Raw genomic sequence first — 72,089 nt, 5'->3', positions numbered from 1 at the left:
GTGTATTTCTATTTAACTTTTCTGTGCCTCAGTTTACCTATCTATTTAATGAGTACAATAATATATGCCTTCCATACCTCTCCAAAACGTGTTGTGAAGCTCAGTTAATAGATGTTTATAAAACACTTTTAGATCCTTGCATGGAAATTACTATATAAATGGAAATCATTATCACAGAGAGCAAAGGAGATCCCTTTATTTGTCCTTTAACCTTTCACATCAAAACTAGTTCTTAATTTGAAAAGTCTGACCTATGTTTTTTTAAAAGGCCTGTTTATTTTAACACAGCTAATCCATGATCTGTATATAAACAATTGTTCAGTTCAAGCAACATGATAAAACCATCGTTAATATTATGAATAAGTGATTAACAAACTTAAGAACAAAATAAAAATTTGAGCAGTGACAAGTCTTTCAAATCTATAATAAAATAAACAGAATGCTGATGATCATTTTGAGAAATGCTACAAACTAAATCATAATCTTGCCTTTATAATGTTATATGCAGAGGAAAACTTGTTATACTTTTTGAAATTCATAATAGAGAAATTTTAAGATATATTTGAAGATATTCAGGGCTAAATACCACCTACAGATCTCTCTACAACCCCACTGAAGTCAGGGGGCTGCAAGGATATAATTTAAGACAGAACTTGGTGCTCAAAGTATATATGATAACACACACACTGACTTCTTATATCTGGGGACATGAAGATTTATTATTGATCTTGGCTTCACTTGAGTCATGTTTACCTTTCAGGTCAATAAAACTTGATATTCCCCATATCAGATCTGGTTTTTTTCTATTTGTCTCTACCCCTCCTGTTTTTTATTTGTTTGTTTTTCTTCCTATGTCTTAACTCACTTGAGCTTTGAACTCTTCTCAGTAGAGGCATGTTTGAGGAGATGAGTCCACATACATAGCAGGCAAACTCCCACGCCTACATACCCATATGCTAGGTCTGCAATCCGACTTTAATTTGTGAATGGAAACATATTTCTAATACCTATGTACTGAGAGGCCGCATGGAAAATATTCTTCATGTGGTGCTTCTGTGCCCATAGACATCTTAAAATGTGCTTCAATACAGCAAAGTTATTGTTTGCACCACAAACAGCTTTAGACAGCACACAGTAAAATCTGCTCTTTCTGTTATTCACTGCATGCTCCCTTCTGAACAAACAGTTCATCTGCCAGTCTGTCTAGAAAATTAATTCACCATCATTGTGTCTATTATTGTTTCTACCTCTATCTACATTTCTTTGTCTTCCAGCACAAATGTCCTTACCATTTCCAAGCACTGTACATCTATTAACTCAATTTTTAACCTTCTACTGTATCAATCTTTATTCTCCCCGTTTGTATCATTGGCTAAATATTGTTCAGATCTCCTTGCTTAGATTTCATTGTCATCAGAATCTGGTCCCGGGAGGGACACTCCAGATAAAGACTTTTGGCTCCAATCCTGAGATGCCTTACAGCCCATGCATCCTGCACTGCTGAGGATCTAGCCTTCAGTTTCCAACTTTCTTATGTTCTATTCTCCTCATTAACAGGTGTTGCTTGTGGAATCCAGGGAACTGCCACATACAGAGCAGCTTCAGAAATCGGCCCTTGATAGATCTTCTCTATTTCTAAGTTTTAGTGATGACCTAAACAGTGGTGCAGGTTGATAAGTGAATGTTATTTTCACACTTAAGGAGGTAGAAAGAGGATGTAGCAGGAAAAACAACTAGCAATATAAGAAGGTATTATATAAAGTAAGCCCATCCTACTTTATCTTATACACCTTCGGTATAGTTGCTTTCCCTTTTATTATCCCCAGCACTGTCCTTGGCATGTAAATTACTCCAATTTACATGCAATGTGAAACTTCAGTAATACCAGAGTAAAAAATATATATAGGGTTACCAGATAGCAACTGTGAAAAAACGAGACAGGGGTTGGGCGGTAATAGGTGCCTATATAAGAAAAAGTCCCAAAAAACTGGACTGTCCCTTTAAAAATGGGACATCTGGTCACCCTAAATATATAGGAATGATGGAGTAGGTCATGCTGGTGGGGGAGTGGCACTATATGTGAAAAAAAGCGTAGAGTCAAATATAGTAAAAATCTTAAATGAATCAAACTGTACCATAGAATCACTATGGATAGAAATTCCATGCAGAAATAATAAGCATATAGCAGTAGGAATATACTACTGACCACCTGTCTAGGATGATGATGGTGACTGTGAAATGCTCGGGGAGATTAGAGAAGCTACCAAAACAGAAAACCCAATAATAATGGGGGATTTCAACTATCCCGATATTGACTGGGTACATGTCCCTCAGGATGGGATGCAAAGATAAAATTTCTAGACACCATTAATGATGGCTTCTTGGAGCACCTCGTCCTGGAACCCACAAGAGGAGAGACACTAAGCGGAGCACAGGATCGGGTCCAAGAAGTGAATGTAGCTGAACTACTCAGTAATAGCAACCATAAGGTAATTAAATTTAACATCCTGGTAGAGGGGAATACCAAAGAAACCCACCACAGTATCATTTAACTTCAAAAGGGGAACTACACAAAAATGCGGAAGCTAGCCAACAGAAATCAAAAGGAACAGTCACAAAAGTGAAAGCTAGCAAACTGAATAGAAACAATTTTAAAACACCATAATAGAGGCTCAAATTAAATGTATATCCCAAACAAAAAAAGCATTAAGAAGACCCCAAATTATCACCATTGCTAAACAGCAGAGTAAAGAGGCAGTTAGAGGCAAAAAGGCATTCTTTAAAAATTGGAAGTCAACTCCTGCTGAAGAAAATAGAAAGGAGCATAAATTCTGACAAGTCAAATGTAAAAATATAATTAGGCAGGCCAAAAAAGAATTTGAAGACCAACTAGCAAAAGACACAAAAACATACAGCAATTTTTTAAAGTACATCTGAAGGAGGAAGCCTGCCAAACAATCAGTGAGCCACTAGACGATCAAGGTGCTAAAGGAGCACTCAAGGAAGACAAGGCCGTTGCAGAGAAGCTAAATGAATTCTTTGAATCGATCTTCACTGCAGAGGATGTGAGGGAGATTCCTACACCTGAGCCATTCTTTTTCAGTGACAAATTTGAAGAAATGTCCCAGATTGAGGTGTCAATAGAGGAGGTTTTGGAACAAATTGATAAACACAAATAAATTACAAAGGAACTCAAATATGAAATTGCACAACCACTAACTGTGGTATGTAACCTAGCGCTTAAATCAGCTTCTGTACCAGATGACTGGAGGATAGATAATTCAACATCCTATTCAGATGGCATCCATCTCATGAGAACAGTCCTCTGTCCATGAATGTCTCCCAGAGGTCAAATATCCCAAAGCCCTCCTAATAGCACCACAGCCTGAGCCATCTGTTGGTCATCATAACCTTGTCTCACTTTCATTCTCCCCCTCTAGGGACAGGTAGAATCTCACTGAAGATCACCTGAGCCTCCATTTCCTTAAGCGGCTTCCCCAGCCTGGCATCGTCTACCTTGATGCGTTCCAGTGAGAATCTAGCTGTGTCATTTGTTCCCACATGAAGGACAATCAGTGGATTCTTTCCTGCTTCCATTAGGATCCTCTTCAGCCCAGGTCAACATCCCATATCTTAGCTCCCGGCCAACAGCACACCCTTCTGTTCTCTGGATCAGCTCTGGTGACAGGCCTGTCTGTTCTTCTTAGTAGAGAGTTACCAATCACATAGACCTGCCTTTTCCTGGTGATGGTGTGATTCTCTGGTCTTCCTCCTGTTCTTTCTGGCTGCAAGTCCTCTTGTCTTTTATTCTCCCTTGCAATCTTCTACAAGTCATCCTGTATTCTCCTGGGGCTTTGAGCTATGGGTATTGCCATTGACTATTCTCTTCTTCTTACAGGACTAGCTGCTCTTCTCTTCTTCCTTGCCCTCCCTCCTTCAGTTACAGCCTGCTCTGCCCCTTCTTCATTTTCCAACTCCACAAACCTGTTCATGGGGTCTCTTTCTTCCTCACTATCTGGTCTTTTCCTCTGCCTGGTTCTCATAGTCATGTTTCCAATTGTTACTTTCTTCACCCAGCAGTCTCCCTTCACAGTTCTTCAGGCCAGCTTGCATCTGCAAATCTTGACTTTTCCCTTCAGCCTCCTCTTGCCTTCCCTCCATCATTTGCTTGAATCCCCTTCAAAACTCAACTATAGTTTTCTCCTGTATCTCCAAACCTCGGATTGTCTCTTCCATCGGTTCTATCAAGCAGCACTTCATACAAACTAAGCCCTTTTCAGGTACCCGCTCCAAGATCACATACATCCCACAGCTTCCACATATGGTCATCTTCATTGTCTCTTCTATTGCTTGGTTCACTACCATTGCTGCCTCAGTGACTGTCATAGCCTCCCCAGCTCAAGTCTTCTCAAGGAAAAAGAAAAAACAAAACAAAAAACAAACAAAACCAAAAACCCAAACAAACATCAAAATAAAACCAGAACATTCCCTCCCCCGCAAACTCCCCTTATAAACTCCCACTCATACACCTCTGTTTACAGCTCTGTTTGCTGGCTCCTGTGCCGCTGTAATTTTTCTGTTCTGTTCATTCCCTCTGAAGCACCAGGCATTGGCCTCTGTCAGAAGACAGGATCCTGGGCTAGATGGACCATTGGTCTGACCCAGTATGGCCATTCTTGTGTTCTTATATATATAATTTACACCACTATTTACATTTGAATTTGTTCCAGAGACTTCCATGGGATTACACCTGCTTACACCAGGTCTAAATTTGGCCAGTCAATCTTGGATCCCACAGGTGCGTTGATATGAAGTCTTTTTTGGTGGAGGGATGACACATTTTTTAAGAAAGTTGGACTGAAATAGATGGTGTTGAAAAAAACTGTCCTTGGTTCAAGGATTTTTTTGCACTTCTGTTCAGATTCTGCTCCAGTTTACAGTGGTGTTAATCCCCAGTAGCTTCACTGAAATAACAGAATAACTGAGCCGAAAATCTGGCCCCTTTTCTTCTCATTAGATTTCCTGCATATATTGGCGTAAAGAAAGGCTGTTTCAAAACTGCAGAAATGCATTCAGATATGACTGCATGCCCCACCTGAGGGATTCCCTTACCTTCAGTGGGATTTTTCGTGAGACTATTAACTAACTCACCAAGTTTTCTCAAACAGCAGATAACATAACAGATTTATAGCGAGTTTATCTCTTGGGCAAGCTGAAGTGGTGGAAATTGCCTGGAGAAAATTGAAACCCTAATAACTGATTCTTCTTGCTGTTAAGCTTTTGAAAGTCCTGAGTCTTTCCAAGATCAAATCAAAACTGCTCAGCAGCAAGCCATGGGGAATTCCTCCAGATTCCTAGAGCAGCTTTCTTGCTTAAATCCAGAAATGATACTGTTACAGAGGTAGATTTAGAATGAAATTATTTGCCTAAAATAGATAACTCTGTTACCTCTAGGGATTTTCAGTATCTGCTAATTTGGCTGTGTTATTAACTTTGTCATTGATATCCAGAGTCTATGAATTGTAGAGGAAAGCTGCAAAAGCTTAGTTATATAAGAAACCCTCGAGGCCATGAAATGTTATTAAGAGGCAAATCATAAACTCACAGCTCTTCTGAGATTGATTTGGAGCCAGAAAATCAGAGGGAAATGAATACTGTATGGGACACCTGGTTTATGTATGTAAATAAATATATGTGCATATGCAAATATGATTTTTTCCCCTTCTCCATTTTGATGTGGGAGCTGCTGGTGATAGCAGAACTTCTTCCCATTGCCAGCAAGGTCACCATTCAAAAACATCTGATTGATCCAAATGTTTACCACATTCCTGCAGGGGTAAATGAAATCTGAAAGAAGACAATTCATGACTCACAGTAGGGGTTTGAAGGACCATGGGCACTGGAACAATTTGTATAGTGGGGGTGCTGAGAGCCATGGAACCAAATTGTAAACCCTGTAGATAATGGAAACCACTTCAAGCCAGGCGGTGCAGCAGCACCCTCAGCACCCCTAGTTCCAGCACTTATGTGTAGCACCCTATGGCAACAAAACTGTAGCTGTATAAGGCAGAGAAATACTGCCAGACTAAGCACAAGCCTCTGCATTGTTTGCATCAAAATGTGTCCCCACATATCCTGAGAGTTTTATGGAAACAATTGTTATACAGTGTTCATTCCACGTGATACTTCTCTTATGTGTTTTGTAAAATGCATTGCACATATGTTTAAATATGATGGGCCAAATTTATCCCTGGAGTAGAATTACACCAGGAATGAATTCTGCCCATTTGTGTGTAAACCCCACACTGGGACAGAAGGGATTAAGGAGCCATTCTGGGCCCAGGTGACTCCATCCCGCTAGACCTGTTGTAGCGGGGGGAGCAGCTTAAGAGGGAGATAGCTCAGAAGGGGACAGTGGAGGGGAGGGAGGGAGCAAGGTAGAGAAGAGACGAGAGGAGAGGAGACCTATCTTGGGAGCTCCTGAATAAGGGTACAGCAGGAGTCCTTTCTGAAAGGGTGGGCCTGCAACTGGCAGCTGCTCGAGGCCTTAGAAAGGGTCTATGGAAGAGATCCAGCTGTGAGCTTTCCCTCTTGGGCAGAGGGCTAAGAGAATCCTGGGAGGCTGAGCCCTGAGCTGGGAGCCTGGCTGGAAACAGGCCTGATCAGGGACTGCAGCCTGCCTGAAACCATGGGTTGAGGGAGAGCATGGCAGCCTCAAGCAGTGGGAATAAAACCCAGGAACTTGCCCCAGCTTGAAGCGGGGTCCAGCCTGCAAGGAAAAAGGCTACCAGCTGCGCTGAAGATTCAGTTGTATTTGCTCTCTTCTGTTGGACTTGAAGTGAAGGATTTTGATGCCTAGTGGGGAAGCAAGTAGTAGGAATTCCCCAAGGGAGGCAGCCCTGAAGCATTCTGGGGTGTTTGATATCACTGCCTCTCATAGGGTCAGATCATGGTGGAGAGCAAGGGCCTGGGCTCCCCTAGCAACCACCCTTTTTGTGGAAGGGGTATAAACCCCTCCCCCAAGGAGAGGACAGAGACATTGTAAGCACTGAGTCAAGGGCGTGTCACCCACAGGGGCTCGGAGGAGGGCTGAAACTTTTTTCTTTTGCGGGGACTTTGGGCTGTATATATTTTGTTGGATTCTGTTACCCCAGAAGGGAAAAAGCTCAACTGGTGACCTGACTGGGGGTGAGATGGCAAGAAACCAAGGCAGGTTTCTGATAGAATGTTATCAAAATCTACATAGTCTTGCAGAACGTGTTGAGTTTGACAAATTGACAAATTCTGACAAAAACATGTTGTGCCAAATTTTTTCCAATGGCTCTACTAATTCTTGCTCAGGATTTCATGGCACTCACTACCCCACCAGTGTGCACTCCCAGAGGGCTAGGAACAATCTGACCCAAAATGTCTGCCGTTGCCAGTTTTTAAGAAATTTGAATCAGTAGCAGCATATGAATCGGTAATGCTGGTAAATTCTGTCTGGGCTTTCTCTGTGTTGATGCTGGGCCTTCAGGAACCCTACTTTTGAGTGTCCTACTTCATCCCTCCCTGCTTACAGAGGCATTGTCAAGTTACCAATGTTAAAAAAGGATTTCCCTTAAGGACTGATTTTTCTTGTAAGCCATAATGTCTGGATTCCCCCTGGATAATATGTGAAACCATATTTCCCATGTTGAGAAATAAAAGCAAGCAACAAAACTCCATGAAAAGCAAGCAACAAAACTCCATGAAAAGTGTGCATATGTGGACTCTTTCCCCTAACTCAGCCACTGTCCCTGCTGCTGTGTCAGGATCTTTAGTTCCCACTAAAGTCAGGTTGAGATCCTGGCAACATGTTAAGCATCTTCTGGTCCAGCCTCAACTCTCACTGGTCACCCAGTTCACTGACCTGCAATTTTCCGCTTCCTCTCTGTCCCTCACAAGTAAGCTTAAAGTATCCTTTGGGCTCTTTAATAAGATTGAGCTGGGTTGTCTTGAGGATTTGGTCCAGTGCATTGTAAAATGGGTCCCTCAGCCCTAGGGACATGTAGAGCTTGCTGATTATAGAAGCTTCTATTCAGCGGCGGCTCCGGGCACCAGCGCTCCAAGCATGTGCCTGGGGCGGCAAGCCGCGGGGGGCGGCCTGCTGGTCCCTGTGAGGACAGCAGTCAGGCTGCCTTCGGTGGCATGCCTGCAGAAGGTCCGCCAATCCTGTGGATTCGGTGGCAATTCGGCAGTGGGTACGCCGAAGCCGCGGGACCGGGGACCTCCCACAGGCATGCCGCCGAAGGCAGCCTGCCTGCCGTTCTTGGGGCGGCAAAAAAGCTAGAGCCGCCCCTGCTTCTATTATATTTTGAAACTTAAGATTGTAACTCATTTGTGTATGTATGTTTTCCTGCTTTAACCTTGCAAATAACTATGTGGTTCCCTTTTCCTATTTAATAAGTCTTTATATAGTTAATTATAGGATTGGATACAAGCATTATCTTTAGTGTGAGATCTAAGGTGCAATTGACCTGCGGTAAGTGTCTGGTCCTGTGGGGCTGGGAGTAACCTGAATATTGTGATTTTTGGAGTAAGGGACCATCTATCACTAAGGTGCACTCACCTGGGTGGCAAGGTAGATCAGAGTACTCCAGGGGACCGTCTGTGACTCCATATTGAGGCTGTTATAATGCCTAAACAGTTTACATTTGATAATTCTTGGGGATATCTAAGTATAGAAGTCATAACACTCTGGGGTTTGTGCCCTGGTTCTTAATCTGCCCTGAGGTTGGTACTCATGCTCTTGAGTCACTGCAGACAAGATTACAGGGCCTCTGTCTGTCATTATCTTTCTTCTCGCGGTAGGATGTCAGAAAGGGGAGCAGCAGAAATGTCTGTTGGGCAGTCAACTTGCAAGGGGCCTCTCTGCTCTGCTATTAGAGTCAGTCCCCTGGGATGCTTGCACTCAAACTCTGGAGTGTTTCTCTCTTGATGTGTCATCCAGTCCTTCCCCCTCCCTTGGTCTCTCAGTGCTCCCCCCCCTCCCTCGCTCTCTTTCTCTTGGTAGCTAGAATACCGGGTTAGAGTCCTGTTGCTGTCCTGTCCTTGCCTGCACCCTCCTCCTGCTTTTTACTCCACTCAACTCTTCTTCTCTTTCTGGTAAGTCTGACAAACAATTTCTCTGCTGACACTATTTTGTGGCACCGGTCACTGCCTTTCATCAAAACACCTCACTTCAGTACTGTCAGTGCAAGTTTTCAAGATAAGTTTATTTTGGGGGCATTACTTTGAAAGCATAGGTGCTGTGTGTGTGAGACACAAAGCCGATATAACAATAACAGCCCTGTGGGGGCTGCCACTGAAAGCAAGACATGCATTTCTCCAAAGAAAGATTAAAAAAAAACATAATTAGATGAAGATGGATCTTATATGAGATCAAGGAAAATGGCAGTTTTACTGCAAAAATAATCAGGACTCGGGTGTGGGTGAGACATAAGGCAGGTGATCTAGTAAAGTTTCTGGGTCTGGTTTCTTACTGTTCTTCTGCGGGTGTGTGTCCTGCAGCATCGAGTTACTTTGCTGATCTTTGTACTAGAAGTTGTCGATAAATGCCGACTACTTTATGCCTGTTATGTAATTAGTCGTGTCAGGTTTATTATTGTTTTTGAAGGAATATGAAGGGTTTAGGATAACACAAGGCACATCCATTTGTCTGTGGGATAATCAGAACTAATCTGACATGGGACATGCCGGAGTTTGACATTTACTGCTTTAAGTTTTGCTGTAGTTTAAGTCTGAGTTCATTTCAAGGTAAAACTTTAGTTTTGATCAACACATGCTGTTTGGTTTAATCATGTTGAAGACTCTGCTTTACAGATGATTTTTAATGAATTTCAAGAATAAAGTGCTAAATACCATTACCCATTTTAGAAGTGCTTAAAATAGCTTCTGGCAGCAGAGCAGATGCCATGTGTCTTTCTGCTGGCTACAAGAGAAGGCAAGAACTAAATATAGACAAGTGTTTGCAAACCTTCTTGAAGTGCAAACTGAAAGAGGGGAAGGATAAAGAAATACTTGTGGCAGAGAAGATGACACTTTTCATAATCCCCATCCCCACTTTAAAGGACTTACGTTGTTTACGGGGGGAAAAAACATTTATTTTTGTGGCTGTTCATAATTGGTCAGTATTTCCTAAGTGCAGAGTGTAGCATGGTGGCAGAGCGTCTGTACTGCATGGGTGACTATTTTTTCCAGCAGTAGAAGAATACTATTATCACAATACTGCTAAGTCAGGGCACTGCCCTTTTCTATTTTGGGACTAATTGGCCTTTAAAGTAACCGTATAGACCTGAAAGTGAGATTTAAGGGTCACTGTCAGAAAACATTTAAAAGGGTGCTGTATTTTAGATCCAAACAAACTCAACATATGACAATACTGACCATTTTGGGATTATCAAATGGGGACCCACAATTTCTCTCTCCCTTCGGGCTAAGCAGATTGGGTGTTCGAATTCCCCCAACAGTGCATGGGCTGACTGCAGTAGTAGAAGCTGGACTGGCTGTTAAAGTGGGGTGCTATCTCCAGTGGAAGTTAAAGTCTCGTTACATTTGTTTTAAAAAGGAATATTAGAGGATAACGCCGATATCCTAACCAACGTTCCCACCAACAAAACTTTTCCCACCTGAAGACACAAAGGATAGCTTTACACAGCAAAGAAAAACCCACAGCTGGCCCATGCAAGCCTACTTGGGCTTGCAGGGCTCGGGCTGCGGGGCTGTTTCATTGCTGTGTAGACTTCTGGGCACGGGCTGGAGCCTGAGCTCTGGGACCGTCCCCACCCTGCAGCGTCCTAGAGCCCGGGCTCCAACCCAAGCCTGGAAGTCTACACAACAATGAAACAGCCCCACAGCCCGAGCCCTGTGAGCTCAAGTTGGCTGGCATGGACCAGCCGTGGGTTTTTCTTTGCTGTGTACACATGCCCAAATGGCTCTGGTCCGAGGGACACAGTGCCGTTCCATGATTCCTAAGCTCCAGCATGCAACTGAGTTGGGGAACAAGGCAGGGCCAATAGATTCATGATTGGACAGATTCATTGCCCATTCCTCCTCCCGCTCGCCACAGAATAGGATGCAGCCCACATGGGAACTACCACAGCCATGAGGCAGTTGTAGTATTCACAGAGAATGGAATCCACTTAGGTGCCTAAAGCCAGATTTAGGCCACCAAGCCCCATTTTTAGGCACTTAAGTCCCCCATTGTGATCCATAAAACTCCTACCCTCCTAAACTCATTGGGTGCCGAAATTTTTCAAAGTAAAAATTCCTTCAGCACCTACATTTCTGCCTCTGTGCATGCACACTGCTACCTGGCTGCAAGCATCCGGCCACCTATCTCCCACCTCAGCCCCAGAGCGATTCACAAACCTGGAGAAGACAGACGTTCAGCTGCCTAACTCACCCAATGGGCCTGATCCAGTGGGCAGACTGAGAGGGCACCTACCAGATCAGGCCCCATTCAAAATCCCGGAGGTAATTGTGCCATTTTATAACTTTTATCCCAGTTGTTAGACCACTCATCTGGGATGGGAGAGACCCAGGTTTTGTTCCCTCACCCCTGGCAGGGAGAGAAGGATTGGAACAGGGGCCCTCCCATCTCTCGGGGGAGGGGGGATGCGCTAACTACTGAGCTGTGGGACATTCTGATCTGAGGCTCTCTCAGGCTCTCCTGTTGAAATTGTTCCATTCTGGCTAAATAATGGAAGAGTGACTGAAGCAAGGGGATTTGACCTAGAGTCTCCTGCCCCGTAGGTTGGTGCCCTCACCAGTGGACTACAGAGTCATTCCCATTCTCTTTCTCTGGCCCAATCATTCTGTCATTATTTAATCCAGAGTACAAGAGCTTCAACAGAAGAGAGCCTGACATTAGAATATCCTGTAGCTCAGTGCTTAGTGCATTCTCTTGGGAGGTGGGAGACTCCAGTTTCAATCCTTTGTCCCCCTCTGCCTGGCAGGGGCAGGATTTGAACCTGGGACTCTCACATCCCAGGTGAGTTCACTAACCACTGAGCTAAAAGTTATAAGGTGGGCACTACCACCTCTGGCCATTTTGTGTGGTGTGAGACAGGCACCTAACTCATTCCCACAGGAAACTACACAGGCACCTAATCCAGAAGAGGGATTCCCATTCGTGGCTCACTCACAGAACTAGGCACCTCCCAGCACCTATCTCTGAGAAAGAGGGTGGGCTCAGTACATCAGTATCTGCCATCCGCAAGCTTAGGCAGCTCCCCCTTAGCATGCTGGCTTTTGTGGATCCCATTCTTAGGCACCTATCTCTCCCCATTCATTGTATAGGAGCCAAGCCTAGACACCTAACTTGGCTTTGTGGGTCGCATGTTGTTCATGTGATTTTCTAAATGCTGTGACACTCAGCATTGCAATGCCTAAATCCTGTTGTGGATTCCACCCAGAGTGATTCTATAACTGCTTTATGGCCTGATGAGGAAGGATTCCTGATGCATAGCCAGGTTACGCTGCAGGGAGTGACAAGGTGGCTGAGGTAATATCTTTTATTGGACCAAATTGTGTGGGTGAGAGAGACAAGCTTTCGAACTTACACAGAGCTCTTCTTCAGGCCTGGGAAAGATACTCAGAGTATCACAGCTTAATACAAGGGGGAAAAGATATTTCAAGGGGTAATATTAACATATCCATGTGTCTGTTATAACCAGATATGACCTAATGTTTTGGTACCCTTGAGCAACTGTAGCACATTTAAGGTTATATTTTATAGAGTGTTAGTTATAAATTTCACACTGGGTTTGCCTAGATTAGAGTTTGTGGTCCTGTTTTAACTCTATTTAATTTATTGCCAATTAATTCAAATTAATGACCACAATTGTAAATGCTAGTCTAAACACTTCACAAATGTTTGTGTTCTGGAACAAACATTTGTAGACATCCAGACTAGCATTTATAATCATGGCAGTTAATTTGAATAATTGGCAATCAATGAACTCAAGTTAAAATAGGACCACAAACTCTAGGCTAGACAAACATATTAATGCAAACAGGAATTGTTTGGATAAATCACTTATGCTGGGCCTAATTTTCCTCAGTAAATTAGGCACAAAATGCTATCAAATCAGAATGTTAACTTTTTAAACCCATTTCACACAGGGGTACTGACTACAGTAGAGGCAAAGCAGCAGAGAATCAGGCCCATTGATATGATAGTATTGTCCATAGGGCCAGGCACTGCAGTCTTTACACAGGCAAAACCCCCACTAAAGCCAATAAGAGTTTTGTCTATGCAAGGACTGTAGGAACAAGTCTGTAGGCCAGCATTTTAAATGGTGTTCCCCCAAAGATTCCCAATTTTATGCCCACAATTAATTGCTGGAGAACATGGTAGGCTATAGAAGATTGACTTTCTTATCTGCAAGTAGCTAGACTTCTGAATGTTAACATTTAATACCCAAGATCAATTTGACGGGTAGGAGTTTGATATGCAGAGTCATGTATTACAAATACATTGCACATCTCTCATCATACACTGCCTTTTAAAACAGCAGCAACTTGGACACTGTAGAGAGTACACACCAATTGAGCAAAACTAAATTTCTTCTTTAAACCATTTCTCAGTTTTATCATATTGCTTTATTGCTAGGGCCCTACCAATTTCAAACCCATGAAAAACATGTCACAGACTACGAAATAAGCTCTTTCCCATGAAATCTGATCTCTCCTAAATCAGCCGGGCTGGGGAGGGACAGGACTTGTCCTTCCCTGCACGGCTGTTATTGGAGGGAGATCAGACCCACCTCCACAGGCAGCACATAGAAGTGAGGGCTCTTGTCGTGGCTCATGGCGCCCAGGCTGGGGGTGGCTGCCGCCACCCACAGCTCCTGCCACCCGCACTTCCTGCCGCAGCTTGGGGCTGCTGTCCCTCCCCCCCCATGGCTCCTGCCCAGGGTCGGGGCACCCAGGCTGGGGCCTGCTGCCACCACCCATAGCTCCAGCCAGGGCTCAGGGCTGCCACCCCCCCTGGCTCCTGCCCAGGGTTGGGGCACCCAGGTTGGGGGTTGCTGCCGCTGCCCGCAACTCCTGCCGCCGGCTTGGGGCTGCTGTTCCCCCTCCCCCGCCCATGGCTCCTGCCTGGGCTCGGGGCTGCTGCCCCACCCCCCTCGGCTCCTGCCTGGGCTCAGGGACCTGGCCTGGGGGCTGCCACCCCCAACGGCTCCAGCCGGGACTTGGGGCTTTCGCCCCCCACAGCTCCTGCCTGAGCTCCAGGGTTCTGCCTCCCCATGGTTTTTGCCCGGGCTTGGGGCTGCTTCCCTCCCCCTCACCCCATGGCTCCAACCAGGGCTTGGGCTGCCCAGGCTCAGGGCCTCTGGCCCCCGCTCCAGGCTCCTGCTTGGGCTTGAGGCTTCAGGCCCCGCGGCTCCTGCTGGGGCTCAGGGCGCCCGAGCTCAGGGCTTCAGCCTCTGCAGTGCGTGCTGGGGCTTGGGGCTTCCATCCTGTGGCTCCTGCCAGGGCTGGGGCACCCATTTTTCAAATTGTCTGGGGCCCCTGGGTACAGGTCCCATGGGCCCATGCGTTAATCCACCACTGGCCCTGACTAGCAGCTAGGAGCCCCCGGTTGGGGCACTCCCTGCAGCACTGGGGAGATCAGACCTACCTCCACCACTGGGAGCCTCCGCAAGCTGCAGGAAACTCCACAGCTGCAGCACAGAAGTGAATATGGCAATCCAGCAACCCCCCTACCACAGCTTTTGAATTAGGACCCCCATGGTTACAACACCCTGAAATTGATCAATTTTAAGACCTGTGGCCATGAAATTGACCACAATGAATGTGAATTTGGTAGGGCCCTATTTATTGTGAAAGCAAGCTCATCTTTCCAGGATAAGACAGCTTTGATCTTACATATTGGATTAAAAACAGACAAAGCATTCTTATTTATTACACTCTCTGGGGCTTTATGTCTTACCAGATGTGTGACCTGTGCTATCACTAAAGGGGACAACAACAAAAAAGACAAATGACAAAGCTGAAAGAGAGAAATTCAAGGGCAGCATGAACTAGTTTTAGTAACAGGAACCAATCCTGGAGTCTAATCCTTCTGGTTTGCACCACTCCAGCAGTGCAAAGTAGCAGTAAAGTCAACGAAGCCTACTCCCTGAGGAATTCCCCTGTTTAAACTGTACCTCTGAATGGCACAGACCCAAAGTATTAGCTCTTATACCACGCCCCCTCCAGGACTCCAGCCTTCAGGGTGTGGCCATAGTAGGAGTGGCCAAGACATCTTTATGTCCCAGTGATCCCTGTTGCTAGAATGATCCCTGGCTGCTGTGTAAGTTAGAGCAGCCTTCACACAGAGTCCAGACCTCAGGGTTTGGGGAATATAAAGGAGGATTAATGCACAGCATAATTTAACTAGTGACTGTGGATGAGAAATGTTATGGGTTTTATTTGTATAGTTTTACAGGGAGGAGGGAAACACATAGTATACCAGATTAATCTCTTGTGTAACCAGTGAAGCAAGTGATGTTGCACCTAAGCATCATGAAATAATGTTATGATGCTGGGATTCTGTCTTTTTATATGTTTTGTACAGTGCCAAGCACACAGTTAGTGGTACTAATTAAATATGAGAATAGTGTTTTGCAGTTTATTTTATTATTAATTATTTGTTTTTATTGTGGTAGTGCCAGTGGGCCCCACTGTACTAGATGGTATACAGTTACATAACAGTTTTAGAACCATTTTTAGATTTAAATATTTCTCTTCAGTGTTGCTAAATGAAGGTACGACACATTGTGCCACAATGAGTCTGAACTAGAAAGTGAAACTGATTAAAGTCTAAAGCAATGGTCCCCAAACTTTTCAGGATCACGGGCCCCCTTAATCCTGTGTGTGTCCCTCCCCCCCTCCCTCCCCCCCCCCCCCGAGCCAGGAACAGAGCCATGGCCAGGGGCCAAGGCTTGGGGTGGGGCAGGGCCGGGAACAGAGCTGGGTGCGGAGCCACAGCTGGGCCGTGGTCGGGGGCCAAGGCCAGGGGCGGGGCCGGGCATGGGGCACGGCTGGGGGCGGGGCCAGAGCAGAGCTGGGAGTGGAGCATGGCTGGGTGGGGCTTCCTCCTTGCCCCCTTTGTGGGATGGCGTGGGCCCTGCTGCACCATCCCAAATGTTCCTCCGCACCCCCCCAGAGGGGCACCCCACAGTTTGGGAACCTCTGGTGTAAAGTGAAGCTGCCCCAGTCAGCTGGGGGAAAAAACGCAAGAAGTAAAACAAGTGGCATACAGTATACTCAGAAAGCACAGTAAATTAGATCATATCTGGTTTAATCGCCTGTGGTATCACTGGCAACGGGAATAAGGATTTTTTTTAAATGTTAGTTTTATGTGGGCATGTTCCATTTTTAATGTATAAAATTTGCTTTTTTCACTGGGGATAAATTGCCTCAGATGCTAAAGTTTTTTACATGACATATTTCTCAAGTAACAGAAAAGCACATTCCCCTGTAATCTAGACAAAACCACTAGTGTGTTGTATGATATTTGTGTACTATTAGATGACTACATTAATTTGTTAATGTTAAACTTTCATTTGTGTGCTACTAGGTACTATACCAAGTATGGAGAATAACCAGCCCACTGATCTCAAACCTGAACCAAACCAAGCACTCCCGCCTGCAAATAGCACTTCAACATCACCTAATCAGAATGGCCTTGAAAAACAAAACAGTGAGAAATCCTCTCCCAAGCCCCAGCCCCCAGAGAATGAAACAAGTGCTCAGCCTGAAACAACAGTTTGTGACATATCTGAAGAGCTGAGCCGACAGCTGGAGGACATTATTAAAACCTATGGGTCTGCTGCTAGTCTAGTGGAGAAAGAGAGAGCTGCTAAAGGAACTGACAAGCCTGAGAAGGGAGAATCGTTCAATAACGAGGACGGAGACTATGACGATGCAAATGACGAGAGTGAGAAAGAGCAGATAGCTACTGGGGATGCCTCAGGAGCAAAGGAATCCAGCATCAATAAGGAGCAAAAACTGGAAAAGAAAATCCTGAAAGGGCTAGGCAAGTATTTATGTAACTGAAATGCTGCCCTTCTATGAGTCATTGCTTAAAACAGAAAACACTCTGATCTATGTTGATTCCCACATTAAATCTCTATTGGTCATTGATAGTAAGAATTTTCTGGTTACGTGTGGAGAAGTGTGACTGTTGTTGCAAACTTTGTCTAGTTACATATGTTTTACATAATTATCCAAGAAATAGGTTTAGGCTGCATCAGATGTTGATCCTTTTAATAACATGGACACCCAGGAGAATATTATACAATATTGTGCCGCCCAACTAGCACTTTTTTCTCCTAGTCAACGCAGTTTGGAAGTTGTGGGTTGGAGAATATGCTGGAGAGAGATGTATTACCCAGGGGCCAAAAGAGTGGACTTTTCCTACAGGGAGTACACCTGGAGTAAAAAAGGTCCCCAGCTGGTGTAGAGCTGGCAAAGTAGCTCCCCTCGCAGCCTCTGGAATAGGAAGAGTACTGTGGGAACAGAAGAGGCCATGGCCACAGCATACTATGCTCCAACTATGTTCAACTGCACACAACCCCTAAGGGACCTTTTGCAGGCTGGATGTAAGTTAGAGCAGCACTAAGGCTGCTCTAATTTACACCAATGGTCAAAATCGTCCCCAAACAGTACCAGAATATTGGCGTTACAAAGGTGGGTATAAAGTATTTAGTTGTCTACCTCAAAGGTGGGTGTGTGTTTTAGTCTGGCAATGTATGTACAGTGCATTAAAGATATAGGGCCAGATTCTCTCTTGCATCCAAGATTCCACATGGGGTCAGGGAGCCAGATGTGGCTACCTGATTGCATGGGCAAGTCTGCACTGGTCCTCAATAGAGTAGCCTAAGGGTCTGCTTCAATTTACACTAATGGCATGTGGTCACTGAGGATCAGCATAGTGGCGTACAATCCTACCCTGTCCCTCCCTCACTTCAGCAGGCCCCCAGCATGAGCTTTCCCAACACCAGCATGCCCCGTATACTGGGGAAAGAGGATGGCACAGCACCAGCTAAGAGTATCCACCTGCTGAGGGAATTCTTACTTGTTACAGCCAGAATCCAGCCCTATTGCACCATACAAAGACTCTGGCCCAGAAATCTCTAGGTTAGTACTGTGCATATAACCCAATCACTTTACTAAAAAGTATTGAATAAAAATAGTTCATGAGCAGGGATCCTAGAAATCCATTTGCCATGGAAAAATGCAGAATTTGGGTTTTTACAGAGAATCTTTAGGTTTTACATTTTGTGAAAAAATAACAAATATATTAACTATTAACTAAATTTTTTTTGAAAATACCAATGTCACTTAATCAATGCATGCAACCTCCCCACCTTGTGGTTGATTTTTGAATGCGCTTTAAATTTACACAGCTAAACATACTCCAATACACTGCTTCCGCGAATAGAGGTTACTCAATTGCGTATAGGGGTTCATGTTTTAATGCATCTCAAATTTCACTTCAGCTTCCAGAAGTGAGTAAGAAAGGATGCTGAAAACATTAAAAATCACTCTAAAGATCATGTCACTGAGTTTGGCAAAGACAAATTTCCTGTGTATGGTAATGTGCTGTTCTGTATTGTACGCAGCAAGGCTGTATATTATGTTAAAAGGCAGATAATTGTAGGACACATAGAAAGCGCTAAACAATCAATGAAAAGAAACAAAAACAAGAGGCTGAAACAGCAGGGCAATCGACAACAGTAAAGAAACACTGACTGGATCATTCTATTCATTTTATTTTATTATAATGTTTGATGGCACTGGTAGGCTTCAAACTTGCTTAAACATTTTAAATATACCAGTAAAACATTGCGTTTAACTGATACCTATATATATTGTGGCTAGGAAAACTAAAGTTCAGCTTTTCATTTTAATTCTGGAAAAATGCAGATTTTTATGGGTTTTTACTGGAGAATTTTGGTTTTTGTATCATAGAAAACTAGGATCCCGGCTCATGAGGCAGCTTTTCAAAGGCAATTAACTCCCATCGACTTTCAATGGAATTTAGGCACCTACGTGTGCTTTTGAAAAATCTACACCTATAGCTAGAAAACTGTTCAGGGCCAAGTTCTAGAATGGGATCAAGTTCTAGACATGTTTGTGATTAGCAGACTCTGTTCATGTCTTCCTTTAAAAAAACAAAAACAAACAAGGTGAAAATTATTCCTCTCACACCAAGAGGTTTCATTTCTAACTGAGCTTTTTAGATTAACACATCAAACAGCCTAACAGCACACCATATACTAACTGCCTTCTCATCAACCCTCTGTTTCTTTTTTTTTAAGGGAAGGAAGCCACGCTGCTGATGCAAAGCTTGAACAAGCTGAGTACGCCAGAAGAGAAGCTGGACATGTTATTTAGGAAGTATGCTGAGATGGTTAGTATAGCATTTGTTGACTTATGTGAGAAAAAAAAATCTATACCTGAAGTGATAAACAAGATGTGCAATGCAGTATGCTCTAACTTTATTCTGTATAAAGTCTTTTATACAAACTGTGTCCCAAAACACTTTTCAGGGTTAAATAATAAATCATAGCTGAAGAAGATGAAAAACTAAAGGGCAAGGCCCAAAAGATATATTTTCAGAGGAGATCTGAAAAGAGATGGAGAGTTGATGAGGCAGAACATTGGCAGCTTAAATGAAATATGTACCAAACCGTTTAGTAAAGTGCAGCCTAATTGAAGACATGCATTTTGCCAACCAGCTGTGAGGCTACAGCCATGATAAAGAATTAACATCTACTGCAGTTGAAAAAGGATTTTCTCCTTATTAAATTTGCATATTTTCTACTATTCCTAGACCTTTTTAAAGAAGATTAAACGTTATTTTTTATACTATAGGTATAAGCTTAAGATTATAGGACCAGAACAGTTATTTCAAATTCCATGTATTCTCTCCTCTTCATTTCTCAAGACTTGCCTGCCCCCTCATCACACAAGCAACTTTCACAAGAAGATTCTGAGCACATATTTTAGGTCAGAGTCTTATCTCATATACATCAGAGTAGTTCCACTGATTTTAATATTTCTATTCTGGGTGTAACTGGGTAGAACTGATATCAGAATTGGGGCCAATATCACTTGGAACATAGGGAAAGCTAAGTAAAGTATCTTTGACACAAATATATAGGTGGCAGGCCTGTTCCCTACTTGCACCTTGTGTAATCATTTACATTGTTTCAGAGTGGCTGTAAAAACACTAGGAGCCTGATTCTCCTTTGCCCTGCTCCATGTATAGTCATTAACATCTGTGCAAAGTGGGTGGACAACACTACCACTCTGATTTGGTAGGGTTTTATACCCACACTTCACATGTGTAAATTACTACACAAGCTCCCAGACAGGAGAGAACTGGGCCCTATAGTTACAATCCAAATGCCTGATCCTGCAATGAGCTCCCTGCTGGCAGCACCCCTGCACTCCCTCCCATACAGAGCCCCATTTAAGCCAGTGTGGGCTGATTTTCAACATAAGTAAATTGGGTCCATGTGAATGCACTGATCTTACCATGCTGAGCTCATTGTGGGATCAGGATCTAATTCATCCTCTGTGTAATTCTATTGGCTACATTTGGCCTAGTGTGGGCACCAACAAAATAAGAACAATTAGGTAGGTAGGTAGATTGATTGATTGATTTAGGAGCAGAATAATAAAAGACCTGATGAATAACTAAGAAAAATCAGCCATAAAAATGTTGTGGACTAAATTTGCCAGAGGGTACTCCGATTTTTCACACTTGCTGTCTGGTCACCCTATGCCTACTAATATCCACTGTGCTTAGGAAAACCAATGTTTGTAAAACACACAGTTAAGAATTCCAATTACATGACCAACCAAAAGGCTTAGGTTTTGATGAAACAGAGAGCAGGTGATGTTTGTACTTTAAACAGCTCTCTAAAACCCAGAAAACAATAAAAGTTAACAGCATATCGCATTTGACTGCCTGACTTCCTCAGGCAATGATTTTCTCAGTGTATTAGTTCCTGGACTGTTTGCTTCCTAAAACAGATTTTTTAAAAACTGAGAAACTGACCGTGGCTTTGCACTATCAAACCAACACACACTGGAGATTAGTGGAATCCCTGCTTTCAGAAGTGGGTGTTACTTTGGACACTCCACAGCTACTAAGAATGACTGACATTCCCAACTTTACATTTCCTTTCTTTTGAGAGTGATATTTATGTTTGTGTTTGAGTATGTATGTATAAATGTTTAAACAGGAAATTATACTCTGGTTTTAAGGATTTTTTAAAGGGGTGGAGATAATTTAGGTATCATTTTCTTAATAATAAAATACAGAGCTTTTAAAAACTAGGTTGTAATGTTGAGCACACATATGAGTAGTTTAAGAGTAAAAGTAATATGACTTCAGTTATTTAAAAGGGAGTGGAGGAGGAGTAAAAAACCAGAATATTCAGAGTCAATGTTAAACTTAAAAAAACCCAAAAAACCAAATATCTACAAAATATGGGAATGAACAGTTAAACGCATCAAACTCCTGTACCCACGCCAGCCTTCTTTGTTCCTTTCGTACTTTGCAAGTGTTATTTTTGGGCTAAGGATTTTTTCTAAGTGCTCTACAGACTCCACAGCCGTAGCCTGTTGATATCTTCCATTTGGAAACACCACTGCATTTGTACGGTTTGCGGAGTATTGAAAATTTGCCTCACAGAACATTGGCTTTATAATTGGTTTTATACACAAATGTCTCTGATGTTATGTGTGATGCTTCATCACAAAATTGAGCTGTGCTCTTTTCATGTAATGCCCTAATTTCATAACCTGGTGGTTTAGACGGACTTTGATGGGACTTAAGCACATACTTAAAGAGACCTCATGCCTGCAGCATAAGTTGTAGCAGGACTGGTCCTGCTTTAATTTACTCTCCACCACAGTCAAGCACAGCTTGAAAATATGGGCTCATACCACCAACTGCCCCTGCAGGGGAGAGGCTTTGAAGAATCTATCAGAAGAGAAGCACAAAAGCATTTATGCTCTGCTGCCTCTCGAGATATAACTGTGACATTAGCCAAGATGGTCAGAGATGCAACCCCATGCTCCAGGTATCCCTGTGCCTCTGACTGCCAGAAGCTAGGACTGGACAGCAAGGGATGGATCACTCATCAATTGCCCTGTTCTAGTAATTCCCTCTGAAACATCTGGTACTGGCCACTTTGGGAAAACAGGATACTAGGCTAGATGGACCATTGTTCTGACCCAATATGGCCGTTCTTGTGTTCTTATGACATTGCCAAAGTGAATAAATTAATAAAATTAATCAAAGGCTTGCTGAGAAATGCTTATGCTATATACTCTGCTCTACTGGGTTGTGCTGGGCAAGAGCACAGCTACATAAGAACGGCCGTACTGGGTCAGACCAAAGGTCCATCCAGCCTAGTATCCTGTCTACCGACAGTGGCCAATGCCAGGTTCCCCAGAGGGAGTGAACCTAAAGCTGGTAAAGGTGATTTGGATTAGTGGAGCAGGATGTGGTTTATCTTAATTTTTTCCCACAAACCATTGCAGAAAACTCCCTTGTGGTCAGTTTACATTCTGAAGGCTCTCCCTATCTGGAAAAAAAGGCTAGAACCTTAGCGTGAAATCCTAGCTTCACCAACATCAACAGGAGTTTTGCCATTAACTTCAGCTGGGCCAAGATTGCAACATTTTTTATTAGCTTGACTGAGTCATCTACAATTTGGACAAAATATTATCTGCTGAGCACAGGCCACACATGCAAAATTTGAAGCGAAGAGAATATTTGTTATATTTTTAAAAGGAGATGGAGAGCGGGCCAAAAATCAGGCTTATAAAGGAAAACAAGTCTCAGCCTTAATTAAAGAAAGGCTACTGACTCTCTATAATGGTAGAAAACGTATTTCAGCAAGTGCAGTCTGATCATATGTAAACACAGTTTTGGGCTACATATAACAATATGAATATGTATAGTGAAAGTTGGACATAAGATGCAAATATATTGGAAGCAATGGAAGTATAAAACAATATTCATTAAGATTGTCCTCTGGTTTGAGCTTCATATCATTTCACTTAGTGAACTCTCCTAGTCATGCCATTTTAGTGTTCCAGAGGCCATTCTGTGATATTTCTGATAACATAGTGATTCACAGTGTTGTTTTTTTATACCAGGCAATACTATTCACAGACACATGGCAAGATAAGTGAACCACATGTGGAACATACTTTCAATACTACTTTGTTCACAACGTGATCCCTGTGGTGAAGAGTGGTGCTGTGTAGCATCAATAGAACAGCAAAGTCCCTATTTGACTTCATGAAGTCTCTGACAGTCTCCATCTATGGGATCAAAAGTCTGCTTGGGGTAGGGTGGTAATTTTGTTTGTTTTTCTGGTAGGTATTACGGAGTAGAAAGGGGTATTAATAAATACCATTCTTATGGTTGAAAGGCTTTGTCCAAGAGCATTTTTTGATAGAGGGTTGTGAGTTCAACATTATTCACAAGTTTCTTCAGTGAATAATTCCTGGCCTGTAGATCACTCCAGTTGTAGATACTGAAACTTGGATAAATTAATAGTTGAATAGATAAATCAGTTTCCACTGCTTTAATTAGCCACATATCATGTGGTATTGTTTCTGTTCACAGATAGGGTGATTTACATAACTAATCAACAAAGTGTGAAATTCAAGCTTTATATTCTATTGTAATATTCACACTTGACATCAGCACTGTATTGCTCAGTTGCATATATCAACCATCACGGAACATAAATAATACCATGTAATTGACCAACACAGTGCAAATTTTGAATTCTCTACTTCATTATAGAATGTGCTAACGGTAACAGGATCAGGTGCCTCTCAAGAGCCCTTCATGGTCAAGGTTGCTTCAACAGCACCCTGCCTCAGTTTCCCTTATTCCTGAACACCTTAATTAAACTCCACCAGGTCAGAGTCCTTAAACATTTCCCTTTTGGGTCTAATTTTCTTTCATGTTCTTGGATAATTGTTCTTGGATAAAGCCTTTCCACTCTAAGAATGGCATACACTGATATTCCCTTCTACTCCACAGTGCCTACCAGAAAAACAAACAGACCCATCATCATCCTACTCCCCAAGCATACTTTTGACCTCATAAAGGGAGACATGCCAGGGGCTCCATGAAGCAGTCTATGGACTGTGCTACTTCTATTGATGTTGGACTGCCCCACTCTTTATCACAGGGATCAATTGCACTGTGAACGAACAAAGAAGTGTAGCACCGAAAGCAGTGCTCCACATGCTGTTCGCTTATCTTGTCACGTTCAGGGCTGTAATTCAGATCAGTGAGAGGTTGTGTCGTTGCTTCTCCTGTAACTCCGAGTGCCTTAAAATGCTCTGCTGCTGTAGCTCTCCATCTGGACGCTCCAACCCTGCATACAAGCATGCACTGAATCTGTGTGTGTTAAGCAGCCCTGGTTCAGCAGCTCTGACTTCAGCAGCCTGCTTGTCACACCACAGCCATGCTCTGGTCTCCACCAGCCTTGGTTACTACTAGCCAAGTGACTCCAACACTTTTCCCAAATTTCCCCAAAACCATTCGTCCTGAAATGTCCAGCCCTCTCCTGGACCACTCAGAGGAGTAATAAGGTCTGTTGCTCCTTTAAAGAGACAAAAGCACAGGAGTTTGTTGCTTTAACTAGTGTTAAAGATCACTTCAATTCCAACACAGCACTGGGTTGATTTAGAATAAAAGTAAAAACAATTTATTTTATTTAATCAAAAAGCAACATGGTATAAAGTCAGAAATGGTTACAAGCAAATAAAAGTGAAAAACACTTTGTAGTGACAAAGTCTTAACAAAACTACAGGCTTGGTTCAAGGTAAGACTCTTACCATGCTCCTTCCAGCAAGATGGCGGACCACCCCATTAGTCAGGATCTCCCACAAAATCCAAAGATCTTGGTTCCTTTGTCTTCTTGGGTGAAAAATAACTTGGGGTTCTTTGCCCATCTCTTTTATACACCAATTAACTTTTGAAATGTATCCTTCTCAAAGTCCAGTGCCTCTGCTGTGCGGAAAGGTGCCATGGAGTCTGATGGAGAAAGTTCCCTGCTGGTTTCTTCCCTGCTCGTGCTTTCTACAATGCAAAGTGATCTGTCCCTGCAGGCTCCAATATGCCAATGTCTGACCACTTGACTATGATTACCAGTTGTCTGTGATTGTACCTGGATGGAAGCATAGGCATTTTCTTTGTCTGGAAAAAAACTCTTTACCCACTTCCCAGACTTGTCTAGTTCAAATACAGAGGGAATTCATAACTTCACAAGAACTCTAAACAAACTCAATCCTGGGGCTTCTCCCCTTTTCCCAAAAGAGGATCCAAGCCTTTCTGGTTCTTCCCTGTTTTTGGCAGGCCACTCCCAGCCCTACCTGGCTGGAGTCATTTGGTCCTTGAAATCTCAGACTCTCCTGCAACCTTCTAATTCTCTATAGCTTCACTCTGCATTCACTGGGCTATTGTACAGATTGTGATTTTACTGCCAGTAGTTTGCCTCTCTTCACTAGGTGCTGATATAAATACAAAAACTTTCCAAACAATGAAAGAGGAGGAACTTAGTTGAAAACCAAAGAGCTCATTTTCTTTTCCTTCCTTTCAATATACTGCATTTTTATTTTTACCTACATTTTGCCCCTATGTCTTTAGCTGGAAGAACATCGTGCTGAGCAGAAAAAGCTGAAGTATCTACAGAAGAGACAGGCGCAGATCATCAAAGAGAAGGACCAGCTGCAGAGTGAGCACAGCAGAGCCATCCTTGCCCGCAGCAAACTTGAGAGTCTCTGCCGGGAGCTCCAGAGACACAACAAAACCCTCAAGGTTAGTAAGAGGCCTCTCAAACTACACAGCAGGATACATGCCCCATGTTGTGTGGGCAGGCTCAAAAACGTCCCTGTGCTGTTCAAACATCACACTGAAAAGATTATTTACATTAATGTATACAATATGCAATTATATACAGTAGACCTCATTCCTACCTACAATCAGGCCCTTTATACGTGTGACGGGTTGGATCACAGAAACCCCCTTAGGAACTGCCAACTGATGTGCCAAGACTACGTCTGCCCCTGCTTTCCCTGCCAGCATGGGACTCCAGCACCCTGTCTTGTTGAGCCAGACATGCCAGCCCGCTCCAACACAGACCCAGGGTCTGAACCACGTGCCCCAAAGCTGCAGACTTAACTGAAAGAAACTTACAGAAGTGTTCCTGTTTTTAACACTCAGATGCCCAACTCCCAATGGGGTCTAAACCCCAAATAAATCCGTTTTACCCTGTATAAGCCTTATACAGGGTAAACTCATAAACTGTTCACCCTCTATAACACTGATAGAGAGATATGCACAGCTGTTTGCCCCCCTCCTCCCAGGTATTAATACATACTCTGGGTTAATTAATAAGTAAAAAGTGATTTTATTAAATACAGAAAGTAGGATTTAAGTGGTTCCAAGTAGTAACAGACAGAACAAAGTGAATTACCAAGTAAAATAAAATAAAACACGCAAATCTAAGTCTAATACTGTAATAAAACTGAATACAGAAAAAAATCTCACCCTCAGAGTTGTTTCAATAAGTTTCCTTCACACACTGGACACCTTCCTAGTCTGGGCACAATCCTTTCCCCTGGTACAGCCCTTGTTCCAGCTCAGGTGGTAGCTAGGGGATTTCTCATGATGGCCGCCCCCTTTGTTCTGTTCCACCCACGTATATATCTTTTGCATAAGGCAGGAATCCTTTGTCCCTCTGGGTTCCCACCCCTCCTTCTCAATGGAAAAACACCAGGTTAAAAATGGATTCCAGTTCAGGTGACATGATCACATGTCACTGAGACCCCAAGCCTTCATTCCTCCCAGCCAGACTCACAGGAAGGCCTACCTGCAAACAGAACCATCCACAGTCAATTGTCCTGGTTAATGGGAGCCATCAAGGTTCCAAACCACCATTAATGGCCTACATTTTGCATAATTACAATAGGCTCTCAGAGTTATATTTCATATTTCTAGTTTCAGATACAAGCGTGATGCATTTATACAAATAGGATGATCACACTCAGTAGATCACAAGCTTTGTAATGATACCTTACAAGAGATCTTTTGCATGAAGCATATTCCGGTTACATGATATTCATACTCATTAGCATATTTTCATAAAATCATATAGAGTGCAACGTCACGATACGGTTCTGGCTGTGTAAAGGGGCCATTAGGTGAGTGTAAATTACATTTTCACCAACTGTAATCCTTATTTATGCTGTCAGAGTGGTGCAAAGGGGCCTTTGTGTGAATGACACACCGCTATGTGTACATTGCAATCAGAAGTGTGACTGAAGACTGTGTAGACATACCTGAACTAGCTCTGATCTTGCAACGCCAATAGCAATAGCAGTGAAGCTATTGCAGTAAGGGTGGCAGCACAGGCTATACAATCATGACTGGAATCCTGGGCAGCTACTCAAGTGGCTAATCAATGTTGCCACCCTTTCTGTCTTATACTTCTTGTACACGGTAAGTTGCAGGACTGCTGCTAAAAGTTCAGACTCTTGTGCCAGATGTGGACAGGCCACAGAGCTTCCTTTATAGAGACAGATATATCAGATGTGCCTGCCATGAGATCCTTTAATGAAGTGTTTCTCAAACTCGGGTCCGCAGACCCCTGGGGGTCCATGAAGGTATTCCAGGGGGTCTGCGGGCCTGCTGATCAACTCCTCCCCCCTCCCTCCCTCAACTCCTGCCCTCCTTCCCAGTGCATGCCGTGGAGCAGCTGTTCAGGAGCGTGAAGGAGGTGCTGGAAGGGTGGGGGAGGAGTGTGGACAGGGTGCACTCAGGGGAGAGGAGGAATCATCTGCAGGGCGACCAGCCCCACTGATCAACTCCTCCCCCTCCCTTCCAGTGCCTCCTGCATGCCGGGAAACAGCTGTTCCCCAGCTAGGCGAGAGAGGGGGGAACGGGGACGGGGTGTGCTCAGGGGAGGTCGGAAAGAGGTGGGGAAGAGGAGGGACATGGGTGGAACCGGGGCAGGAAGAGGTGGGGCGAGGTGGGGTCTTGGGGGTAAGGGGTGGAGTGGGGGTGGAGCCTGGGGCTGAGTGGGAGGCTTGGGGGTCTGTGAAAAGTTTTAAATCAAAATGGGGGTTCTCAGGTTACTAAAGTTTGAGAACCGCTGCGTTAATGCATTGCTTGTCTCTGGCTTATTACAAGCTCAGGTAAAGTATGTTTCACACAATACCACCTAGTGGCAAAACATTATAATGCAACTTTATATTAATTACATCTCCTCCTTTAAGTTTTATATTCCAACCATTTATAAAATGTACACTAGCACATTGTCTTTAAAGTTCAGTATGGATCAGTCTGTTAAGTGTCTCTGAATCATACTGGTTTTCTAATTACACAACCTGAACACGTAACAACTCGATCATCTGGCTATCCATTAGTTACAACAACTGGCCATAGCTGATTTGGAATCTGCATCTTCTTTTTCTTGTTATGCATCTGCCATCAGCAGAGTTTGCTCTGTTGATTGTGATCTCTCAGCAACAAACTGTAGTTGTCAACAGTTTCTGCTGAACTCTCCATGTTGGTTTCAATCACATACGATGTGGGCAATATTTTTTTCTCCTTTACAATAGCTGGATTTCTCCATCCTTTTTCTACATCCCGTTTTGACACAAAGACGGTCATCAGTTTCTACACCCGGCAGTTCTCTAATTGAGTTACGTCTGTTGTAAAAGAGTTTATAAGCTCTTTTCTCCTTTTTAGATGATTTGGCTACTCTCTTCATGTCTGGCCACTTTGGAGCTATGACTTTGAAAAGGAACCTAACAGTAGTTCTGAAATGTCTTTCCATCAGGAGTTGTACTGGACTATATCCAGGAGCTGTTATAGATATTGATCTCTAACTCAGAAGAGCAAGGAATGGATCTTCTTGTTGTCTGAACAGATCTCTCAGACTCTCCATTTGCTTGTGAGTAATGTGGGCTGCTAGTAATATGATCAAAATCATATTTCAGTTCGAATTACTTAAATTCTGCTGTGGTGAATTGTGGTCCGTTGTCCACCACTAGTTGTTCTGGAATACCCAAATGAGCAAAAGTGCTCATCAGTTTCTCAATAACACTAAGACATATTATGTCTTTCAAATACATTCTTTCTATAGATCTGGAAAACTATTGACCAGGTAATGATGGCCTCTGAATTAGCATAAATTTGCAGCTAGTCTCTTCCAAGATCTGTCTGGTAGAGTTGTTGTTATTCTATATGGTTCAGCATTGCCTCTTAAAGTTATTTTACTGGATCTCCTTTTAAAACTCCTGTATCATCAAATACTCCATTGAGTTCTTCCACCTTTCTCACTAGTCCCATCATGGCTGCCATGCAGAAGCTGAGAAGGTCGTTGGTCTTTAATCCTTGATCACATGCATTTTGAGTACAAAGCTCTTTTTTTTTTTTTTTTTTGGTATGTTGTTTCTGTGGAGAACTGGCCCGTGCAGTTCAGAATACCTCTAGGGCTAGTCAGAGCTGTGTCAGGTGACTTCAGCTCTGGGAAGAGTTGAAGATGATTATAAGTCCCCTCTGATGATATGACTGTCATGTCTACTCCTGAATCAATAGTCTTTCCATGAATATTCAATTTCACTCTCCGGGTGGGCTCTGTATCATCACACATGATAGAGCCCAGAAGCTATGGCTCTTCATTGCCTGTAATATGAGTCAACACCCTAACTGCTTTAGTGCAGCAAATAGCTGCACAATGTCCATATTTTGTGCATTTATTACATATTGCACCTTTGACTGGACATGGATCACTGGGCTATGAATTTTCCCATATCTTGTGCATTTAGTCTGAAAGGTATGTAGTTAGCCTGTGCAACTATTGTTGCTGCTTTCCTTCTGTTTCTGTTCTCCTCTGCAGTTAAGTTGCCTTTACTTCTGACATCTTGTCATGTACCACATATGGACTAGTTACAGAGCTTCCACCAGAGAGAGATACAGGGAGATTGTGATGGGATGACTATCCCACACTCACCCTACAGAGTTTAATGCAGGCCAGATGGGCCAATTAACCCATTAGGCAGCTGATTAAGGAGGCTCAGCTGGGCAGGAATAGGCGTAGCCTATAAAGCCCAGGAAGTGAAAGGAGAAGGGGCAGATGGGAAAAGGTAGACACTCCTGGGAGAAAGGGAGGAGCGAGACTGCAGATACTTCATAGGGAGAAAGAGGCGGCTTTGGGGAACTGGTAGGCCTAGGAAGAAATGGGGAACCAGTAGTAGGAAGCAACCCAGAGATAGAACAGTGAGGCCGGAGAGAGGAGGCCCAGACTGCTGAGCTGAGGGCCCCTGGGCTGGAACCCGGAGAAGAAGGTGGGCCCAGGTTCCCCTACCAGCCACACGGCAAGTAACACTGAGGCAATGAGCGGGAAGGCTGCCTAGGACTATTGAGGAGCTAAACCTCCCCCGGAAGGGGGGAACAGGGACAGTGACACAGCCGGAGGGCCAAGTCACATTGCAGTTCCTGAGGCTGTGAGAGAGGCTGCCGGTGGATAGGAGAGAGAGTGACAGTGGGCAAATCGCGGACAGGGGACGTCAGCCTTGAGCTAATCCCCAGAGTACCACTCACCAGTCCGGCAGTGAGTGGTGTGCCCCATGACAGAGATGTGGTCTCTTTAAGACACACTTTAATGCACTGACAAGTATAGCCATTGAGGTATATGCTCAGATAAGGTATATTAAACATGGTGCCACTTAGTGACTGAACAGCATAATACAGTTTAGCATTTCTCTACACTTTCTGCCATGGCATCACTGCTATTGTTATTCAAGCTAGTTAGATCAAAGCTAGCTCAGGTATTTCTACATGTGCTGCAGTCACACCTCTGATTGCAATGTAGACGTACTCTTAGACTCAGTATGTTTTATATATTACATATGTGTTTCCATAATAAAATAAGCACTAGTGATTTGCTGCAGGAGACTCACAAGGAGCTATTGGGGATTTTGATATAATTTGGGTGCTGGGGTATTTTGAAATGACCAGTGAGGATGAACCAAGCCAAAAAGTCCGTCTGATTTGCCTTGAAGATGAGAAGGATGTTGACCTAGTCTGCAAAAACTGTCTCAAATTACAGTATCTGTGTGAGAGAGAAATGTTAAGGTGTGTCAATGGGCTCAGATTCAAATTGTGTTTGTAACTTCTTTGGTGTATTAGGTTGTGATGGATTCACAGGGTCTGGTCTATGCCCTAGCATGTAACCAGTCCCTTGGGAGCGACCCCTTTAGTGTGCTGGTCCCCAAGGATCCACACAGTTCCGTAGGGGCAGACCCGTGCCTCCAGGACTCCTAAACTGGGCCTTCAGGCACCAGCAATCCATGGCTCCCTGCAGCAAGTCCAGCCAAACCAGACTCCCATGGGAGACTTGGACTGTGCCCCACCAGAGCTCAGTGTCCTCAGTGAGTATCTGTAGTGACACCAAGCAGCTTTTTCAAACAAGGTAACAATTTATTAGTCACTCTTACTCTGCCCCAACAGTAACATTTTGGCCCTTTATACTCTGTGCATAGCAAGGCAAAGCATGGAGGGAAGCTCAGACACACAGGAATCATACAAATATTACCAAAATTCCCCACTTTTCACATATGCCACTTAGATGTGAAATCTACAACAACCGTGTTCCTTTAAATATCTTATTTTCTATTAATATGTCTCTGTGGCTAATTTTCCTTCTAGTTGTTTGTGAATACCCATAAATAATAAATATTATTATTGTTAATACACAAAAAAATCTCTTTTCTGATCTATTAAAATAAAAATCCTTCTTCATAGGGAAATATTGAGTGTAAAGTTACAGACTTGAAGTCGCAGGTGTAGATCCACAGCTGATGGAAATCAGCACAGCTCCACTGGCTTTAATGCAGCCGTACTCACTGATTTACACCTGCTGAGGATGTGGCCCATGGGGTCTAGACTAAATGTTCTTGTACACTGATTAGAAGAGAGATTTGCTGGGAAACTATTGCTCAGTCTACACACTGAAGTTTCAATTGTTTGACTAAAAGTGGTTTAAATATTATTTAGTTAAACCTGCACGGGCACATTTATATTGGTTTTAAACTGTTTATATCATTTTACCTTAAATCAATATCAGGCAGTTTTAAAGTGACTAAAGAATGTCCACTCAGAGTTAAACCAGTGGAAACCATATGTATTTTTTTTAAAACCCATCTTTAGTTAAACCAGTGCAACTTTGTGTGTAGAGCAGACCTAATAGTATGGTGAGAGTAGATATGGGACTGGTTGCATGGTTGAATATCATAAATGACATCTCAGTAGTCAGATACTTCTTGATCTCACTATGACTAGGGTAACATAGTTTGCTCCCTATTTTTGCATGGGGCGTAAGTAGTTCATAGGGCCTTTCACCCTTAAACCTAGCAAGACTGTCTCCAATATCTGTCATCTTTTAAACCGCTTTACTTTGGAACTGTGTGACCAGCCAGACAAACTTTTGGCTATTATTATAAAGCCAAATTCTGTCTGGCTTCCATTGGCTTTAGTACTTGCCATGTGAGCACACAAAACACAATTAAGTTGTCCAGTTGAATCACCCATAGCAAGAAGTGAGGGTAAGCCTGTCCCCTAAAGGGGATAAAAGTTTCTTAGATGCTATAGACCTTTCTGTAAAACACAGAAGCACTAACCCTACTCCAGCCTTGTGCTGACATCACAAGCAAGCAAAATAAAATAAGCCAGTAGGAAAAAATATCAGTGTTTTCAACATGGCTAAGAATTAAATTCGTAATGAAGACAGTTACAAACTCTCATAAAGTTAACATGATCCTTGTAGCATTTAGTGGGTTTTTTTAAAAGCCCACCTTCTGGAGTCGTGATTACATGAAAAAAAGAATTTAAAGCTACATTTCTAGTCCTTAGGGTTTCAGATAAAAAGAATCCAAAGTGTATTATTTTTTTAAATCTCATGGTTTTAAGTCAATTTAATTATTTGGGGGGAGGGGGAGCCTGGCACATAATTTTTGAACACTTGGGGTAGGCAAATCTGCTTATACTGTATTATAAACCATGGGGAAAATAAACTATAGAAAGCAGCTGATTGTGTCACTTAAGTTACAAAGCGCAAAACTTACCTCTTCTATCCACACATTTCTCTGTGTTGTGTTATTGATCTGAAAATTAGCTGACAGTCTGGTGGCTGTTTAATGACATAAATATCTCATGTTCCTTGTGCTTCTTGCTCATGGACAGTTAAGAGTAAAAGATCAGCCAGTCACCAGCCAGTCACCAGTTCTGATTCTGGGCATGACCCAAGCAGTTTGGGAGTCAGACTGTACTGCCTCAGAATCATAGGATCATCAACCTAATCAGGGAGTAGTAAACTGAGATGGTGACCCTGGTCTGATTTCACTTGCACTCATTTCACTCAGGTGTGACTTCAGTGGAATTACAGTATTCCTGATTTACACCTGTGCAAGATCAAAATAAACCTGGATAATCTTAATTCTATGAGGTCTTTTATTAATAAAATATCGCTCGTTAAAATGATTAAACCTACACATAAGGTAGCGTTGCTAGTCAAAGTTCAGGGCTATGTGGGAGTTTGAGGTGGAAGGAGAAATTGGTGGCAGCCAGGTATTTTTTGATGCAGTTTTGTTTATTTACAAGGAATGCACAGAGTCCTGTATCTTGGAACACAGAAGGAACCAAGAACAAAAGGGAGCAGTTTCTTAGCTTACCAGCCCTCCCAACCTCTTTAGTCAACACCAGACCTAAAAACTCTCTAGGTTTTCCCACTCCAGCATCACACCATTGTGCTTACAGGCTCCTGCTTGCTTTTTCTTGCCACTTTGCCTCTGCCTCTCTCTCTCTGTTCTTCTTTGTGACCTCAGCAGTATCTGAATATTCTCTCACATTCCCACACACCCTCCCCAAAACAATACACAGCCCAAAAGCTCCTGAGGGGGTTCACACACTCCTGTTGTCTTAGGTGAGGCTTATGTTTATAGTTATGTTAATTGAAGGGTGAGTTGACACCTATCAACCTCAATGGCATTTTAACCCAACACATTTCAAGCTTTCACCCACTTCATAACAGTATCTTCTTTCTGATGTTATGAGATTTTATTAAATTTATTATTGCACTTTTAACAGTGAAACATAGGAAGGCTGTATCAGTATCATATTGGCATATGAGGTATGGATATACCTCCGATAGGGGAATTAAGAAAAGAGAGCGAGGTAGAGGAGAGAGTAGAACTGGATTAAGGGGATATCTTAAGAATGAATTTTAGTCTCCGAAAGCTCATCCACCTGTAAGCATAGAGGAGATGCAGCATATTTATTTGTGTTAAAACTCCAAAACATAATTTACAACTGATAGAGAAGTGAGTGTAGATTTCACTAATTAATGAAGGAAATATGATTTGCATGTTCTGACTGCTTTGAACATGCTGAAAAGAAATCCTTCAAGAAGAGATTCTGCTCTGTGACAGCAGTGTGAATCCAGGGCATTGGATTTGTGGAGCTACTCCAGCTTTAACGGCTGTAAGCAAGAGCAGAATCTGGCTCTTAATCCTTAGTATTATGGAGAAAACTTAAATGAGCTTGCTGTACAGAAACGAGCCTGAGACACCAAGAGCAACAGGCAATAGAGGAAATGCCTGGGGAACGCTCACAGATTAATAGGGATAGAAATGACTGAAGATTTTGGATGTAATTGAGGTGAACAATTACACAGTAATTCAAATTGGGAAGTTTACTTTGAGCCAGGTTGTGACTGCCCCAATGTGGGGACAACAGCCTTCCCCCTTCCGTGTGACCCTGCTCAGGGGCCAGCACAATTGGTGTGCAGAGAAGAAACATTGCTAAGCTAGATCTATAGAGCCTCTCCACTGGCCCAATGCAGGTGCAGTACATGCCACTCCCTTTCCTAGGGTGCTAAAGCTACTGCTTCCTGGTACACTCTGGGCAGGACCGGCTCTAGGCACCAGCAAAGCAAGCACGTGCTTGGGGCGGCACAATTTCAGGGGCAGCATTCCGCTCCCAAATTTTTTTTTATTTTTTTTGGCTTGGACAGTTCCGCTCTTGGAGCTTGGGGTGGCAAAAAACCTAGAGCCAGCCCTGACTCTGGGGAGGAATTCTTGACAAGTCAGTCAGCATTCCTCCTACAGTAGTGTCTAGAGGCCTCTGAGATCAGAACCCCTTTGTGCTAGCTATTGTACTTACACATAGCAAGAGACAGTCCCTGCTTGAAAGAGTTTACAACCTAGACAAGCAAAGGAAGTATTATTATCATACCGATTTTACAGATGGGAAAACTAATGCACAGAGAGATTAAATTATTCACTGAAGAAGCCAGTATCAGCCAGGAGTTTAATGCAGTTTTCCTGAGACCAGTTCAGTGTCTTAACTACAAGACCAGCTTTTCTTTCAGCTAGGTGCAGCCTCGTTTCAAAATACTTGAAACTCAAACGGTGACAATATCTGATATCTAAAATCATAAGATGAGAAATTCTGATTGGCCCAGCTCCTCGATGCACTCCCGGTGCTGCCCAGCTGCTTGTGGAGTGTTCCAAAACCCCACAAGGCAGTCAGTAGCTCAAAGCCATTGTCTGGCCTTTGGCTTGGGGCAGAGAAGGAGATCATATTGAACAATGCACCCTACACCAAAATTGCATGATGACTCTAGCAAACCTTAACCAGCGATTCTTTTGTTGTGCTTCAGGTAATTATTCTTCCTTCCAAGGTAAATAATAAGTGAGACCCAAAGTGTTATCACTGCATATGTTTTAATATTTGCACAATTGCTACTTTCTGGCTGTTTTATGTCACCTTGCTACAAAATAGTTCATTGTAACTCATCTCCAAGACATGGAAATGTTTTGCTTTATATTCATTTAGATATATTTATTACTTTACTGAGCTCTGAATTATGATAACGATATTTTACTAATGCACTTTTGCTCTACTGAAAGAATGAAGTATCTATGAAGGCTAGACTTAAGGATCAGGCCCTGTGCTAGGAGTCTAAAAGACATCACTTGATCATTACCTGTTAGGTTCACTCCCTCTGGGGCACCTGGCATTGGCCACTGTTGGTAGACAGGATAGTGGGCTAGATGGACCTTTGTCTGACCCAGTACGGTCGTTCTTATGTTATGTTCTTATGTATTCAATTCCCAGCGTTACCACTGGCTTCCTGAGTGAGCTGGACAGGTCTCACTTTCTCTCTCTGTAGCTCAGTTCTCCACCTGTGAAATAGAGATTATCATATTGCTTTCCTCCCAATCTTTGTCTTGTCTATTTTGATCGGAAGCTCTTCTTGGTAGGGACTTTGTGTGTTTGTGTGTGTACGTACAGTGCCTAGTTCAATGGGGCCCCAATCTCAGTTGTGGCCTCTGGGCACTACTCCTCCTACTGTAATACAAACAATAATGCTATCCCAAATTTCCCTCCTCCAGAAAACTGCACGACTCTATGATCTCCATCCATGTCCAGTCCACCACAAGGAAAAGTGACCTCCAATAGGAGCAGTAGCTGTTCTTCAGCAGATCTTTGTGATGTTTGCCTTGTAGAAAGTGTAGTATTTTACGCACCCACTGAGCACTCGTTTTTTTCAAGAACAGGAGATAAATCTACACCTTTGAGGACACATCTATAATATAAATTATAGTGTGCTAGAGTCAGCTACAGCTGTATTCACACATGGTTATAGTAAATTATCCTTGTCCAGTGTAATCAGAGATTTCATATAAATAACTATGCTAGCTGAACTATGCTATGTGATTGTAAAGTACGCCACTATGCAATTTGTAGATTGGTTTCTTAATGTGGTTGCAACATGTTAGGTGTGGCTACCAACAATGTTACAACAGGATTACACACCCTTAGAAGCAAATAACTAGGAAATAAAAAAAATTGTAGTCCCAATGCTAGAACACTGAATCCAGACATCTGGTACATTCACTTACACATAAAAAGATCCTAACTAGAGTTTCACTGATAAGTGGGGAACAAATCCGGCAATCCTTACTCAGGCAACACTCCCATTATTTGGCTCTGTGTTGGCAAATAAACTTCTGTATCTGTACAACACACAGCCTGGTATAGCTGTTTGATTTACTACTTGATGAAGCAGAAGAGGCTGGGTTGTGAGAGAGAAACCCCTTAAATCCAGGTATTGGTGCTGAATGAAGACCAAACATTTTTGTTTGTGGCCAAAACTTTTCGGTTTTGGGGGTTTCAACTAAAAGCAGAAACTTTCCACAGAAAGCAAACACCTCTCAACAAACATGGTCATTTTGTCAAAAACCCAATTTTCCATCAGAAAACAGTTTGGATGCAACATTTTTTACTAGATATCTTCTTTCATAGCAAAGGTAATGCTGAAATATTGGGAATCAGTATATTTATATTTTGTATAAACATTCTCATACCCAAGCTGCTCTGGTTTGAGAGTTCCCTTTAACTCAATCTGTATAAACGCAAGTCCTTGTTTTCCTCCTTTCTTTCAAGGCTACTGTCTAATCCAATCTATGTATTTATAGTCACACTCATTACCTGGGTTTATGAAAGAAAGACATAGCTCTAAAGAGAACTGCAAACCTTCAGATGAGTCCAATTCTTTTCTTTTTTTTAAAGCTGGCTGTTGTGTTACCCATTTAAATTATCACATTGTCCACCTTTTTAACAGGAGGAAACTCTTCAACGGGCACGGGAGGAAGACGAGAAGAGAAAAGAGATCACTAATCATTTCCAGGGCACACTGAGTGATATCCAGACTCAGATTGAGCAGCAAAGTGAAAGGAACATGAAACTGTGCCAGGAGAACACAGAGCTGGCCGAGAAACTGAAAAGCATCATTGATCAGTATGAACTCAGAGAGGAGGTGAGACTACTAAGGCATGCAGCCTCCTTGAGGTAGGGAGAGGCAGGTTTTGAAGTGCATAGGATTAGATTTATTGACACCACCCCCACCTCTCAATTTGCTGTCATTTTTGTTCTTCATGAGGTTTTTCTGTGATGTGCAACATGGATAACATTGTCAAGATTTAATAGCACATTGCAGTTTAACCCAGACTGTATCAGAAGCAAGTTAGTGCTTCAACCCTTCTCTGGCAGCTGCAGATTAATAAAAAATGTAAACCAGGGACGCTCGGCATCTGAACAGACATGACTTTCACTATAAAACCTGCAGTAAAAAAATATCTAGATAGCATATTATCTCTTCAGTAAATATTAGAGCTATTGAGAAAATTTCAACAAAGCTCCTATATTTTCAAACTATGCTGATTTTTTCCCCATCTTTAGTAAATATCTCAACTCATGACTTTTGGGGACATTTTATTGTTAATTAGTATGTTCATTGTGGTTCTCAGTCCAAATATATGCACTAAAAACAGAAGGAAAGGTGACATAAGTACTGTGTACTTCCAGTCTCAAATGCTGACCCACTTTGGACTGAGCACATCCATCTAATTATTTTTAAATCTTATTGTATCTCACATGAGATCATCCCCTGAATGAACTATACATGCATTTTAATGGTTTTTATCAAAGTAAAAAGAAATTTTATCTAAATGTGGCATGATTTATAAACCCATCGCATAAGAGATTAAGAATTCAGAATTTTTTCCCAACCCAAATCGGAACAAAAAATCAAAAATGTTAATAATGTTAATGAACTAACAATCTGAAACATTTTTTGGATCATGTCAATTCATAATTTCAAAATGTTTTGTTCAGATTTAGACTTTATTTTTAAGCTTTTTTTAGAATAAATTAACTAAAATTTTGAAATGTAAAGTCATTTCAAACCATAAAACAAAAGTTTTCTATTAGAAAATGTCAAAACAGGATGTTTTTGACCATTTAAAAACTTTTTTCTCAAAATTTTTTCAAATCGAGAAATTAGTTGAAAGCAACCCTTTCCTGTGGACAGTTTTGGTTTCATAAATCGGCATTTTCCTACATACAAAAAAGTTACATTGGAAAATTCCCAACCAGCTCTAATGATTTACTCAACACAGCAAGAGTGAGGTGAGTCATTGATGATATTTCTTTTGGGAGAGGCTGCTATAGAGTCATAGATTCAAAGGCCAGATGCACCATGAGATTATCTAGTCTGACCTCCTGTATATTTCACCCAATAATTTCTGCATCAAACCCATGTTATGTGGTTGAGCTAGAACACAAGTAAGTACCAGGAGGAAACAATGGTCAATAAGGGCTCAACCCCACGAAGTGCTGAGTACTCTGGCCTGATCCAGTAAAGTACTGAAGCACGTGCTGAACTTTACATGTGTGTGTGTAGTCCCATTGCCTCAGCAAGACAGCTCATATGCTTAAACTTAAGCATGTCCTCAAGTACTTTGTTGTGTCAGGCCAGAATGCTCAGCATCTTGCAGACTGAAGCCCAAAGGGCCCCATCCTGTTTAGAGTTCTGTCCAGATGAATCCCTGCACCCACACTGAGCTATTTGCAGGGTTGGGGCCTAAAATCTCTGTTTTCACTTTATAGGATCAATTGGCTTTGATATTTGAATCTAATATGCTCCATCTGTCAAAATCTTGACCAGTTAACAGCACCAATAAACTGTGTTATGCATGTTCATGATCTAATGAGCAATCATTTGAGATATGAGTAATCTTTCTGATTATACTAATGAGTTTATATGTGGATATTGTACATTCTAATGCACAGTATTGGAAAAGGTCCCCAGGACTTTTTTGTTATTATAAATTTAAACTAATACAAACTTGGTTTCACTTCTAGACTAAATTCTGGTACAATTTGTTCTTATGACAAGAACTATCGTTTTCTAATAACTGCAATAGGCTGGGAATATTTGGGGTTTCCATTTGTAGAGCCCTTCTCAGATACAAAAATTGGATCTGCATCCAATAGGTGATCTACAAAGATGGTAAGCAATACAACCGCATCTGCATCCACATCCGCAGATATAAAGTAGATATCCATGGATTTGCAGGGCTCTAGCCATTTGCAGTATTTTGGCCTTTATGCTTGTTCTAGTAGGCAGCCATACGTGTGTGAGCATGCAGGTGTGTGTATGTCACTACATCCGCAATTTCAGCACAGCAGAGTTTGTTTTCTTGCAGCAACTTGATAAAATATTTAAGCACAGAGAACTTCAACAGAAACTGGTGGATGCCAAGTTGGAGCAGTCACAGGAAATGATGAAAGAAGCAGAGGAGCGACATGAACGAGAAAAGGAATACGTACTTATCTATCTAATCTGTCTGCTTATTTGTCTGTCTGTCTTTAGATAAAAGATGGGCCCAAATCACCCCTGAATACTGTTTCACCACTATAATTGGCTTTGCAGGTCTGAGTTGTGATACAGTGACAGGGCAGTGTGAGGGAAACTTTCACGGCTGTTGCCTCTGGTGTGACTGTACTATAGATACAGGAATGCAGCCTCCAGGGCTGCCAGATTGCCACCTTTTCTTAGTGCATGGCTAATTCATCAGTCATGGGGCCAGATCATGCTACCAGTCCTAAAGCACCAATCCCCATCAATCCCTGCCAAAGACATTTCCCCATAGGGCTCTGATGACCCCACTGAATGTTCCTGAATTCCAATTGGGCCCAGCTGCTAATCTGAAAGGGTAGAGGGTGTCTCCAGTAGAGGTTGCAGGCAGTGGTGAGCAGAGAAGCCAATGAAGGAGTTTCGAGTGTATCATCCAGTAATCAAATCAACAGGTGCTGAAAGTGGAACCCCTAGAGGTGCTGTCCCTCTCAGAATGTGAGGCCCAGAGTTGTCACCTCTGCTGACTCTGTCTAGAAAACCCTTCTCCAAAAGCATTTTAGCCAGACTATATGGACTTATTTCCATTTTTTCATGAAGTAGTGAAAAATCAATATTCTTTGTACATGGTTTTCAAGAGAGGGGAATTTTCTTTGCAATTCTCCTGTATGACTAGCACCTACGAAAGAGTAAATTCAAGAAATGGTTCAATTAGCTATAAAATCATAAAGGATGCGCGTATAATAATACATACTTATGCTTAAATAATTTTATGAACATTAACTGAATTAATGCTTGCAGCCTGCCTTTGAGGTAGGCAAGTATGTATTATTACCACTTGGTAATAATACAGCCCAAACTCAGTCAAAGATGTTAAGTGACTGTATAGGCGCTGACTCTGTGGGTGCTCCAGCCTTGGAGCACCCACAGAAAAAAATTAGTGGGTGCTTAGCACCCACGGGCAGCCATCTTCTCCCTCCCCCCCAGCACCTCCTGCCCGCCTGCTGCCCCACCGATCAGCGCCTCCCCCTACCTCCAGGCGCCTACCACCAACCACGATCAGCTGTTTCACAGCATGCTGGAGGCTCTGGGAGGGAGGGGGAGGAGTGGGGATGGGACACGCTGTGGGGAGGGGGCAGAAGCGGGCAGGCGGGCGTGGGAGTTTGGGAGAAGGGATGGGATGGGTGCAGGGCCTGGGGTGGAGTGGGGGCGGGAAGAGGCGGGACGGGGGTGGGAGTTGGGGGAAGGGGTTGGATGGGGGTGTAGTCTGGGGTGGAGCAGGGGTTTGAGCACCAGAGGAAGCCGGCGCCTATGAGTGACTGGCCCAAAGCCATGCGATGAGTCAGTGTCAGAGTAGGATTGGTACACTGGAATTCATCATTCACAGTCCGGTATCCAGACTACAGGACTATACTTGTCCTCCATCTGAATCATATTGCACACTACTGAGTTCAAGGCACCATGCTATTAAAATATATGTAATTAAGGCATTTATGATGCAGCCCTCTTAGGATGAGCTCAGTAGTATAGAAGGGCAAACTTCAATCACAGACAGCACTTGCTGGAAAAGTCTTTCAGGGACAGAACTATCTTACAACTCTCTATGTACCATTTTGCAGAGCTCTCCCCATCAGTTTTGCATCAGGTTTTTAGCTTTTTCAAGCTATTTTTTAATAACGTGTTTTATTCTTATAGTTATCCAATTAGTCTTTGAATTATAATTTTTTCGTCTTAACTTCAACACCATACATGGTTTACTTGCCCCAGCACAAAACCTCTTTACCTCACTCAGCAAGAGCCACGGGATCTACAAAAATGTACAAGGAGGGACATTTGTGCAGTGATATTTTTAAAATGTGCTCTTGCTTCTTAGGAACGTACCCACTGAATATTAAACAAACCCTGAAATTCAAAGTGCCAGTGCTTCGAGCAAACGTGGCACTGTACTGCATGCAGTATTGTGAAGCAGGTTTCTCCAGTGGATTCCTTCTCCTCTAACTTCCCCCCAAAATCTTGATCACTCAGCCCAGCTATTGAGGTCAGGCAGCAGGGCCAGGATTTATTTAATATAAGTACCAATTGAGAAAACAAGTTAGTCACCTAATAAAAATTGTCTAATTGACCGAGCCTGCAAGGCCCCACACTCAGCTCACTGGAGGTTGTCTCTAACATAATAACTTTTGAACACTGCATCCGATCAATTCTAAAATGCCCAGAAGTGTTCTAGGTATCAATGGGCAGAGCCCTAATCATCTTGGTGAAAGTGGAAAAGCCCGATTTCCACTGTGAGAGGAAAATCAGGCCCACCGCATGCCCACTTGGTGCTGCAGGTGGCAGAATCGCTCTGACAGCCCCTGCTGATGCTGACACGTCACAGGCAGCCCCTTCAGACACTGCTCTCTCTCGTGGGCTGTACAGCTTGGCCTATAGAAGCAATGAAGAGTGTGATCCTCTAGTAAAAATGTAACATTTAGTACTATGTGTTCTTCTTTAGCGGTTAGCACAACCTGAGGATGTGTTAGCACACGGCTTCAATGGCCTACGGTAGATTTTCTCCATCATCCTACATTTGGTTGGTGTTGCTTTGACACCCCAATGTGCCATCAATTGTCATTACTTGCAATACAATGTTGTATCTGCAATTAATTGCAGGTGTAATTTAGGTCATACTAGACTTCTAAGTGCCTGATTTGAAGGCACAGTCAGGTACTTGAACATATAGTTTACGTGAATTTGCAAATCTGTGGGTGCAAAAAGGAGAGCCTAGATTTGAAAATCTAGCCTATAATATTTCTTGTTACACCTTGCCTTAAAACAGATTGTAAACTGTTAGGCACAGAGACTGTCCTTTAGTCTGTGTTTATAATGCATACCACAATGGGGCCTGCCTGGTCCTGACTGGGGTCTCAGGCCACTACCATAACACAAATACCAAACAATAACATAATTTTTCTAAACATTGCATTAAATATTTTTATTATGAATTGGTCTCCGAGTTGAGTCCGCCCTTATTATCACTTCACATTTTATCAATACAAATACTAGTTTTCATGATTCAGTTTCTACCAGTTTGTTTTTTGCAGAGTATCTCGGGCTGCCTAAGACTGCACATTAATTTGTGTAGCCACTCTGTGGTTTGTTTGTGTTACAGAAAAGTTTATTAACTCCTGGATTTTAACAAGCTGCAGAAATAGTGCAGTGTGATAATATGTGGGAAGGATTTCATTATTGTCCAAAAATACTACTTTTTCTGCTTCATTTTAACTCTGTTTTGTTGTAGCAGGGGACCTATGGGTCTGACCTTGGGTCTCTTCATCATCCTAGCCAGGATGCCTGTCAAGGTGACCCTTATGAAAATTTAAGAAATAAAGATCAAAGCCCAGGCAGTTTTGGGAATTAATGACTGGCCTGGACACCAAATGGCCCTGAGGCTTTTCAAAGTTTTGTTTCAAACCATTAGACCCAACCAACCTGTAATTCCTCAAGAAGCAACCATGTAGGTGCCAAAAAGGGAGACCTGGACTTGAAAATCCAGCGCAGCATGCAAATGTTAACACAATTAAGTATTCTTCACATATGTTTTTTACATACTTCCTCAAGAAACAGGGGGTAGCCGTGTTAGTCTGTATTTACAAAAACAACAAGGAGTCTGGTGGCACCTTAAAGACTAATAGATTTATTTGGGCATAAGCTTTCGTGGGTAAAAACCTCACTTCTTCGAAAGCTTATGCCCAAATAAATCTGTTAGTCTTTAAGGTGCCACCAGACTCCTTGTTGTTTTCCTCAAGAAAGTGATTCAGAAATTAGAGCCCATCTAACCAAGATTCATCCACACCATCTCTTCATGCTGGGTGGCCTTCCATAGGATCCCTTGGATTATATATGTATCTATCACTGCCTATTAAATTGACCTTGGCCAGAACTTGGGATCCTAGCCAAAATGATCTAAACATTGAAATCCTGAATCCATTAAAGTCAATGGGATTTTACCCAACTGGCTGAGTAAAGGATATACAGGTATATTTCCTTAGGTGCTGGATGGCCACGTTGTATACAACATATAGGAGCTTCTACCCCAACTATTTTTGAAATCCCAGTTTTTTTTCACTGAATCCCCACCCCATAATTTTCAAACTCATGCTAATGGCCCCAATCTAGATAGACTCTTTGTGCAGCACATGACTGGAATTTATTCCAGCTATTTCCAAAGATACTAATGTAAAGTAGTTGGACTGCCAGGCTTTATCATTGCAAAGGCACAGAAACAACTATTTTCTCTCTGTTGCTCTAAACACAGCTACTGACTCAAGCTGCAGAATGGAAGCTCCAGGCAAAAATGTTGAAGGAACAGGAGACTGTACTACAGGCCCAGGTGAAGTTGATTGCATGGTGTGCCTTTGTTTGCCCATTTTTAGTCCACGCACCACATTCCAGGTAAAGTATTCCAAAAGCTTTGTATGTATTCCCCCTAAGCCTACACTGTACTAATGGAATCAGGCTATATTCACGCATGTAGTACAACAGTGCACCACACTGAAGTGTTTGCATGTGCATACAATACTGAGCCACAAAGCTCTATGCTGTAATAATGTTGGATGCCCATACCAGTATACTCACCATAACTCTTTCTCAGCCAAGACCTACACGCCCTCTGAGGCTCCAGTCCAGCAAAGCACTGAAGCACATACTTAACTTTAAGCACATGAGTCACAGTGAAGTCAGTTGTTAAGCACATCCTTAAGTGCTTTGCTGGAATCGGGCCTGAACGCAGAATTCTCATTAACTTCCATGGGAGTTCCAAGCACAGAGTGCTTGTACAAATGGGCCTTTTGTGCTTTCTGCTGAACAGGGCATAAAACAGTGTTTGAAAAATACATTAAAATGAAATTTATTACACAAACTATCACACAAATAAGGCTGGAGTGAAATGCAATGGCAGCCAAATAACATACAACTAATACAAAAACATACAACAGTCACTCCATCACACAGAGTGACACAATACCAGACCTGAAATGTGGGTACATATGATGTGTATACCAAAAAGAGAAAATAGCAATAGCTTTTCCTAGCCTTATGGAAATACCTAATGGAAATCGTCATAGAGAATGATCTTCTTTTAGGATTTAAATGAGAATTACCTCCATTTAGTAGAAATTTTAAACCAGCCTATAGTACTCTATAGCCCAGAGAGAATTCACTGTTAAATGTTGGTGGTCCTCAGAGCACTTGCTGGAGATCCCTGGAGAGCTCAGAGCAGGTCTGCCAAACACAGTGGTGAAAACCGTGACAATGATACTTGACAATGGCTCAGTACTTCGTCTGCACTGGTGCTTCCATTATTATAATCACCAGGCAAATTGCACAGGCTATAGCTATGGGGGGGAGTTTTATGGAAAATGACTGTTGTAGACAGAGCCTCGGTGACTTGGGGGCTACTTATGGGCTAGAACGTAATTTTATAATCTGCCCACAGTAAAGGGCAACATCTTCCCAGGCGCAGCCCAGGGATGGCGTTGTGACTCAGAGCATCAAAATTCACCCCCTCTGGGTGAGGAGTAAGGTATTTATCCCTTTTCATGGAGTACATATCCCCTGCTCTGTACCCTGCCAACTATTCTGGCCTGCAAGTAAGGTGAAGCAAAGCCAGGTCTCCTCCCACTCCACACCTTCTCTCTGCCCAATTGCTCACAGTGCATAGTACTGGGTGTGTAGATCCGGGTCTACCCCTGTAGTCAGACTCACAATCCAAGTATGGTGACCTAACATCCCTGTGCAGCCAAGTAAGAGCTGTGACAGTCTAGCCATCAGTCAACAAGGTGAGAAGGATATGGTCCTTTATGCAGTTTTTCAAAGGTTAAAATAAGCACGGAAGAAACTGAAAAATATTAAATAAACTTATTCTGCACCTACTGTTTATGGACTTCAATTTGATAGGTTCTCCAATCAGACCTCACAGGCCTCCTGAGGAGTCAGTCCCCAATTTTCTTTGAGTGTTTTTAATTAAGCCTTTATGTTCAGCTAGAAAGAGTTTTGTATATCAGCCAGACCTCACTAGCCAGTTTAATGAAATTGAACATGAGAGAATATATTAAACATGCATTTCAAGTGGTAATAATAGTAATAAAGGAATCCACTCAAGCCTCTCTCGGACTGCCTTAGTTGGGAGTTAAGGCCCTGATTTTAATGGGACTATTCACATGCTTAAATTAAGCATGTGCTTAAGTGTTCTGCTGGATTGGGACACAGGTGTGGGAGTTCCATCACTTTGACAACTGCATCCATCGGGAATGGTGCAATAATAACGTGAGAGACACCACTCCATTTCCTAGGGAGGATCCTGTGAGGTGCTGTGCACCCTCAACTCTCACTGAATTGAATGGAAGTTGATGGTGCTAGCACTTTGCTGACTCGGGCCCTTAAACAGTACAGTGTTCCTTATGCTGGAGAACGCTGCACTCCAAAGGATTAAAGGCATTTGGCATTGGCTCACAGAACATGCCCACGGTGGGGCTGTGGTGCTACTCAGCAGCATGACACACAGCCTCTCCAGGCGTGTCACTTGTGTTGGCTCTTTTAGCTTTGTATTTTGAAACAAAGTGAAGGATAAAAGTTAGCTGAGGCCTTTAATTTATATTATTTTCTGTGTCAGAGAACAAATTGACTATAAAAAATCAAAGTGAATATAGCAAATTTGATGAACTAATGAGTCCTTCCTGTAATTCATCAACCAAAGATTACAGAGAGGCCACTATCACACTGGGGACTTGTTAATTTAACACACTACTCTTTTCTCATTCAATAGCCTCATTAGCAATATGGTGTTAAAATATCTCTGTTTCCTATAGCACTACTCCTACAAATTCATACCTCTTTTACCACAGGTGTGCACTCTCAGAAGGAATTTGAATGAAACCATAGGACCACACAATGCAGTCAAGTGTTTTTTGTCTCCCTCATCTGAGAACATGGCACATGCTCATGGGGAGAGACAACTCTGCATGTACCCTAGCACTATAAAACACATTTACTTGTTTATTACTTGTGTGTACTCAGGTACAATATGAATGATTATTATTTGTGTTATGGTACTGCGTAGAGGCCTGAGCCAACGTCCGTACTAGTCATTGTACAATCACATAGGGTACGACTAGTCTAACTGGGTGGGGAAGGGGGAGTTCCAGCTGAGGTAGATATACATGTGCTAGTTCTGATCTAGCTAGCAAACTCGAAAAACCCAAGGGTAGCTCTGGCAGCGCAAGCAGTGTGAGGGGCTAGCCACCCAAATGAGTACCTAGGGTCCCTTGTGGGACTGTACTTAGGGCAGCTAACCTGTCTCTGTAGCTACATGTACATTTTTGGCACGCTAGCTCGATCAAAGCTAGCCTGCATACATCTACCCAAGCTGGAAATTACATCCTCCAGCTCAAGTGTCAATGTACCCTTAGTGAGAGACAGTCCCTACCCCAAAGGGCTTATAATCTAAATAAACAAGACAAAGGGTGGCAGGGAAACAGAGGCACAGTGACTTGCTCAAGACAGCAGCAGAGCTAAGATTAGAACCAAAGTCTCCTGACTCCCAGTCTAGTGCCCTATACAGTATTGTTACAGCAGTATTAGTATTGTTAAGCATCTGATTAACAGTTCTGTCTACACTGCATCATTAACCCAAGTGACTGGCACCTAAATTTGACCATTCAGGTTACGTTAGCCAGGGCGCAATCATCCCCACTGCACAGCCCTCCCCATGTTACTGTGTGCTCCCTGTTTTCTGCACTCAGCCGGGTGTGTCTGGGGACATAGCTTGTGGTTCTTTGTGCCAAGATGTTTTAGGATTCTTTCCCAGCCAACTACGCCAATTGCAGGAGAACTTGTCTGTCATTTGGGAGGAATTGTGAGAAGGACTTTGGAAGACTATTGGCACTTGTACGATTTTGCCTGATCCTCACTGTAAAGTGGGTGGGTTCCAGTCTGAGCATCCCAGATAGGTAAGCTAGCCTGTGCTTAAAGCATCTCCAAGCCCATGTCAGAGGTTTTTGTGTGTGGACAGTAGGAGGGTTAGGGCTAAAACCTATGTAAGAGCCTCGATTAACTGTGCAGTGTAGACATCCATCCTTAAACCATCCATCAGATCCCAAGGGCATGATACTCAGAAGACTCACAGTTCCCATTTGAATTGTGGGAGCTCACACCATTAAAAAAATCAAACCTTTGCAAATACTAAAGGTCTCCATGACCACTTGCCAGAGCCACAAGTAATCTGAATATAAATTGTACATAGGTTTAAAATCAAAACTAAATGCACACAACTATAAATAGCATTTGGTTATGTTTTGTCTCTTCCTTGATAGCTAAGTAGAAATTGTTTGTTGTTGGCACCAACCAAACCGAAAGCTTTTCGTTAGTTGACTTAGTCATCTCCCTGCAGGTACAGGAGAGGTCAGCCTCTGGCCACATGTTTAAATTCTGCAGGCTGCTTCTGAACTTTAGGTTGCATATTGGACCACCCTGCCTTGGAAATTGTGTGTTATGCCAAACTCTTTTGCTAAGAAGAGCTGTCAAGCTGGACAGCTGAACTGTCTTGTTGGCTGAACATTCCTGGGTGCTGCTGTGGAATCAGAATGTAACATTTCAATATCATCTGCTTTTCTTTTGTCCAGAAGTGTAGATAAATATAATTTATCTTTTTACATCATGTATTTCTTTGAAGTTTTAGTAGGAAACTGCTTTCCCATTATGGAAAAGGGGAAGAGAACAGAACCTAAGTAATTCTTACAGAAAAATTAACTTTAGACAGGCCAAAATTTTCAAGAATGTTTACTGATTTCGGGTGCCTCCATTTTTGGGTTCACAAGTTTGAGCCAAGATGGTCACCCAAAAATTGAATCATGCAGGTATGTCTACACTGCAATGTAAGCCCAGGATTAGTAGAACTTGAGTTAGCAGACCCTAGGTTAATAAAGATGCCTAGGTCTGGGCATCTACATTCAACTTTAACTCTAGTTTAGGAATTGTTGAATCCTGGGTCCCAACCTTGGAGTCTAGAATCTACACTGCATTATGTGGGCCTGAGTCCAACCACCCAAAACCCAGACATCCTAGCACCATCCCAAAATGTGGCTGCTCTAGCCCTCTGTTCTTGGTGCAGTGTGGGAACACTTGACTGTCCACCAATTGACTGTCCAGAGGACAAAGAACATCAGTCTATGGGATTGTGGGATACTTTTGGTGGACTCCCAGAGCATGAGTCCAGTAGGGCTGTATCTAAACTGCAAAGCAATAGGGCTAGAACTCCGGGTCCCAGCTTGACTCAGGCTCAGACCCTTCACCCCCATAGGGTTCTGGGACCCTGGCTCCAAGCCCTGGATTAGTGTGATTTGTATTTGGCAGAAGTGGGGCTAGAGTTAAGCCTGAGTTCAAACCCTGGGCTTACACTGCTGTGTAGACATACCTGCAAAGTCAGAGGCCAGCTCTAAAAAATGTGGCATTACTAATTTCAGATGTACTTTTTCAAGGATAGTAAAAGCAGATTAATAATGAAATATGGACCCTAACTGCTGGCACATTGTAATAACACCTTTCTCCTGCTTTGTTGCCCGCCCTCATGTGTGAACAGCAAAGTGAAATTGACAAGAGACCTTGCTACTCTGCTTTTGCTGGCCCAGCCTGCAGCTCCACTCCATGTACAAGCTACAAAGTAAAGCTGACTAGATTTCTTCTCAATTCACTCTTCTGCTTCCCTGTGAAGTGGCACAGCAGGTGGGGTCAGGGAGTTGAGTAGTGAGAGGAGCCCGGCTAGGGGGTGCAGGAAAGGGGAAAGCAACCAGAGAACATAAAGGTGTAGGGAGGAGAAAGGAAATAAATAAAAAGAGCACAAAGTGAGAAGGACAAGAAACAAGACTCGGAAAAAAGGAAAAAGGAACGGTAAAAAGGAAAGGAGAGAAAGGGAAAAGATTTAAAATAGGAAAAGTGAAGAGAGAGAAAAAGAAGCAAGAAGAATTGGGAGAGAGGATAGAAAGTGAGATAAATGGAAGAGAGTGAAGGAGGAGACACAAACACACAGATAAAAATAGGGAAGTCTGATAAAGGAAGGGAAGGAAAAGATGGAAATGGGCAGGAAATGTGTCACTTTGGGACAAGCTGCTGCCAACTGAGGTTCCCGGCTGACACGGGTCTACTATGCTTTTGTTACAAATGCTTCTTAAACTGCCCAGGCCACACTTGGCATTTTGGAAGGCATTGCAGTTAGGACTCTGAGCCCTTGGGTTCTTTACTAGGCTTTACTACTCGCTGCCCATCAGCCCTTAGGAAAGCCAAGTAGGTCAACATTTTTCAAGTAGCTACTTATTTGGAGTTCTTCCAATTTTTGGGTACCCACATGCCACTTTGAGCCTGATATTCAGAATGCTGAGCACTCACAGTTCCCACATACTTTTGAAAATATTGGCCTCAATCTTTCTGCTCTTCCTCATTTTATTCCTCTCTAATATAGGGATAATATAGTTCCCAACCTCATCAGGGGGTAGTGAGGCTAAGTTCACTAATGTGATGCTTTGAAAGCTGCTCTGCAAGCACAAAAGGATTATTATTGAATCATTGTGATTCCCTTTTCATTTAATTAACATTAAAATAAGGTGTATATTCATTCAATTTGCCCGCATGGAGCTTCTGAAACTGATCTGTTTGTTCCTGTGTATGTAGCTCACTCTCTATTCTGAAAGGTTTGAAGAATTTCAGAAAACACTGACAAAAAGCAATGAGGTGTTCGCCAGTTTCAAACAGGAGATGGAGAAAGTGAGTAGCGCATATCATTTCTAAAATCTGACACTTTCCAATTTGATACACATGATTCTCCTTTGCGATCATTTATCTTTGGATTGGGACATTTCTGTATGCTTGGGTGAAACAAACTAGTCCAAGTTTGAGTGGGATGTGAGTTGGGCTCAGGAAGACCAAACATATTGCAATATTGTTTTGATACTTTGTGAACATTTCTGATTTCTATCAACTGATATAATGTCTAATAGAAAAAGAGACCCACAATCTCCTCTTCACAGAAACTTATAGGATCAGCTCTTCAGCTGATGTAATAGACCTACGCCAGTTTACACCAGTTTGGAATCTGGCCCATTGTGTCTTAGCACTGGAAGTTAAAGCTTTCACTCTCTTCTCCAGCAAAGAAATAACAATTGTGTGAAAGAATAAAGAAATATAATCAATGAGCTACTTACAATCTAACCTGATGGCTCATATGATGGCCATTCAATACCATTTATGAATTGGCATAAAATGTTTAGTGTTGGCATAAATATTTAAGGTATAATTCACTGTTGCCCTGCACTTTATGCAGCCATTCACCCCACTGCCAAGGGAGTTTAAAATGCTACCTAGTCAGAGTTGTCTCCCCACTTTGCACTGGTGGTTTAAATGACTGCACAAAGTGCAACACAAGAGAGAATCTAGCCCTTAGTTTTCATGTTCCAGGGTCTCAAAATTCTGAGGTCCTGATTGAGAAGAGCTCTAGTTATCTTAAGTGGGAGTGAGGTCTGAGTAAAGACTGAAGGGAAGATTGTGGTATTTAGCTATTGGGCTGTTCTGAGAACAGTGCAGAGGTGATCATCCCAGAAGGCGCTCCACTAGGAGTTGTGCCTCGGGAGACACATACTGCACCTGCTCCCCTTAGAATAGCCAGACAAACCCTGCAGTCTGGGCAAAGGGCAAGGGCATGGCCCCACCTCTTCCCTGTGCCCATTTTGTGATGGTTTGCACTCCAGGGGGAAGCAGGAGCATGCTCAGGAGTTTGTGTCTGGACCAGTGCAGGAGTGCACAAAGGGAAAGAATCCCCATTCCTTCTCCTCTCCTGTTCAGGGGAAAGCACAGTCTACTCCTGAGCAGGACCTCAAGTGGGGAAATCTTAGACTGATAAGGAGGGAGAAAGAATCCCTGCCAAATGCCAGAAAATTCATTGTGAATTTAGTATAATGCAACCACCAGGGGCTTTGCTTCTGTGAGCATTTCAGTCATCCCAAACGGTGACAAGTGACTTCGGGGAGAGCTAGCAGCACTCAGTACCTCATAGAATCATAGAACTGGATGGGACCTTGAGAGGGCATCTAGTCCAGTCCCCTGCACTCAAGGCAGGACTAAGTATTATCTAGACCATCCCTGACAGGTGTTTGTCCAACCTGTTCTTAAAAACCTCTAAGGATGGGGATTGCTGCAATTAAGCCCATTGCTTCTTGTCCTATCCTCAGAGGTTAAAAAGAACAATTTTTCTCCCTTTTATGTATTTGAAAACTGTTATCATGTCCCCTCTCAATCTTCTCTTCTCCAGACTAAACAAACCCAATTTTTTCAATCTTCCCTCATAGGTCATGTTTTCTAGACCTATAATCATTTTTGTTGCTCTTCTCTGGACTTTCTCCAATTTGTCCACATCTTTCCTGAAATGTGGCACCCAGAACTGGACACAATACTCCAGTTGAGGCCTAATCAGCGCGGAGTAGAGTGGAAGAATTACTTCTCGTGTCTTGCTTACAATACTCCTGCTAATACATCCCAGAATGATGTTTGCTTTTTTTGCAACAGCGTTACACCATTGACTCATATTTAGCTTGTGATCCACTATGACCCCCAGATCCCTTTCCGCAGTACTCCTTCCTAGGCAGTCATTTCCCATTTTGTATGTGTGCAACTGATTGTTCCTTCCTAAGTGGAGTACTTTGCATTTGTCCTTATTAAATTTCATCCTATTTACTTCAGACCATTTCTCCAGTTTGTCCAGATCATTTTGAATTTTAATCCTATCCTCCAAAGCACTTGCAACCCCTCCCAGCTTGCTATCATCCACAAACTTTATAAGTGTACTCTCTATGCCATTATCTAAATCATGGATGAAGATATTGAACAGAACCGGACCCAGAACCGATCCCTGTGGGACCCCACTCGTTATGCCCTTCCAGCATGACAGTGAACCATGGATAACTACTCTCTGGGAATGATTTTCCAACCAGTTATGCACCCACATATAGTAGCTCCATCTAGGTTGCATTTCCCTAGTTTGTTATGAGAAGGTCATGCGAGACAGTATCAAAAGCCTTACTAAAATCAAGATATACCACATCTACCACTTCCCCCCTATCCACAAGGCTTGTTACCCTGTCAAAGAAAGCTATCAGGTTGGTTTGACACCATATGTTCTTGACAAATCCATGCTGACTGTTATTTATCACCTTATTATCTTCTAGGTGTTTGCAAATTGATTGCTTAATTATTTGCTCCATTATCTTTCCGGATACAGAAGTTAAGCTGACTGGTCTGTAATTCCCCGGGTTCTCCTTATTTCCCTTTTTATAGATTGGCACTATATTTGACCTTTTCCAGTCTTCTGGAATGTCTCCCGTCTTCCATGACTTTTCAAAGATAATTATTAATGGCTCAGATATCTCCTCAGTCAGCGCCTTGAATATTCTAGGATGCATTTCATCAGGCCCTGGTGATTTGAGGACATCTAACTTGTTTAAGTAATTTTTGACTTGTTCTTTCCCTATTTTAGACTCTGATCCTACTTCATTTTCACTGGCATTCACTATGTTGACATCCAATTGCCACCAACCTTCTTGGTGAAAACCGAAACAAAGAAGTCATTAAGCACCTCTGCCATTTCCACATTTTCTGTTATTGTCTTCCCCTCCTCATTGAGTAATGGCACTACTTCATCCTTGGTCTTCCTCTTGCTTCTAATATATTTGTAGAATGTTTTCTTGTTTCCTTTTATGTCCCTAGCTAGTTTGATCTCATTTTGTGCCTTGGCTTTTCTAATTTTGTCCCTACATACTTGTGTTATTTGTTTTTATTCATCCTTTGTAAATTGACCGCATTTCCACTTTTTGTAGGACTCTTTTTTGAGTTTTAGATCATTGAAGATCTCCTGTTTAAGCCAGGGTGGTCTCTTGCCATACTTCCTATCTTTCCTATGCAGTGGGATAGTTTGCTCTTGTGCCCTTAATAATGTCTCTTTGAAAAACTGCCAACTGTCTTCAATTGTTTTTCCCCTTAGACTTGCTTTTACCTACCATTTTACCTACCAACTCCCTGAGTTTGCTAAAGTCTGCCTTCTTGAAATCCATTGTCTTTATTGTGCTGTTCTCACAGCTACCATTCCTTAGAATCATGAACTCCACCATTTCATGATTACTTTCACCCAAGTTGCCTTCCACTTTCAAATTCTCAACCAGTTCCTCCCTATTTGTCAAAATCAAATCTAGAACAGCCTCTCCCCTACTAGCTTTCTCATAGGATTGGGCTCTAAGGAAATCAAAAGTCACCCTATCAAGTGTTTGTATTTGTTCACATTAAAACACTAGTAAGACTGCTATTGGCTGCAGACAGTAATCTTTGCAGCAGAAAGTGAGAGAGAATTGAGTGCTCAGTTTAGAAACTGGCCATTACTATTGGAGTAACCATTTTGTGCAGTCTATGGCACCAGGGTATCTCTTTCCTTCATGTAGATTTCCTTTGGGAAATATTAACTTTCCTTCATCACAGCCTTAACTATTTTTAACATGTATAATAATTTTTTAACCATGTAATACGTTTTTCCTATTTTGGAGCATGTGGGTGTGAATGGCAGGGGGTATTCACTTGTGTCAAATTTCAACGCTTGGGGAGTTGAAATTAAACCAGTCTCTTGCTATATGTTATTCCTCAGCCATCATTCTTTGATAATGCTCTATTCATTTTCACTGTAGTTAGTGGTAACAGATCTATAAGTAGAGGTTTAAGAAAAGATAACTAAAATGGTGTTCTAACTTCAATTAACATTTGGGATTCCTGCTGTGATTCTCTTCCTGCTTCTGTAGATGACAAAGAAGATGAAGAAGCTGGAAAAGGATACGGCTACATGGAAAGCCAGGTTTGAGAACTGTAATAAAGCTCTATTGGACATGATTGAAGAGGTGAGAAACCTACTTCACAATTTTTTTCATATTTTCAAGTTAATTAGGGGCTGATCCAAAGCCCACTAAAATCAATGGGAAAACTGGGCCCTTTTTCTTAGTATATGTTGATAACAGGGCCGGCTTCAGGCACCAGCTTAACAAGCAGGTACTTGGGGCGACCCAGGGAGAGGGGCGGCACCTGCGGCAATTCGGGGGCGGCAGGTTCCTCGCTCCCTCTAGGAGCGAAGGACCTGCCGCTGAACTGCCGCCGATCGCGGCTTTTTTTTTTTTTTTGCTTGGGGCGGCAGAAATGCTGGAGCCAGCCCTGGTTGATAAGGTCAGGTCTTGGAAAAAACATCATATCTGTTGAGGCCAAGATATTACTGGGTCTGGCTCTGTGCATACACTAACAGCTTGTCCACATGGGAAGTTAAGCCTAATTAATTAAAAGGGTGAATTTAAAGTGCATTAAACTCCCATGTGGATGCTCTCATTCAGAAGTGAAGTGGCCTTAGTTCACTTTAGATTAAGGCCACGTGACTTCTGAAAGAAAGTGTCCACACAGGGGTTTAATGTGCTTTAAATAATGCACTTTAAAGTCAGACTTTTGGTTAATTCAGCTTAATTTCCAATATAGAAGTCACTGGGGTCCACCATAGATTTAAATGTTCCCTACATAGAGAGATTGCATAGAAAATTAGTAGGGATGTGGAAACTGATTCAGATAAAATAAGAAGCTACCTAAAGTTTCATCCCAAACTTAAATGTAACCTGGACTACGTTTTTGAGGTTTGAAAAAAGAATGAATAGCGTCCCTGTTGCAACCTCCAGTATTGTCATTTTTGTGGACTTCTCCATCCAGCTAGAATCAGAAAATGTAGATGTCCACAAAATGCTGCAAAAGAGGCTGTTCTCACAGAATTTCCAGCCAACCAAAACCAAGATGGACTGCAAATATGAGGCAGCCTGTTCTCACGAAAATTCCAACACGGTGTTCCAGGAAGTCCAGATAAGCAATACAGCTTTTGGGTGCTTATCTGTACTGACATCCTGAATGTTTTATGATCCTTCTATCGCTAGAGATTATTCATGGCTATGCCTATGCCTCATATCTCTCGGTGAAATTCAGCCGAGTGCAGAGGACCTGCAGAATGCCTTATTCACCACGTAAGTGACACACTTCAGTGCACTGGGGTGAATTAGTACTTAGTTAGGAAGATTGTAATTGTATTTGATTACTTTGGGAACTCCAGCTACCTTGCAGTGAAGAACAGTTGCAAGTAACAAATTATATCTTTATAACTTTAACATACGTGTGTGAACCTCATGAATATGAACTCCATTTTCCTACACCTTTGCCTGATTTTGATTTGATCACAGAAAGCAATGAGGGCTAAGGAGTACGAGTGCTTCGTGCTGAAAATCCAGAGGCTAGAGAACCTTTGCAGAGCGCTGCAGGAAGAGAGGAATGAACTGTACAAAAAAATAAAAGAAGCAAAATTCACTAATGAGGAAGAGGAGGATGAGGAGGATAGAAATGATGACATCTTGGGAAAAGAGGCTGATGCAAGCCCTTCCGTTACTGAACAGGAGAGTGCAGAGCTGTCCATTGTTGATGAGAACATCCTGAAGAATCTAGCTGCAGCATTCATGGTGACCCATCACGTGCAGGATCCCCTCACAGTCTCCAGTGAGAACAGTAATCCAGAGCCGGCTGACCCTCAAGCATGCAGTCCTCTTTGTCTCACAGAGCCCGGGCTTCCTTCCCATCCCACCCCTCAGCCAGAGGCAGGGAATCCCTCTGGGCCGCTGAGTCTTGCTCTGAAGTCCACTGAATGTGTGCCAAAGGCTGAGAAATGTGAAGGAGCCCCAGCAGAGCAGCCTGCTCAAGGTCAGCCCACGCAGCAAACAGTAGATGCTGACATGGAAGGAGTAGATTAAACATAATGCTGTTTTCTGGTTTGTCTTTCTACCAGTCACAGCTCCATTTTCTCCCAAAATTGATTTTCTGGAAAAAAAAAAATAGGGCTTGAAAACATGCTCAAACGTGTTTTATAGCGATGTGTAATGCATCTTACCACTTTGCCACCACCACACACTAATAATGGGTTTGTTATTTTGGCTGTCCCTCACATATGCAAAGCATAATATTTTCTTAATGTCAGCAAAATATAACAAAATTACAGGATCTTCTTTCCAGGCATAATGAGTCATCTCACTCAACAAAATCCAGGCAAACTGTTGAGGTTTCATGTTTTAAGAATTGTTGCAATACAGATATACAGTTTTTAAAGCTATCTAATTAAACATATCAATTTGGCTTGATATTGCACAAAACATGCCCTGTTTAGAGGCCAGGTGAGCTTAATAAATGAGGTGATGAGGATTTGTGATCACAGCAGAAGCATTGATAGGGTAAATTGAAGCCCTTAAGAAGTACAATAATGGCACATTTTTGCAAAAGTTACCTGCACAAATCACTGACTTGTTATTGGAAATTTTGTATCTAAACACCCACACACAACTCCAAACATCTACCCCTAATTGCCATCTCTGTTCAGTGCTGTGATTATGTCATTGCTTTCAACAGAACCATAGTGAAAGGGGAAAATTCTTTGCGAGATGCCTCATAATATTGCTGTTTTAATCTTGCTTTTAAGCAACAGCCCTGCCTCAGCAGGAGCACCAGAGATTGTGTCTCAGGCAAGTATACTCTTTCCGTGCACAGGTGGTGTACAGTCTGCTCTGTCCACAGATTGCTCCCAGAAGCATAAGCCCTGGTGTTTAAGCTGGTGCAGTCAGGAACGGGAGCTGGGCTATGCTGCTTCCTCTTCATTCCCTTTTTGGTATCCTGCTCCCCAGAGTGGAACAAAAGCAAACAATCCCTGTGCTCCCCTGAGTGCCAGGAATGCAGAACATAGGAGAGGAAGGGTTGCTTGTGCTCCCCTACCCATCTGCAAGCCCACCCAAGGGCCCCTCACACTCTGGTCCTTACTACTTTAGCCAGCTTCTGTGTGTCATCAACTTGTTTTTAGAGTCATGATCAAAAGGGGGAGCTTGTAGAGCATTCAGCAGGGAATGTCGGGAGTTTTGTTTGGCAGAGAGTCCTAATCTGCCTGCCTGCCCACTGCTAGAATCCCTCTCTCATCCCCAGCATGCATCCTCTGCACTTAATCCAGTGGGCAGGGAGCCCCAGTGGGCCAGTCTGTATTCTACTCTGGTTTCATGACTCTCTGGGGAGATTAGTTGGCAGTTCCTCCATGGAGCAATGAGCACAGGCGTGTATTTGGCACGGTTCATGGAAGCCCATGACATCTGTCCTATCTGTGGCAAGAAGGAGACCCTGGGTCACATCTATGTAGAGTGTGTCAGGCTGCAGCCATTCTTCTGGCTCCTTCAGAATCTCTTACTGAAGTTCTGGTTGCACTTTTCCCTTCACCTGTTTATCCTTGCACATCTTATCCATGGCTCCAGGATTTCACGAGATTTCCCCATCAACTTACTCCTAGCACTGGCCAAAATGGCCACCACTAAACCAGGAGGAGAAACCTCGATGGGGCAGGAGAGGCACTTTGCAACTGTGGGGCCTATTTCTGGTCCCTCATCAAATCATACCACTGGGTAGAGTTCCTGTGGGTGGTGTCCACTGACTCCTTAGACATCTTTAAGGAGTGGTGGACACTGTCAGGTGTTTTCTGCTTTGTGTCCCCTTCTAAATCCCTGATTTTTAACCTTTGACCTTCACTCCCATTCCTGTTTTCTAATTCATTTTCCCACGTAATCATTTGTAGCCTGGGCTTAGTGGTTCCTCCCCCACCGGGGGCAGGCCTTTAGCTATGGTTTTGAGTAGGCCTGCCGTTTTTAAGAACATAAGAACGGCCATACTGGGTCAGACCAAAGGTCCATCTAGCCCAGTATCCTGTCTTCCAACAGTGGCCTATGCCAGGTGCCCCAGAGGGAATGAACAGAACAGGTAATCATCAAGTGATCCATCCCCTGTCACCCATTCCCAGCTTCTGGCTACCACAATAGGTACACTTAATCCAGGGCCTGCCAATCCCAGTACCCACAATCGGTATATTCAATCCAGGCCTTCATGCTACCAGTTCCTGGTCTGACCATCTCAAGACTGTGAAAATGCCACTAATATGAGAACAGATGTCCAGAAGTTAGAAAGAGAAATGTTACACACAAACAAACCCAGCCATACATACGAACACTGAGAAACCCTCAAATGCTCTAGAAAATCATACATGCAGATTTAAATTGAAATGTTGATGACCTAGGGGGAAAGATGTCATTTGTCAGATACTGTGATCACAAAATTCTTGTTGCATTTCACCCAAAAATGAGTCTCCATTTTTAATCCTCGTTCATTCCCAAAGGGATAATTCAGCCCGGTTAACGCAATATAATTGTTTTCATTTTTTGCACTGTTTGTTACAATCTTTTGGAAAGTTATCTGTTGCAGTATTCACAGTATGATTTTGACAGTTGTTTGTTCTGGGGTTGGACTTATCCATTATGGCTAAAATTTTCAAATTTAGATGCCTAAAATTAGACACTTCCTTTTATATTTAAGCACCTAAATGTTGGTAATCTCCACAGAAAATCAGGCCACTTAGGTGCCTAGCATTGAAACTTTTAGCCTATAAATTAATTGTTTCAATTGCTGAAAATCTATAATCATGTGGTTTACTTTCTTTAGGTTCCAGTGATTTTATGTCTATAGAAGCTGAGTATAAATTTGAAGCATATAGTTTTGCTTGTTGTTAGAGTGTTTTTAAATTAAATTAGCATGATTCATATATACAGCAAATCTCTTTCTGCTCTGGTGATTTGTTTTTGTTTTTGTTTTTGGGGATTGGGGAGGTTTGGTTTGGTTTGGGGGTTTTTTTGTTTGTTCATTTGTTTTGGTTTTTTTTGTCATTTTAATACCTGTCTTTGTTTTATAATGTCTTCACCACCACTCCATCTAAGCGCCTTACAAACTTAAATATTCAATTACATCCCCAAAAAAGAACATTCAGTTTACAAAGTCATGCATTCTGAAGGAAGGAAATGCCAGAATTAACATTGCTCATGTAACCAACAGACAACAGCCTCATCCCCTACACCACCCTGACTCATTCTCAGCACACCACCCATCCTGTGCACTGAGTGAGGTAGGGCTCCTGTGGAAAATTAGTATGTCATCATGCCACTTTTGCTCATGCCTCTCTTCCCATCCCAGCTCTTGCTCCTAACTCCCTTCCCCAAGTCTCCCAATTCCCTCCTCTCCCTCAGGCTCCCGCACCTGTCTTCCAACCCTGCATCTCTTCACCAACCACCCCACACCACATAGGCCAGACGGTGAGGCCCATTATTGTGCTTAGAAAATGAGTTTAATTCCGGCACTAGGGGCACCACTTACTCTCTGCAGATTTATACAGCCAATAACCTGAGAGGCCTTGTATTAAAAGTTCTCTGCAAGAAACCCTACCGTTTTCTGTCATGGCACAAAGTTACCAATTTTGACACCATACCGAAAAGAGTTCTTGTCCATAATTTCATTAATATTTGCCCTGTAAAGTCCCAGATTGACTGCAAATGATTGAAATGTATATGGAAGTATATTACAGGCAAGGTGGAATGGACTGAGGAACTTAGGAGACATACACAAGAAAAAATATTGCAAAGAGCCAATTTGGGTGAAAAATCTTTTATTTTTAGTAGTTGTGGATAATAAAATGCGCTAAAGAATTACAAATTCTTGCCTTACTGGGGTGTTCATACATTAATAATTTCTACCATCAGTCTAACAGATAATGTGCAATAAACTACCATGACTAGCTCTTGGTAGTAAGTATAGGTCAAAGTATTACCCCATCCCTATCATTTGTTTTTCTTGGCAATACTCACCTTTCACTGTAGGCTGAATTATGTTATCATTTACCCTCAAAAGAAGTGTTTGTGCACCAGCCTAACTATGTGAAATGATAGAAAAATGCATCAAATATATAAAATTTATGAAAATGCCTAAAATGTTACTATTTTCCTTGGCAACGAGCATGTTTTCTTCAGCCACAGCACTGAACCAAGTAAAACACAAACCTTTTGACTGGACTCCCCTTTATTTCTTACTCAAATATTTATAAGTGGCAATTTATCTGGATTGGTATGAACTGACATAATTGTTGATATACGTCAAAATTGTATTTTCTATTTCAAGTCCAGTGTTTGTTATGAATGATATATATTGCTGTTGGCCCTGTAGTGCTTATTCCCTGAGTAAAATACATTTTTATTTCCCAGTCTGGCATCCTACTCACCACAATCACTCTTGCCGGACACGTCATCATTGTGAATAACAGGTTCAGCAGCTTTTTTGTCAATGTTCTCACACTTCTGACACAAGCCCGGGCAGGAAATCCCAGCAGTAAGACAGGAACAATGGAACATCACCCTGTTTGACATTTCACATGTTGCAGGCATGAAGCACTGCAACATACGAGCTGGTGCTGGATTTCTTGCCATCCAGGTAATGACAAGCTCCTTTGTTTTCTAAATGCTATCCAGGGCCAACAGGGGAATGAGCATTCATCCTGTCAACAAGAGAGTGCCTCATTATAGCAGCCTGGTAATTTGCCCACTTGCTGTGTTGGTGTAGAGCATTACATGTTAGTGGCACGCTCAGTTCAGGCAGTGAAGATGAAGCTAGGCAGAACACCTTGTATCGGGCATCACTGACATCCTATGGTGAAGCTTGGCCATACAGATGGCACACACATTTCTCAAGCACAAGGAAAGTTGAGTCTTGAAGTGTAAAGTCTTTCCCAAGGTCTGTGAAAGCATCCAGGAACTCTTCACTCTGAGAAGCCACAGCAAATGCCTTTCTCTTTCCCTTCCCATAGAAGGCACTTGTAGAATCACATCCTGTGAATGTGTGGAGTCCTATAAAGGGGATACTTACCTTCGGGCCTAGAGTTGAAGTGACTTTCTACAAATCAATAGTGTGGCTGTGATTCCCAACACAACTGAAGAAATGTGAATTGACTGGGAGTTGTGACTTAAGACTGATGCCTATGACTAACAGCTGTATCTGGGTTCCTAATTATCACAATCTGGTAGTCCTTGGCAGCCTGTTTCACAATGAAGAAATATACATGAGTCACATTCTTCGTGGTCCCAACTTAATTCATCAACTGCTGTGACTGTCACTGAACCCTTCTGCACAGCCAGGCAGCAACACTCTTCTCCAGGGGCTATGTAGAGAATGATGTCCTTTCCTACAGCTTGCAAATCTGCATCCCTTCACATCATCTACAAGAATGTCTGAAGTGCTTCCTTATTGTTGCCATAAGAAAGAATCTTCTTCCACTGACTGGGGGTTTTCTGGTCCTTTCCATAGATTTGTACCACTTGGGAGCCACCTGCTGCTCAGCGTGACTGTACCACATTTTTGATGCTCACACTGGGTTACTGATCTGTGACAAAGTCCAAAGAAAGTACACTTGTACTTTCTTCAAGCTTAATTATGTACATTAAAATGGCATCTGCAAGCACACCCAATGTTGAAAGAACATCACATTATGCTTGGATGACAGCCATTCCATCAAAGATTATTGCACTATTCTCTGGAACGCAGTCAGTAAGGCAGTCTCCACCTTTGGATTGAAGATCGAGCAGAGCTGATTTGTTGGTTTTTGCCAGAGCATCAGCAGCACTAGCAAGAGGATAGGAAACTGCTGCCAAGGAGTAGGACAAGATTTCCCAGAGATTGGGGCTAGATGTATATAACAGTGCAAAGCAGTTTTATTAAACTGGATTTCTTTTTAATCTTAGATGATTGACAAGGGATTTCCTGGTCTTCATGACCATCCTTGAGCATCGCCATACTGGTTGATACTCTCTAGGGTTGCCACCTGTCTAGCTTTTCCCCGGATCTTCCCTTTTTTGAGGTAGTTGTCCCAGGATATCTGTAAGAGTGCTCAGTACACACTGCCAGCTGTCCAGTTTCATGAGCTCAGGATCATCTCAGATGTCCCAGTTTTTTGTACCTCAAAGATGGCAACCCTAAGAGGAACTGGTCTCTCTCTCTCTCTCCCTCCCACCCCCACCTCCTAATAATTACATCAATTTAACTCTAGGCCAGATTCTTCCCCGGGATATGTATGCACAGCTCCTGTTATACTGCAATCAGTGAGCACTGCATATGCACTCATGGGACCAAATTCAATGCTGATTTACCCTTTGAAATGAATGGCATTTTACAGTATGTACATCAGTGCTGAATTTGGCCCTTGGTGTTTATTTTAAAAGTTTGTTTAAGAAACTATAGCATCAATCATGGTATTTATACCCTATCTATCCCTCCATGTTGTCCTTTATTTATACTGGCGTGTGTTTGGTTCCCAACACTTTAAATAAACTACCTCTACTTACACATGGAGCAAATATTAGATATGATTAGTTTGGTTCCCTTTTTATGCCTCTTTTCCATTTAGCACAAGAGCTGCGAAGTCTTGTACTGTCCTAAACTGCTAGGAGTCCCTTCCCATGATGCACAGCAAGGGAGGTACACCCTGATTTCAGAAAATGACCCTCCAAAACAAAGTGCACAAAGAGTTAGGGTTTCCCTCCCTGACAGAGAAAATTGCCTTCCTGCCAGCAGCACAACGAACACTTTCAGAGGCCACTGAAGTTGCAGAGCATCTGGGCTATGTGCTGAAGGGGCTGTCCATAAATTATGGAATGCACTGGGGGGTGTGGGTGTCCTTAATTTTGCATGTTTGTTTCAGTGTTACAAGGGGTGGGTGGGTGGGTTTTGAAAAATCACAAAAAATAAATGTGTTATGTAATTTATGGAGAGTTGCAAAGGGAAAAAGGCAACTCTACCAGAGCAAGTCTGTCACAGCAGCCAATGCACTCCCTGTTCACATGGATGAGGGGCTGTGCAAGAAAAGAGTGTGAAGAGCCAGAAGGGTGCAGAATCAGGAAATGGTTGCTGTACATTGAGTCCCTGACCAAATCTGCATCACACAGATGGAGGTTTAAAGTGAATGCTTCTTGAAACAGCAGTAAAGTTCCCTTGATACTCTTTGCCCCTATTCAGAGTGGTCACAGAGTGCAGTCATGCCTTACCTAGCGACGGAGGTTATGCTGCCAGTTTTGGAGGCTTGTATAGGATGAGGAGTTCCTGCATTTGCACGGGGCGGCTGAGCTTTCTCCCCTGCACATGTGCTGTGAGGCTAGTCTCGCTCAATATCCCATTGGAAATATTATCTCCAGGCAATAGTCTGTCTGCTAATCCTTACCAAAATAAAATACGATAAAAAAGCTAGAGTTCAAGTCTACACCTGAGTACGTAATTACCGTACTTTTGTGATTCACCTGCCACACCCGTGATAATGCAAAGGGAATGAAAAGCAGCATTAGCAAACACACCACACTCAGCCAAAAATATTTTGAAATCTGGGCAAAGGCTTCCCACCAAAGAGCTGCAGGCATGGGACAAAGAGGGGAGAAAATCATCTCATTCTTACTGACTTTGTTAAAATGTCAGAACTGTGGAGCTAAGTAAATAATTTAAGAATTTGTAACAGATTCCTTATTTCTTAGCACGGATGTTTCTGACGCCCTCCTATTTGCATTTGTTTTACACAGTGCTTTCCATAAATAACTAGGGCTCCGTGTCCGTCACAAAGGTCGCAGAAGTTGTGCATTCCATGACTTCTTGCGACCTCCGTGACTTCTGCAGCGGCCAGTGTAGCTGATCCCAGGGCCGCCCAAGCAGCTGCTCAGGTGGCCCCGGGGTCAGCCACACCAGCTGGTGCTTGGGTGGCCCCAGGAAGCTGGCCTTGGGGACCGCCTGAGCAGTGGTCCCAGGAGTGGCCGGAGCAGCTACTGTTGGCGGCCCACAGCAGCTGGTGCCACTGGCCCCGGTCCCCCCCCCCCCCCGAGCAGCAGCACCCCCCCAGCAGTGACCTCCCCCCAGGAATCCCTCCCAGCAGCAGTCCTGGGGGCCAGAGCAGCTGCTGTTGTTGGTCCCCAGCAGCAATCCTGGGGCAGCCGGAGCAGCAGCTGTTGGCAGCCCCCAGCAGCTGGTGCCACTGGCCCCAGCCCCGCCCCCTCCCTGCAGCCCCCCCCCCCCGGTTGCCCCACCCCCAAGATTTAGTCAGGGGTATTTATAGCATAAGTCATGGGCAGGTCACGGGCCATGAATTTTTGTTTATAGCCTATCCATGACTTTTACTAAAAATACCCATGACTAAACTGCAGCCTTATAAATAATATATCACATATAGCGTCTTTAATCTCATAGGATCCCAAAATGATTTACAAGCAATGGACATTCTGGAATCACTTCACCCACTGCTGAAAAACAACCAGCTCTGTGGTGTACTTCAGCAATTTTTTCACAGTTCATAGTAACAATGAATGTAGAACAGTTGGCTTCATTAGATAGATAAGGAATATAAATTCCTCATGCTTCAGAGTATAGTCCTGCTACTAATTAATTGCCTGGGGTTAGGAAGACCCAATGATCAGATTATTCCCTAATTGCCCATTATGGGGCTCTTTTGCAGCTTCCCCTGAAACATGTAGGTATGGCCACAGCCTGAGAGTCAAATTCTCAGCTGGTGTAAATCTACATAGCTTCTTTGACGTTAATAGAGCTACACTGATTTACATCATCTAAGAGTCTGGCCCAACATACTGAACCGCATAAATCATAGGCAATTCCTTTGTTCCTAGGAAGTGACTATTTTACCCAGTTGAAATGGCAGGGGGCATTTAGATGCACAGTTACTCAAAGGAGAATTGGGTCAGGACACTCTGTTAAACGTCCCTATTTGGGGAAAAGTGCCAAAAAGGGATCTTCGATGACTGCAAGTGGTCATGACTTTTTACAACTTATCCAAAAGACAGTTCCTCCAGCAGCACAATCCCTCTTAACCCCTGCTCCAGGAATAGCTCAGAGAGCAAAGTATCAGTTCCTGAACCACTGACCCCACTTCCTGCTGCAGCTAGGTTTTTCCTGGAGATATGCCTTCCAGTTACTAGCCCTGTTCTGCTTACTGCAGCTTGTTGGGCAATCTGTGCAAAACCTTCATAACAAAATGCAAAAACAGAGCAAAACTCACCCGGTTCCAGGTTTCATTTCAAACACAAGGCTTGGGCCAGGCTCACAGAAAGATTGTTCAGTAGACTTGAGCTAAACTTCAAGTATCAGATAGGGACTTATGGAGATACTCGGCAGTTTTTCTTGGTCAGGCACTTATATACCATGGCAATGGGTGCTAGAGAAAAAACAAAGCTAAATAGATTTATTTAGACCAGAAGCTAGTCAACATGTGTCAATTTTAGGTAAATTTCTCTTTGAGATTTTTTGGGTCAATATTAACCCCAAACTTCAAGCAGTCCCACATGACCTGTCAGAGAAAAACACAGTTCTCACTCTCTTTTTGGGTGCAGCAAAGTCAGATACTTTATTATCTCTAGCAACTGCGTGGAGGGAGAGAGTGCACTAGGACACAGGGTTTCCCCCTCCTAGGCAGGTCTCTCAACAGGTAAACAATTATAGCAAGCATTTATACTTTTTATTACATACAATAATAAACAACAGCTGCATTTTGTTTATACATAGGTCATCCTGATATCTTATTTTTCTCACTTATTTAGACTCTAGTCTACATTCCATATTTATCTACACAAGGTCACAACAACTTCTCACACAGTTCTTTCCCACTCGCCTCACACAATCCTCGCTTCTACAAATCTCGTGTTATTAGGGTTACAGCTAGCCTGACTCTTGCTCACAGAAGAGACTGTTTGCATTGAAATCCCCTTCCAATCCCTGTCAGGACTTGCTCTACTTCCACAGACCCAAAGGAAACAACAGAAAGGTTCACCCTGAAAACTGAAAGCAAGTTCTGCATGGCTCTGCTTTTTGAAGTATGGGATCATAAGCTGAACATCTCAAATGTCAAGGCAATATTATATAGAAAAGAACCCAAACAAATCCCAAAAGGTGGGTTCAAATTGAGCTAGTATTCAGAGCTACATAGTTCTAGCACTTCTCTGGTGCTCCCAACAGTTAACATGGAATTAAAAATAAGTTTCTGGCCATGATAGATCTGAATCAAACCTTCCAAATGTGAAGTCCATACAAATGAATATTGAATAAATAGTAATCATAATAGTATTACCGTAGCATGTAGGAGTCCTATTTATGGACCTGCACCCCCATTGTGCTAGGCACTGTACAAACTCAGAACAAAACAATGCTCTCTTAATGAGTCTGCAGAGAGAGAGAACCAAATGCACATGTGAAGTGGCCTTGTTTCACTGTAATTTGATGTTAACTCTGGAGCTTACATGTCATGATTACATGTCAATGGTAACACTTTCATTTATTGTTTTAGCAGAAAGAGCTACTATCCATGCATTGAGAGCAGAATTTGAGTAGAGAAGGTCATTTTTGTAATCTCAGTCTGACCCTCTACCCAAAAGGCGTCGCTCAGTGCATCTATCTACAGCTACAGCTACACTATAAGCTTGGGATGTGATCCCAGCTTGCCGTAGACCTATTCGTGCTAGCTCCCATCTGAGCTAGCAAGCTAAAAGCAGTAGTGTAGCCGTGGCATTAGTGGCATGGACTAGCCGCCCCAAGTACATACCAACGGGGTGCAGGTTGGTTTGCACTTGGGGCAACAAGCCTGTCCTGCTGCTGCCATTGCTTGTGCTTCCCCAGCTATGCTACTATTTTTACATTCTAGTTCAGATAAGAGCTAACGGGAATATGTCTTCATGAGCTGGAAATCACAGCCCTAGCTCCAAGTGTAGACATATTCTTAAAGATGCAAAACAAGAAAGCAATGCAACAATCACAAATCCCACAAGGTGAGGAGGATGCTATATTACAGCTTGTACTAGTAAACACAAAACACATGCTTAGAAAGAGAGGTGTAGTGGTTCTCACACATGCAGGAGAACTGATGGGATATATCAAATGTCTGCAGCAAGGTTATCGGTGGATCATTATAGCTTATCTTTGTAGCTCCAGTAATTCCACTAATTGTTAAAGGGTGAACTTCTTCAGTGATATGAATGCTCAGATTTGTGTTTGTTCTATAGCAAAAACTCTAATTCAATCATTTTGGATTGTTTATTTCTTGTATTGGTAAATGTCTAAGGCAAAAATATCTGCAGTGTAGCTTTCTAGCACAAAGAAGATTCAGCTAGAACAGTTTCCCCCCATTTCAGACTAAAGCCAGATGATGCAGAAATTAGAAAGCCTTTTTTAAAAAATGAACAGTGTGGTCAATGGTCAGTTGTACTGAAAGCAGCATTTCTGGGGGGAGGTAATGCAGTTTCACATCTGGAGATTCGGGGTCACACCTGGATTAGATCAAAAGAGAAAACAACTTTGGTCTCTGTCCTATCATATTGAACACATAACCACTTCACAAAACCACCCTCTAGCCTTGCATTATTCAATGCAACTGGAAATGTCTGCCGCAAAAAAGGCTGAGGACTGGAATAGTGAGGTTGGTGCAGGTCAGGAAAGAAATGTACCTACAGTTGTGAGAAACAGCTTGCTCTGAAACTTCCTGTACTATGTATGAGTCTACCCATGCTATTTGTCTTTAATTTTCAGGATCATTAAATTCATCCATAACGTTAAAAAACTAGATTAAAAAACCAACTTACAAATTAAACACAATTGATATTTAAAACAAACCTGCTTATTCAGCAACAGTGTTGGAAACATGATACACTGGCTCCACACAAACACTGATCTCCAAGCAGCTTGATCATCTCTATTACGTTAAAAAAAATCACATCTACATAGTTTGCATTGTGTGTGTGCAAAGTAATGACTTCCATGAATTTATGCAAGGCTTCTAAGTGTCCAGTTCATTAATCAGTCTCTGCCATAGAAGTGTTTCAACCAAGGTTCTAAATCACTTGATGCAACATAGCATAACAGCTTAATCATAGCAGTGTAGGACTAGAAGGGACCATGAGAGGTCATCTAGTCCAGTCCCTTGTGCTCAGTAACTAACCATTCCTGACAGGTGTTTGTCTAACCTGTTCTTAAAAACCTCTAAGGATGGGGATTACACAACCTCCCTAGGCAATTTATTCCAGTGCTTAAACACTCTGACAGTTAGGAAGTTTTTCCTAATGTCCAATCTAAACCTCCCTTGCTGCAATTTAAACCCATTGCTTCTTGTCCTAGCCTCAGAGGTTAAGGAGAACAATTTTTCACCCTCCTCTTCTAACAACCTTTTATGTACTTGAAAATTGTTATCATGTCCCCTCCCAGCCTTCTTTCCCCAGACTAAACAAACCCAATTTTTTCAATCTTCCCTCATAGGTCATGTTTTCTAGACCTTTAATCATTTTTGTTGCCCTTCTCTGGACTTTCTCCAATTCTTTTCTCTAATGTGATGCCCAAAGCTGGACACAATACTCCAGATGAGGCTTTCTCATTGCAGAGCAGATTGGAAGAATTACTTCTCCTGTCATGCTTACAACACTTCTGCTAATACATCTCAGGGTATGTCTACACTGCCCACATTACAGCGCGGCCGTGGCAGCACTGTGATGTGGGCAATGTAGACACGCGTTATTGCTGGAGGAGAGCTCTCCCAGCAATAAAAAAAACCACCCGAACGAGCGGTGGTAACTTTATGGGCTCCCAGCAATAAAGCACTGTCTATACTGGTGCTTTTCAGCGCTAAAACTTTTATCGCTCGGGGGGGTGTGTTTTTTTCACACCCCTGAACGACTAAAATTTTAGTGCTGAAAGTGGCAGTGTAGACAGCCTGGGAATGATGTTTGCTTTTTTTGCAGCAGTTTTACACTGTTGATTCATATGTAGTTTGTGATCCACTATAATCCCCAGATCCCTTTCTGCAGTGCTCCTTCCTAGGAAGTTATTTCCCATTTTGTATGTGTGCAATTAATTGTTCCTTCCTAGGTGGAGTATTTTGCATTTGTCCTTATTGAATTTCATCCTATTTACTTCAGACCATTTCTCCAGTTTGTCCAGAGCATTTGGAATTTTAATCCTTTCCTCCAAAACATTTGCAACCCCTCCCAGCTTGGTATCGTCCGCAAACTTTATGAGTATACTCTCTATGCCATTATCTAAAACATTGATGAAGACATTGAACAGAACCGGACCCAGAAATGATCCCATGGGACCCCACTCAACGTGCCCTTCCAGCTTGACTGGGAACTACTGATAACTACTCTCTGGGAACAGTTTTCCAACCAGTTATGCACTCACCTTATAGTAGCTTCATCTAAGCTGTACTTCCCTAATTTGCTTATGAGAAAGTCATGTGAGACTATCAAAAGCCTTACTAAAGATATACCACATCTACAGCTTCCCCCTATCCACAAGGCTTGTTACCTGTCGAAGAAAGCTATCAGGTTGATTTGATATGATTTGTTCTTGATAAATCCATGTTGACTGTTACTTATTATTTTCTAGGTGTTTGCAAATTGATTGCTTGATTATTTGCTCCATTATCTTTCGGGGTACTGAGGTTAACCTGACTGGTTATAATTCCCCAGATTGTCTTTATTTCCCTTTTTTATAGATTGGCACTATATTTGCCCTTTTCCGGTTCTCTGGAATCTCTCCTGTCTTCCATGAGTTTTCAAAGATAATAACTAATGGCTTAGATATCTCCTCGGTCAGCTCCTTGAGTATTCCAGGATATATTTCATCAGGCCCTGCCAACTTGAAGACATCTAACTTGTCTAAGTAATTTTTAACTTGTTCTTTCCCTATTTTAGCCTTGGATCCTACCTCATTTTCACTGGCGTTCACTATATTAGACATCCAATCACTACTAACCTTTTTGTTGAAAATTGAAACAAAAAATCATTTAGCACTTCTGTCATTTCCACATTTTCTATTATTGTCTTTATCCTCTCATTGAGTAACAGACCTACCCTGTCCTTGGTCTTCCTCTTGCTTCTAATGAATTTGTAGAATGTTTTCTTGTTATCCTTTATGTCTCTAGATAGTTTAATCTCATTTTGTACCATGGCCTTTAATTTTGTCCCTACATGCTTTTGTTGTAAAAGGGGTGGGCAAACTACGGCCCGCGGGCTGGATCTGGCCTGCGAGCCATTTTAAGCCAGCCCACAAGCCGCACCACGCGGCTCAGCCCTGCTCTGTCGCTCCAGATGGGGACGCTGGGTCGGGGCCACACCACGCGGCTCGGCCCCACTCCAGCCGGGGCGCAGGGTCAGGGGCCACACCACCCGGCTCCCAGAAGCCGCATGGCCCCGTTCCAGCTCCTACATGCTCCAATGGGAGCTGTAGGGGCGGTGCCTGCAGATGGGGCAGTGTGCAGAGCTGGCTGGCCGCGCCTTCCTGTAGGAGCAGGAGAAGGGACATGCCACTGCTTCCAGGAGCTGCTTGAGGTAAGCACTGCTTGGAGCCTGCACCCCCTGAGCCTCTCCCCACGCCCCAACCCTCTGCCCCAGCCCTGATCCCCCTCCTGCTCTCCACACCCCTCAATCTCAGTCCGGAGTACCCTCCTGCACCCCAAACCTCTTATCCACAGCCCCACCCCAGAGCCTGCACTCCCAGCCGGAACCTGCACCCCTGCCCCAGCCCTGATCCCCCTCCCACCCTCCAAACCCCTCGGTCCCAGCCCAGAGCACCCTCCTACACCCCAAACTCCTCATCCCCAGCCCCACCCCAGAGTCTGCACCCCCTCCTGCACCCCAGGCCCCAATTTTGTGAGCATTCATGCCTGCCATACAATTTCTGTTCCCCGATGTGGCTCTCAGGCCAAAAAGT

At 42.9% G+C, this 72,089-nt stretch overlaps 1 protein-coding gene across 1 annotated transcript; it reads left to right on the top strand.

The window, feature by feature from the left end:
* The first annotated feature begins 16,605 nt into the window (after positions 1-16,605).
* Positions 16,606-57,214, top strand: TXLNB (taxilin beta). The gene is made up of 9 exons (XM_065400981.1): positions 16,606-17,050; positions 19,338-19,429; positions 25,715-25,885; positions 37,761-37,955; positions 40,186-40,305; positions 44,632-44,706; positions 51,036-51,128; positions 55,196-55,291; positions 56,654-57,214. Exons 1-9 carry the CDS (start codon positions 16,606-16,608, stop codon positions 57,212-57,214), a joined length of 1,848 nt encoding a protein of 615 aa, XP_065257053.1.
* Positions 57,215-72,089: the final 14,875 nt, after the last annotated feature.

Source organism: Emys orbicularis, chromosome 3 (genome assembly GCF_028017835.1).
Source record: "Emys orbicularis isolate rEmyOrb1 chromosome 3, rEmyOrb1.hap1, whole genome shotgun sequence".
NCBI lineage: Eukaryota > Metazoa > Chordata > Testudines > Emydidae > Emys > Emys orbicularis.
Note: the sequence above shows the minus strand (reverse complement) of the source record. Positions and strands in the feature narration are given on the sequence as shown.

Coding starts and splice junctions, on each gene's coding strand:
- TXLNB (XM_065400981.1), top strand. CDS start 16,606: ATGGAGAATAACCAGCCCACTGATCTCAAACCTGAACCAAACCAAGCA. Junction 44,707..51,035: donor AGACTGTACTACAGGCCCAG/GTGAAGTTGATT, acceptor CTGTGTATGTAG/CTCACTCTCTATTCTGAAAG. Junction 51,129..55,195: donor TCAAACAGGAGATGGAGAAA/GTGAGTAGCGCA, acceptor CTGCTTCTGTAG/ATGACAAAGAAGATGAAGAA.